The sequence below is a fragment of the Corvus hawaiiensis genome, chromosome 6, assembly GCF_020740725.1.
Source record: "Corvus hawaiiensis isolate bCorHaw1 chromosome 6, bCorHaw1.pri.cur, whole genome shotgun sequence".
NCBI classification, from domain to species: domain Eukaryota; kingdom Metazoa; phylum Chordata; class Aves; order Passeriformes; family Corvidae; genus Corvus; species Corvus hawaiiensis.
This window is the reverse complement of record NC_063218.1, coordinates 33,974,082-34,039,682: the sequence shown is the minus strand read 5'-3', so window position 1 is coordinate 34,039,682 and position 65,601 is coordinate 33,974,082. Positions and strand designations below refer to the sequence as shown.

Genomic DNA, 65,601 nt, shown 5'->3' with positions numbered 1-65,601 from the left:
ACACAGAATTTCCTCCAGCTTTCCCTGAGATGCTGAGATAGACAAAGAAGTGACAAATATCACGGGAGTGGGCTTTCACAGCACCCAGCCTCTATTGAGAAGCTGCAATTAGACTAGAAAAATCCAAGTACCTCACAGTGACCAGTAGTGAAAGTGCACTGTGTATCCCTTGTCATCACACTCAGAGTCAGACACCATGAAATTAGCACTGATGGTGCCTGGTTTTAGCAATTAGGGTAAGACATCTGTTGCTTTCAGCTACAGCCCTCGCTCCATCTGTAGAATTCTTCAGTGGAGAAAAGAGACAACAGGAACCAGTGGACTTGACTGAGAGATGAGCTTTTTTGCTCAGACAACACCAGCAGAGAAGAGTAGATCTCAGACACTCATCCCTGTGCAGTTGCCAGAAATGGGAGAAAAGAGTCTTCACTTTGTGATGATACAGATTGATTGCTCTGATAATCCTGCAGCTGATCTCAGCCCAGTAGCTCTTATTTCAAACAACACACACACCAGAAAGCAAACAAAGCCTGGAACATTTCATTCCTTTAATCGTTTGGTCTGGGGCCTTTGGCTGTTGCATGCATTTCATTCTACTTATTTTTAAAGCGATGAATGAGATCCCTATGGCTGGAATTACAAAGGAAACTACTCCAGACATCGTCACCATTCTCCTAGAAGATGTTGCTGAAGGGTTTCCAAAGGTGGCCGAGTGGCCTGGAAGACAGAACACTCCACCAAACCTGGGCAGAGAAAGCAGAAGAATGTCTCCACTGCCACAGTAGTTGTGCTTTATAGTTTTCTGCTTGCCTGTGAAAGAATGAGACATCTTCATGCCCTGCAATTGGATATTACTCATGCTCACACACACCTACAAGGAACTCAGCAGTCTCAAACAAGATCAAAACAGAGGCCCACTGTCCTGTGTCTTAGCAGTGTTGGAGAACAGATGGAAGAGATCTCTTAGTGGATAATTATAGAAGATTTAACCACAGAGGAAAGAAGAGCTCAGGTTAATTCTGTGGTGACTATTTTTTTACCTTGAAGCATAGTACTTCTTATCCATTTTACTGGGATGAGCAACTCAATTACTATAGAGACTATCCAGGCAAGCATGTTTGTCACTCAGTGTTTGGGCATGATCTATAGCTATGATCACATTATCCTCACCCTATATTGACTACCCATGACAAATTGATTTTACAGAGCCACAGCTATTTTTTAAATAAATCATTACAGCAAATTGCATTAAATTAACTATGCAGCAAATTAGGCCTATACTTAATTGAAGTAAAATAGGACATTTGTTCAGCAAGAAGCTGAATGCATGATTAGCTGTTTTGCTGAGCTGGGGTCCTATTAATTGTCTAATAACTGAACTTTTGTTTCAGTGGTCTTTAGGATATAGGCTTATAAATCTGCATGAAGCATCAGAGTCCAATCCAGTTCAGTAACTGAAGGAATATTTTCCCAGACCTCAGTTTTCACAGCAAAGAGGGAAAGGGAATGAAATGAGAACACTCTCAGCCTTGCAAAATAAAGTGCACCATAAGGAAAGGTGCCACTGAGCTGACAGAAGATAGAGACATCCTGCATTCATCAATGACTTTCATCAGCTGTGCTGTCACGGCATCAACAGGGACAGGTGTATCCTGGGCTGTGTGACTCAACAGCCGTATGGTACCAAGTTTGATTCAACTGGATCTCATTCAGCTTCCACTGGGAGCTGTGTGCTTCCCTGACCTCGCAGTGGGGACTCACCAAGTCACATACAAAGGCCAAATGATTTTTTAAAGCCTCTGATTTGAGCTGGCTTCATTTTAAGGCTTCCAGCTTGAAATACTTTCATCCCCAGGGGTGCACAGCTGACATACTTCTTACTGGAGCCATCTGAAGAGAATCAGGAGAGAGATGTCCCAGACTGATAAAACTTGAGTCACTCTAAATCTATGGTCACTTTTCAAATATCTAGGCTTGAATGTTAAGATTGGGAATATAGACAAGTCATCACAGCTGGGGAAGGGACAGATGAGCAAGATGACTTGTTTGTCTTAACTCTCAGTGTTATGTTTAAAATATATAGTATTTAAATATATCACCCAACTTTCTTCTTACATTGGTGAGGATTCAGAATAAGGTCAGTGAAGTGAATCAAGTTACAGTAAATCAAACTAAGAACAGAAGCAGGGGTTTGGGTATTAAAAACACAGACCATAAACACACAATTTTGATTGTTTCTTTCTTTCTGCCTTTAATCTGACAGGGACAGAAAGAAGCTGGGAGGATGAATGAATGTCAGATGTGAAGAAAATCTTTGAGCTTTCAATTTCTTATTATAAACCAGGACTAGAACAGTAAAAAGCAGCAGAGGTCAGAAATGAGATGCACTGAAAAAAAAGCAGCATTCACCCTCTTATTCCAGGGATAATGGTTTCAATCTGCTGTGTATGAAAAGAGACACTAGGAGAGAAAATCCAGAAAGAGCAGAATGTTTTACAGGGCAAGGGAGGGATACTGTTAATTGTCCTAGACCTATGTAGGGTTCACTCTGAGGTTTCACAGCTGTAATTCTGCCATCCTACACCACAGTCTTTTACCTAAACCACAGAGCGAGTGCCCATGCCCTGCATTGCTGTCTGGGAAGAATCAGAAGATGAAGAACAATTCTGGAGCCATCCAGAAGCAAAGGCTTCTGTCTCCATCCCAGCATACCTGAGAAGGGCAGATGTTTGGTTTCTGTTGGATTAAGCTTTTGGCTGGAGATTCAGCTTTGTTCTGGGTTAGCTGCTGATCCTAACTGGATAGCTTGCCTTCCTATCTGCCAAAAATGCCAAGAGTAACACACTGGATCCTTTATGCAATCTGTCAACAATTGAAATCAACACATAATATCAAAACGATGTATTTTAAATGAAATGGAAAAAAAAATAGGTTGGTATGTGTCATAGGTTAGCAAGCACAGTCCTGGAAGGGATGTCCTTGCTGAGGGGTGTTTACAGTTTCCTCTGGGACCTGACAGAACCTATCAGCTGGCCAGTTTGAATATGGACAATTCTTTAAGCCACTTAAAGTTGTGACCACCTCTGTGATCCACATTTAAGAATAGGCAAACTCCCCTCCAAGCTCTCTCTCGTTTCCGCTGCTGGGACAGGTGGCTGCAGGGCCCCGTGTGGGGGCCAGAGGGCCACGGCCATCCTGGAGCCGATGGACCTGTTCCAGCCGTGGAACCCCCCCCACTGCCTTGCCGGAGCAGTGGGCAGCCGAAGCAGCTCGGCTCTCCCCCCTCTCCACTGCGATAAGAAACATTCAACATTCCAGCTGCAAAGCTGCAAGGCCGAGGTGAGATTAACCCTTTTATTGCTGTGAAGAGCTGAAAACCTGAGGGAAGAGAGAGAGGAGATGCTTAAAGCTGAAATTCTGTTGTGAAGCTATGATATATCAGAGTATCCCGTTGTAATTTCATGAAGATATGGGGGGTGGAGTGTTCAACTCGTGAGCAAAAGCACCTGCGCTGAGATAGGCAGATGCTGACGCAGCTGTAATTTCATGAGAAGTTTGGACAGGGAGAGATGGACCAGATGAGGACTTTTGCTCCAAACGGGAAAGGAGAAAACCTCAGTCCCTAGAGATGGACCAGATGAGGACTTTTGCTCCAAATGGGAAAGGAGAAACCTCAGTCCTAGAGATGCTCCCAGAGATAGTCCTAACGATGAAGATGAGGAAGACCCTGTGCTCCCAGGGAAGGAGAAGGGCCTCTGTTTTTGTTTCTGAATGGTTCAACCTTAAAATTGTACCCCAAAAAACTTCAAGAGTGGACCCTCGAAAGCAGTTGCGGGAAAAGCTGCAAGTCGGGGGAAGGGACTCACATGCAGGCAGAGAGACTCCTCTTCCTAAATGGACTGAACGATATTTGGAAGTGGGCGGCTGTCTCGTTGCGATAATGTTTTCATAGCACGAGCAAGAAGAGACTTCTCTTTCTAAATGGACTGAACAAGGTTATTATGGAAGTGGTAAACAGACTGAACATCTCAAGGGTTGTCTTTTTACATTGTCAGTGGGAGAAGGGAGGAAGGTGGGGGGAGGAGGAGAGTTCTGAAGGTGGTATAATTTTTTTTTCCCTCTTTTAGGTCTGTTAATAAACTTCTTTCTATTCTTTCAAGTTTGGTGCCTGCTTTGCATTTCTCCTAATTCTTATCTCACAGAGGATAAACAGTAATGAGTGTTTTGAGCCAAACCACTACAGTATGGACAGGAATTCTCAGAGTCTTTCCTCCCTGCTGCTAACTTCCTCTGCTTACAAGTGCCTCCATTCCTCCTTCCGCCTGTTCAAAACCTGGAGAAAAAAGGAAATCGCTGACACCACTTCAGCCACAGAAGTGTGGATATTGAAGGAATCCAAGAAGAGCAAGACCTCCTTCTTATACACCAGATGGGAAGACTGATGACTTAGTAAAATGAAATTTATTATCTACATTCCACCTCGGGAACACTTCCTGACATTTACCATTTCTGACACCATTAACCTCTGTGCATGAGGGTGGGGGGAACAGAGTGGGGTAGTTCATGTTTTTAAGCCAGCAGCACTACAAAGCCACACTGATACCCCATATGGCTCTGCAGGTTTTGGAGGGCACTTGTTAAAACCAGCTTCCTTCTCTTGTGCAGATTTCAGCACTTGAGGTAAATCCTGGTTTCCTTGGTTGGTGTTCTTTCCTTACCAAAACATGGACATTTGAAGCAGCTTTGTCTGAGGCAGTAATAAGTGAGGTCCATGTTCCCTTTGGTTCTCATCCAGTGTTACTGATTTCACCATTCAGTGAGCATAAAACATTCCCTTTATGATTTAGTAGCATTTTACACAGAGCCTGCAAGCTATGAGCGAGAGCCTGCAAGCATGAGACACAGAATAACAAATTATTCCAGTCTAAGGCCACTACCTTCTCCTTCTTTTCAGGAACCAGTTGTAGGAAGGTCCATGTCTGCGCTGGTGCATGCTTTTGTCTTGCAAGCAACTGGGCTGCACAGGCACTCCTTGTTTCAATAGTCTGGTTTCAGCACCTGCCAGAACCTGGGTGAGTACCACCTGCCTGTGCTGGGCTAGGCTGGTCCCAGAGGCCACTGAGTACTCTGGCTGTGAGCTGGCACCCTGGAGTGCCTGTATCTGCATTTGAGTTGTACTGATACTTACAGATATTTCAGGACTGGATTTTAGAGGGGCTGATGTCAAGGTCTGGATTGCTAAATCTCATGGCAATTCCTATTCCAGCAGGGCTTGCTCAGTCTTAATCCTTCAATATACAAAGAAGATAACAATCACGCAGGATTGAGAGTAGGAGGAGGGAGCTTCTTTGTAAAACCTCATTAAAACATCTCTGTCTTGTCAGTGTGTACAGTGAGAACCCCAAGAGTGCTTTCATTGCATCTTTGCATATAATTGTCTCCATTGCATGGTCTTATGAGCTGACCAGCTAATGATTTTCTTGGCCAAGATATCTGCATTTCAAAAACACCATACAGTGACAAAGTGCCCATTTCTGCCCGCCTTTACAAAAGCAGACAGTTTTCCCACACACAAATAGCCTTTTAACAGTTCAATGAGTAACCACTGCTCCTCTGCTCAGGCTCAGCCCCAATACTTGGGCTGCAAGGTGATGCAGCAATGGGGATATTTGATCAATGCTATTGCTATAATAAAAGCTATCCCTGACAGAGCTGTAGGTAAAATCTCCTGGGAGCAGCATTTCCTGCTGACTCCATATAGAGGGCTTGGCAGAATGCCCTGTGCTTTACAGATATTTTTTGCTGGTAACAGAAAAATCCTCCTGCAGGGCTGTAGGGCCAGCCCTCTAAAGCCCTTGACCCTGAATGTGTAATCTCCCTGGAGACCCAATGCACATGAAGAAATATAATCTTCTTGAAGCATCTGCTGTCTGTGTTGTGTTAAAATATGACTGGGATGCAACTGTCAAATCTCCAGCTCACTCATTGCAGAACCCTTTACAGGGCAATAAAAAACCCAATCTCTCTCTATTGCTTTAAGGAGGGTTGTTTTATCGTGGCTGCAGCCTGAGAGGTATCTGTATCCAACAGATATTTCACATGCTTTTGTGTCCTTGGAAGGCAACAGCACACAACAGATGGGAAACGGAGCCATTTCGCGAGGTCGCGGTCATGGCATCACATGCAAATCCTTTGCCCACCGGGACCTCACGGCACATGAGCTGTGCTGGGGAAGCCAGGAGGAGTTTTCCTGCTTGCACAGTGACAATTGGCAAGGAGGCCTGGGAGGACAGCCTTGGCAAATAGATCAGTCTGACAGATCAGCATTCCCACTGGGCGTGAAAGGGAAGGAGAGACATTTCTTTTCATAGAAGACACAGAGAAAAGGGGCATCTCCTGTTTTTTAAATTTCTTTATATATTTTTCTGAGCCAGTTGAGGACTTGGTCTCTGCTCTGAATACATAGGTGTAGGAAGCAGAAAAGAGTGCTTTAAATGCAGAACTAGCAAGGAAAGAACAATCAAGGTGGCTTGCCAATGATACTCAGATCTGCTCATTTCAGTTTTCTGTATTTTTTTTCAACACTGTAAACTCATCTCCTTGACGTCTGCCCTGCCCTTGTTCTCGGTCTCAGTCTTCCCCTCCCCCACTTCTCCCTTTAATGCTGATGTCCTCATTTCCCCTTTTGTGCATCTGACCCTTTCACTATGCAGGGATTAGTATCTCACTCATAAATATGTGAAATAGATACGCAGATGATTTAATTTGCTGAGTTTTGTAGGGCTAGCGAGACAGACTGGCATGGGGAGAAGGGTATGTTCTAGCAGGTCAGCTGGGTACAGGATGAGTAATGTGAAACACCAGCACCAGTCCAGGAGGGAGACCTCAGGGGGCAGGGACAAGGTAGTAAAACATAAAGGCCAGGCAAATATGGAAGAGCAGAAGACAAGGTCAAAGATGTCTCTGCCTTTCCCATTTTTTATGATAATATCTCCCATTATTTATCTTCCAGGGAGAAAGGACAAAAGGGGGGTACATGAGAAGAAAAAGGGGACCAGAAATCCACCCTGGCTGCTGGTGGTTCAAGTTGTTGGTAGCTCATTCAGGAAGAGATGCCAGAGGAGCCAAGAAAAATGCTGGTCTAGTGAGATGGTGGCAAGCTAGGAGGGAGGCAGAGATCTGGAACATGGGAAGATGGCAGTAAAAGCTGCATAACTGGGTGGGGGTGCTGGGGACTGGGGACACAGCTGATCTGAACAGGGATTCCTGAGGAAGGAGAGACAACAGAGTGGCCATAAGGAGGTGACAACAAAGAGCTGGAGGTAACAATGCTGTGAAGCCCCAGCCAAGAAAAAATTGTCAGGTAGCAAGGATTAAGTCCTCGGATCCAAAACAGGAAATAGAGATGAACACTAAAGCCCTAACGGGCAATAAAACCTTGCCAGGAGGCAGCTAGTGAGGCAGAGAGGAAGGACAGGATGGGCAATGGAAGATAAAGCAGAGAAATAAGGTTTAATGAACCATACATGACAGCAGTCAAGGCCAGGTTTACTGCTGGCTTTGCTGGCAGCCATAAGGTTACAGGTAGCCTTGCTGGGATGGTGTAACACCACAAGTTTCATGCTGGGTGCATGCTCAGAGGTCAGTGGCCAGGACAACTGCAGCCTATGCTGTTGTTTGGAGATGTTTGCGCTACTTTCAGCAGTCATGCAGCACAAAGCCCCAGTATAAGCACACTGCTGGGGGCCATGCTGTCCTTACTGTGAGATCAAAGGACAGCTGTGTGTTGTCATCACACTTATCAACTAAAGTAGCATTATCATTACCATGCTAACTGAAATCAGCCTCTGCTGAAGAGCCAGTTCACCGTCCAGTGACATTAATAATCTGTTTTGCTAGAGAATGCCAGCATCTGGCTAAGGTGGACACCTGTGTGTCACCTGAAGAGGAGTCACACAGAGGAGGCTCCTAGTGTGCCACAAGCCATGCTCCACTCTGGTGTTGCTGGCATGCTCAAATCATTATTAGGGATTTGCCTTCCTGTGTGGCAGACAAGGCTGGATGGAAAGGGTCAACAGAGGTACCTCCTGGATGTTTTGGTCAAGCTCTTTTATTTGTGGAACAGAGCTGGGATGTTTACTCTTATCCTTGAAAATTTCAAGAAACTTTTTTTAATGCTTACTGTCTCTAATAACATAGCACTTACAGATCCAATTAGGGACATGCTCACATCAATGTGATGACAAAAACACGAGGCCTGGCCTGGAGAATTTGCAATGTGACTGAGATTGGAGACAGCAGACAGATCAGTGGCCAAAAGATGGAGCAGCAGAAGAACAGGACAACTAGGATCAACATTACAGCCTGGGTGGGAGTACTTTTGGTTGATGCCTTAGCTGAGGAAAAGGAGTGGATGGGATGGGTTTGACTCAGCAGAGTACACACTGCTCTCCTTAGCAATAATAGAGTGCATACAGGCTGGAAGCCAAACCCTATCAAAGGAACCAGAATGCCCCCAAGTGATAACTCCCCTTTTTTTAAAGATGAAGCAGGATAGTATGATATGTTTGCCTTAGACTTAATCTGATTTAAACACCGTATGTAAAATATATTTGAAAAACCTAGGCCTAGCTTCCTTCTCTGAGCTGACTGCTTAACGATTAGGGACTTTAATACCCTGACACATCTAACTGAGGCCATACCAAAGCACACAGACATGCAGCTTGCAAGGTCAAGAACATTCAACTTAGATCTTAACCTTTCTCATATGTATGTGGACTTTATTTTAGATATTCTCTGGATCTCATCTGCTCAAGAAAGTGGCAGTGAGTGGGCAGCTAAACAGGGGATGGCTGCTGGTAGGAATTACAATGCAGCATGTATGCCACCAGCTATGTTTGTGCATCTAAACATACTCACTATGTGTATACACATTTATGTGAAAGATGAGGTGAAATTACGTACTATTCTACATCCATTGAAACTCAAAGAGATTGACCAGAGAAGCTTTTTGCTGAATTTAGCCTTGAAAATCTATTGTGTTCCACCGTTATGTGGAAGGTAGAGCAAATGCACTGAACAGTAATTGCATACTTGTTGCTATACTTCTACCTGAAGGCAAGTGTGTAAAATGTTCTCTGCTTTTCAAAGCACTGAAAACCGCAACTGTTGTAGGCTTCAATGGAAGGTACACTCATCAGCAATCATTTAACACAGCATTTTTGTTCAATTGTCAAAGGAGGGGTTCAGACTAGGGTAGGGGGGCTTGGTTACTTGTCACTGCAGCAATGGGCTTGGAAGCATGGAAAAGGACAGGATACCCCAAAGGAGCTGCTGGAGAAAGAGGAGCAGTAGGAAGAGCTGTGGTATCAGATGAGTGGTCTGACAACAGAAACAGCATCACAGATAAGCTCTGCAGTAACAGCAACACGAGCTGATAGAGCAGATGGTCACCTCAGTTTAGCCTTTAACATAGCTTGTTGCCCCTAGCAATATTTACCCGAAAGTATTCCACTGATGGAGATGGGATTATGTAGCAGACAGAGGGAATCAGTCCTATTTTATACAAGATACTGGGCTATCGGCTCTGACAGTCCCTTCATGTGCTGGGCAGACAGAGCAACGTGATGATATGCATAACCATTTCTGGGACAGCTTCATATGGTGGAAACCAGGTAGCACTTTCCCAGTTTCCCAACTTTGTTGGAATGTTATTAACTCACTCCACAAATATGGAAACTTGGTTAAGAGGTGAAGTGTTAAACTCCCTTTTCTCTTTCTGAAATGGCCTTTTGGGAACTGTCAGGACATTTTCATTAGCTCCTGATAAGTGCTATTTGGAGTTAATTCTGACCCACTTCAGTAATTCTTCAGAAGGAAGAATTATTTCATTAGTTTGTGAAAAGCACTTAAAAAATCCTTCAGTGAAAAGTGAAAATACTGTTATTCTCATTCCCAAAATACTACGTAAAGAACCACACTGAAATAGCAATATAGAAACATTGCAAAGGTGATTAACTATGATGGAAAGCAAATTCTGCACTAGAAAGTGTCCCATATTTGAAAGGCCAGACATCTGTAAGCATATGCACATCTCAGCTATTTAATAAATGTTGTCTCAAATGCATGTTTATGTATTTTTATTAAGGAGCAAATTACTTGTATTTCCTTCTCTTTCTTCTGCATTATAGCATTAAAGCAGGACAGCATGCCAAACAACAGTATAAACAAACAGCATCACCAGATACTTAAGGGTCTTTAGCTCCTAAATTGACTAAAGCATAAATACAAACTGACGTCAAACATTTGGGATTACAATTTAAAAACTGCTATTTTCTGAGACACTAATGAAGGCCATTCATAGCAGAAAATCCAGTGCCTAGAATAGGAGGAGTGAGCTGCCCAGACTCCAGAGTGAAAAGTCAAGGAAATGATCTGCATCTCTTAGAATAAAAAAACTGCCAATTTGCTTTAGACCTGTGAGAAGTGCCAGATACAGAGAATATGAAGAGCTTCTTTCAACCTGTCTAGGTCTTGAAGATTTGGGAATGTCACGACCAGTCCTTACTCTGCCACCATGATCAGCAGTGCTTTTATCACCCCCTCTACTCATCACAGTCCTTGTACGGTGGAAGCCCATCCTGGCTGTGCACTGGAGCTGCACAGCACAGCCCGTGCAATGCAGAGTGCAGTTGTGTGATGCTACTGACCTGCTCCAGAGCTTAAGAAGTCACCTTCCACATTTGGTCTTCAGGGTCTCAGTTAAGCAGCTGAAATTTTAAGCAAGTAAGATCTCAAGTAAGATCAGAAGCAGTGATGAAGCTCATTTGGATCTCTGTCTTTCTTCCTCTTAAGCATGGAATTAAGAGTACATTTTATAAGGCAAAATGCATTCCTGAGCAGGCATTTGTACTAATTCAGGTCCTGAAGTGGTATAGCCAAATGGCAGTACACTCTGAAGTGTTTCTATTCTGCTTCTCAGCATGATTAACTCAGCAGGATGGAGCACAGCGCTGCATGGCTTTTAGTACCTATGCTGGCTTAATGAGCAGTAGCTTGCATATCCCAAGGTGACGTATTTTTCCAAAGTTATAAGCTGGGAATCACCTGGAGAGAAAGAGGACTGGACATTTTAAACGCTCCTTAAGAGTTCAGAGTAAGTTCAAGCAATCATACACTTTGGGGCAAGCAAACATTTGCATTTCCACCAGTAGTGAAGATTTCAGTGGGAAAGCACAACTTTATGTTTGAAGATGCGGTGCCTTTGGACAAACTAACCGGGGCACGCCCAGCCCCTGCCTAGGACTTCTGTCAAAACAGCACCTTTTCCTTTGGCATCTGTGCTAGCTGCCCAGGGGCCAAAAGCAGAGCACATACTGGGGGCACCACCTGCTTCTGTAAATTTCCTCTTGTTCACGAAGCAGGAAACCCAGTGGTCAAACCCTTGATGGAGCAAACCCTTTCCATCCTAGAAGACGTAAGCTACTCCACATGCTACAAAATCACTCTGAGGTCTGTGGAAGCCTTGCTTGTGATGAGCCTGAAGTCCAGAGCCTTACAGCCCTTAAAAATCAAAGTTCCCCTGCCCAAGTGGAGACAGACCTGTGTTAGCATAAAAACTTGAGTGGTGCCAACGCCCCTGAGCAGCTGCAGAGCTTGCTCCATTCTCTGGGACAGAAGGTAGAAGGAAGGGAACGTCCCTTCCCCAGCAGTTGGCTCAGGGCACTTCAGGAGGAGTAAGGGAAGACAGGTTCAAAGGGAGGCCATTTGCCAAACAAGGACAATGCTCATCTGTTCTCACCAGCTCTGTGATGCAAAGTGGTCATTAGGTGCCAAAGCAGCTGGGTGAGGTGACACACATTACTAACAGCTTCTGGTTTGCTAAGGGGCCATATAAGAAGAAAAATTTCTTTCTACAACGGGGGATAGACCACAGAGGGATTTGGCAGCTGCCACTGTGCAGGAAGGAAGGGGAAGAGAGTATTCTCCCCCTCAGATGGTTCAGCTGCAGTTTGCAGGCAGAAGTGGAGGAAAAGAGCTCAGGTCTGCAAGCCTCCCCCCGAATACAGGCCATATTTGCATGAATTCAGGGCCTAGGATAAACTAAAATAGAAAAACATTTGGTTTCAGTTCACATCGTGGTTGTGGCTCACGTTTTATTTACAGAAAGGGCAGAAGTTTCCATGAGTGAAGAAATCCCCTTTCTTTGCAGGTTTAAGAAAACCAGTCAGCAGCAGAGCAGTGCTACTGAACTCAGGACTGCAGTCACCTGCTTCCTAATTCTCAAAGCAGCTAAAGCCCTGCAAGTCTTTTTTTTACCTTTTATAGTCACAGGACTAGTCAAGCAAAATCTTGATTGGATTATTCTGCTTTAATTACAAAATGCACTCAGACCAAAGGCACAATAGTACCTGGTACATATGTACACATTTCTCTCAATTATAACACCAAAGACCAAAATGCCATCTGGTCCTGCTGTAGATCAAACATTCCCTTCTGGCAAGATCTTTGGATTATGAACAGATACCACAGTAATGCTTGAACTGCCTCTTGTGTGAAGGAGACCAGACTCTGTATTTATTTATCATGTACTTTGAGATCCTTTAGGGTGGACTATACATGAGATAAGCGAGAGAACAGATGCAAAACTGGAACCTTGGGAAGTCCATATCCCACCACCCCCTGGAAAAGAAAGGCAGAGATCAGGGTCACTCTATCTTTGCTGCAGTTAGGACAAGGTAGATAAATCACAAGGTTTTTTTATTGCTGGTGAACTCAAAACAGGCAACTTTAATCTACTGAGGAAGATACACATACAAACAAATGTTAGGCCTTGTGCGTTTTTTTTTTCTTCTTAATGTAAATGTCTCTTCAACTTCAGTCCAGCTCCCGAGCTCTCACTGAGCTGCCACTGAGATCCTGGTAACGTGCTCTGGGCAGTTCTGCAAGATGTTGTAAGAAGCATCACATGTATTAAAAAGGGAGATTTTGCAGAAAAGACAAAGCTCTGACAGCAGCCATGTTGCTCAGAAAGGAGAAGTCTGGCTAATCCTGCTGCATTAGGTATGTGGTATTATACATAATTAAATGATTTAAGAATTTGCCAGGTCCTTTTCTGTTTCTGGTGTGCAAGCTGCAAGTAAAGTGCACTTCTGGGTATAAATTACCACTCTATGAAGATGCAAGAGCTGGGTGGTACACATCAGACACCAGTAGAAAGCAGACTACAACAGCTGTTTCAATGACACAGGCAATAAGGATAATGCCCTAGGATACGAGACGCTGCTGGGAAACCCTTCCATAGTTTAGCAGTTAAATATTACATAACTCAGCAAAACACAAATAAAGTGTCATTTATATGGGACCTTCTAAAGTACAGGCAATAACAGACACGACTGCTATTGCACACCAGGTCAGCTCTGTGGACAGCCAGTCCTCCACACCACATTACTAACTCCTTTTAACCTTTCCAAAGAGCTTTGTAACAGCTAAGGAGGAAGCAGGGATCCTAAGGATATTTCTGTAAAGCTGAGGGCTTTACATGATGTGGGGGTGGTGTAGGAGACAGCACAACACCACATTTAAGCTATGCTGTGAGAGGACAACCCAGCTTTAGACACTGCATTTGATGATCTTGACATAACCAGGGCCAAAATGGTGGGATCCCAATCCTCATTTGCACCTTGCAATTCTTGTTCTGGTTCAGTAGAGCTCATCTACATTATCCCACACACAAAGCTTTTTTTTCCTCCAGGTACAGTTTCAGGTGACTATTTTGCCTGGGTCTATACTCCTGAGACCAACACGGCTGATAAACTACATACTGTTCCTCTGATTTCATAACACTGGCATCGCAGCATCAAAAGAACTATCTGTTCCATGTTTGTTCTCTTTTAATTAAATGAACTATAAAAAGGGAACTCTAAATACCCACCTAAGTATTCTTAGTGATTCGGGATACATTGCATACCCAGGGCAGATTTGATTAACTCCTTGCCACCATTGTTTTCACGTGTCCATTGCCAGCAATGGATGCCATGTGAAAAGGGGAAGGGAAGGAATAAAATAATTGCTCTCTGTGTGATACAAAAAGGGATTAACACTGCCTTGTAAGAGCAGAACCAAGAAACAATTCTACTCACAGGGCCAGCAGTGCTTTTCCTCTCAGGAATGGCTGTGCCAGGGCAAGGAGCAGATTCACAGCTGAGCACCCCCTACCAGAGACAAGGGACCTACACAGAAATGGCCCAACTATTTCCAAAATAAGAGTGGAATCCTACAACAGATTTGCATTTCAAGCCAAATTATCCCTGGTACAGCTCTGCTGGCTCTGGTGGAAGAAAAAGAAAAATTAATCTGGCCCTACAGGACAACTATGGCAAACCTTCCCCATAAATCAGTTCAGGAGTGAGACATCTGACAGCTGGAAGCTCCATCTTTCTTGCTAACTTCAAAGGCCAAGACTTGACAGAGTGAATTACAAACTTGTGGCTGCCCCTATCAAACACCTTCCCTGCACCATATCTGTCGTTGTACTCCGTAAGTGTTCCCAATAGGTTAAATTTCAAACTGTCCCTGGTGCAGGTAGGTCTACAGTGAAGCCGCAGCAGTCCCTCCTGCTCCACCTCTCCATAATTGCTCTCACACCCTAACTCATTCAGGCAGAGTATGACGAAGGGCGTGCTTTTCAGATGGGTGTTTTGCTTTATATTTTTTTAAATAAATGTATCAGGCAGCATGTTATATCTCTTGCTGCCTCCAATTACTGTCATGACAATATGGTTGTGGTTATTTAAAGCAGAAGAAAAGAGAAGAAAAAGCAAATCCACTTGATACACTGAGCAGAACACTAGGTAGAACTGAACCAAGGCCTGCCAGTGCTGAAGGAACATGAGAGTCAGTGCCAGAGGACCAAATCGTGGATGCCATGTTAGCCACATGAAGGTTTTGACCTTCAAATACAATGGGCTGCAGGCAAAGTCATCGACATCACCAGAAACAGAGGAATCCCTGGAAAGGAAGGCAGAAAACTCTTGTGGGCTGTATAGTCTCTACAAGATTTGCACGGCTGAGATGGGAGCTGGAATGTGCAGCAGACCCCCAGGCAAGATCTGCTTTGGAGGGACAGAGGAGATGGGAAGACTTGCACTACTTCTTGCGCCTTTTGCCAAGATTCAGATAGCACAGATTATGGTAAAATTCACTTGGCAAAAAAGGCCTTTATTAGAAAAACAAAAAAAAGAAGAAAAAAAAGGAAAAAATTTCTAGTGAGTATCAGGACTGAGATTTCAAAAAGTACAAGATCTGTATAAATTCAGCAAGATGTCCAGCACCAGATTATTTCATGGTGCAACAAAGAACCTGGGGAGAGGCCAATGGGACCTGGCGAGGGGAACACCATCTACCTTCCCAGCAGACTGCCAGTCTTAGGTACTTCTCAACAGCAGATGGATTTTCCTTTTTCCTGCAGCATCTCAGGTCCCACGGGAGGTATTGGTTGCAAGCAAGCACCTGAATATTGCCTAATGGAGTAAGCCAATCACTAACTCAGCTGGCGTGTCCATGCCCATCCACTGATTAGGTGGGGTTTTTCTGGATGCGTTTCTGACGTAGCATTTCTTTTTTCTTCTTTCTCCACTTTAAAGTGTAAGCAAAAGGACTGCTTTCATCAGTAATAAGTTAAAATCAGAAACAACCTAACTAACAAGTAACTGATATTGGTCCTTGGAGCCCAAAGAGTAAAATCCATAGAAAATCTATTGGTTCCATTTTTTCTGGTATATCCCATGCACACCCCCATTAGAAAAATGGGGTTTATGAATCTTATCATACAGCAAGGAGCAGTACCTCAGAGCCAGAGCTGTCAGTCTGTGGTAGAGGTCTAGGCTCTCTCAGATTGCTAAGTATGGTTCTAAGTCACTGCTCAATCCGTCTTCACGTGGCCATTGGCCAAGGCAACGGGGGCGGTGGGGGCCCCCGGCTCAGCAGTCTCATCAAATCGTAAGCGCAGGGTGTTTCTGATCACCAGCTGCTCCATGATGAAAGAAGCACAAAACCATGGGATGGCATACTCCAGGGTGATCAGGCCCATGAAGTCAAAATCAAACTGGGAATAGTCCCATGGGCAGGCATTGAACTGGCGTAGGATGAGGCCAGTGGTAAACTCCCAGAGGTATGTCCACAGTGTGTAAATGAAGCAGCGCACTAAAATGTTACACTTGTCTTTGAGATACAGATACATCTTCTCCACAATGAGGATGGAGGTGCCATAGATGAAGAGTGCCCACACACTGGTAACACCTGGGAACTTCCAGTTGAAGTTGACCACAAACTCCCAGGCAGCTGTGAACATCACCTCACAGAAATAGCCATGGATGGCGTAGAGGTACCATCGTGAGAAAGCCGTCAGGGGTTCTGCCGCAGCCATTCTTCTGCACTCACCCCAGCAGCACTCTGAAAGGAAGAGGGAGAGAGAGGGACAGAGGAGTCAATGAGGATGTCACAAGTCCTTGTCCCCTAGATGGCAACACACAAACTTGTAACAAAGGATAAATCTGAGAAAGAAGTGACTCTCATTTTTACCACAGCACATTTTAAGTCCTGGGGAAAGGTGGCAGCTTACAGGGCTCCATGACTCAGGATGGGCCTGAACAACATATACTGCTCTGCCTGAAAAATGGGATGCTGCTGGTATTATATTGGTGATAAGGAGGGAGTTGATAAGTACAAAAGCTTTGCCAGGGGCAAGGTTGCCAAAGAATTTACTGGTTGCAAGTCAGTAGAAAAATATAGTCACTCCACAAGGAGCACACATCACATGCTTGCTCTTTTCAAGAAACATCACTGTACCTTACCTTTCTGATTCTACTATGGAATAGATTAGATGAACACAGCATTGTAAAACTGGGTCTTTCCAGTCTCTATACCCAAAATGTTTACTGTAGTGTAAAACTGAGCTTTGATGGGAGCTGCAGCAAGGGAACTGCAGGAGAAAATTCAGAGATTTTACACTTAGAGACACCATAACTTGCACTCATTATTCAGCTGAACTTTTATTTTGCCTGTTGAAGAACTCATCCATTGTATGGCTAGAATTTGTAAATTAATTTTCTTATGGTGTCAGACTTCCTGATACCAAGTCAAAAAGCACAAGAGAGGCACTGAAATCCATTCAGATTTGGCTTCAGCACAGCAAAGCACAAAGGAGGAAAATAAAAAGGAACAGCTGAGCCTAGAGAGGGGTAGTTAGTCATGATAAATAGGAAATGAGAACCAACTCTGTCTATACAGGAAGAAATTGGTGAAGAGGTTTTGAAAAGGCACAATATGCTTATCACTGAACTGTTTCAGCACAATTAGCTTTTACACTTTCTGTAGAGATTCACAAGTCTGCCATGCTACAGTCAATGACACAAGGTGATTATAAGCATAATTTTACAGAAGCCTTGCAGATTTACACCACAGGATGAATTTGACCTCTTTCATTCTTAGAAACTTACTCTTTCAAGTTGAGTTTCTCCAGACTCCTTACCAAGCCCTATTTAACCTACTCTGCACTTGTCAGTTCTGTGGTGCAATGTGCTAGGAAAGGACCACACTAACCTTATGTACAGTCATTCCATGCCATCTGGAAAGAGACTGTTCCTGCCCTACCCTGTAAACACAGTGCCTCTCTGAACAAAGTATTAACATGCAGTATAACTGACATTCTGATAGGAGATAAGAGAAACTTCTGTAAGGAAAAACGGAACTATAGTAATAAACATGAAGAAGATATGCACAGAGGAATATTGAAAGTGAAAAGAACAGAGCTGTATCCATGATCTGTTCACACGTCTCTTAACGAGACACACAACCAAAGCCTTGACAGTTCATATGATTTGGGTGCTTGAACAAAGACCCATTTTCTAATGGCAGAATCCATTTCACACAGGACACTGAGCCATCAATACATGCTACAGAGAAAGGTCAACAGCATATAGTGAGGATTAAAGAATCACTAGAGATTGCCTCATGTCTCCTAACAATTCAGTCCCAAGAAACCCTGCAAGACAGCAGAGGAGTTGGTACATGAGAAATATGCAGGAGGTGTATATCCACACAGTCCATAAGAAGCTGATGCGTAAGGGCACTGCAAAACAAGGACAGTTTGTCAATGTAATGTTACTTGGTTATTTTGCCAACACAGTTGATAAGCTTAGGACTCTGAATCCTCATATCATTACTCCATTCTGACATAATTTCAAGAACAAATCAAAAATCAGAGGTACAGTAGTAAGAGAAAGCAGTAAGAAAGCGTCATGGTTTAAACCCAGCTAGCAACTAAGTGCCAGACAGCCATTTGCTCACTGCTCTCCAGTGGGATGGGAAGGGGAATCAGGGGGGGAAAAAAAAGTAAAACTCATGGGTTGAGTTTAATAATTGAAACAAAGTAAAATGTAATAATAATGTAATTAGCTCGGTCAGAGCATGATGCTAATAATGCCAAGGTTGTGGGTTTGATCCCTGTATGGGCCATTCACTTAAGTGTTGGACTTGATGATCCTTGTGGGTCCCTTCCAGCTCAGAATATTCTGTGATGTTTCTGTAATATGTAACATCATTACCCAGAGAAGAAAATTATTGTAAAGATTTTACTAAGTTGCCAAGGGATTGTATGGTTTTCCTCTCTTTTCTATAAGCCTTTCTAACTTTTTCATTTGTGATCCTTAGTCCTTGCACTTCTCTCTACAGCTTTACATTAAATGTATTTGAACTGTTAGCTGGGAGCACCCTTGTAATTCTGAAAGTCTATTCACAAAGTTGGATCAAATGCACAGAGGCTCCTTCCCTCTCCCCCTCCATTTTTATTCCAAGGTTGCCCTCACCAATTATTTCCGTTGCCTTATACCTCCCTATAAAAGCCAAAGACTCATAGAAACATGTCCAACAAGCCACGTCCTGTTCTACTTCCCACTATTTCCTCTGTGCAATGAAGATTCCTCTTTCCTGGTTCTATACCACATGCTTAATAGAACTCTATTTATTTTCTGTTTCTTTTTTACTGTTTGCCAAATATTTAGTCACTACACTAGAAATCTGATAATTGAATGAATCTAGATCAAGTCTGGGACATCTACAACACAAGTTAACCCAATCCAAAGACCACCGTTGAGTTCTTTTGAATCCAATGGCTTTCACCACAACTGCAAAGAGACAAACATCAATGCAATGGCGCTGTCTGAATATGTGCCTTCTATACTGTCTTGTGCCCAGTTGGCCCAACCTCAATGGAAACTTCTTCTTACAATATGCTTGAAAGAGTCCTCACAGACTTCCTGCTGATTAGGAGCATCCCAAGACAGGGCAGATGCCAATCTGTGCTAGCCCAAACATAACTGGTTCCACTGTCCTGGGCACTAAGCAAATCCACAAATCACAGCTCCTCCTGTAAAATATTTCATCCAAAATAAAACTAAAAGTACACAGTAAGACATAAAGGGAATGGAGGATACATTTAGGGGGGCTATCACAAGCCACAGCACATCACTGCACAAGCTGAGGACTGTACAATTCAATGGTTACAAGTCACTTGAGCATTTACAAAACAATTAAAACTGCAGCTTTTCTCAAGCATCTTATTTCCCAGCCCCACCAAATTATTTGGTGTCTGGTAAGCAATACTGCACAAAAAGGTCTCAAGAGGGACATAAAGCAGAAAACTGTTGTTTTATTGGGCAGCAATTCATGATAAAAGAATCAAGCTGAAAAGTAGTTGTGTGACATTAGCAGGAGAAGCATCCAAACAGAAGGCCAAGACTGGATTCAGTTAAGAAATACTGATTTGTGAAAAGCCTCAAGTAGATAATTGAACTTGGTGATGCAAAACTTTTAACGGAGTGACAGTAATACTGACCAAAAGGCTCTGAATGTATGAGAGCTATTCAGTCTCCTGAGGAAAACAAATGACATTCATTACTGAGGTACTTACAGTGGGATGGGCAGCAGCTTCCTGAAAATCAGAAACACAGCTGCCAGCTATGCAATTGTCTCAGCAGAGAGCAAACAATGCATGGAGACTGCGCATGGATGACCATGCTTGCACTGAGGCTGCTCAAACTGTGCTATTTTGGGGAAAATAAGGCACTTTTAAATTCAAAGTTTTGAAAATGCTTTCCATCATCAGCAAATTACATTTCAAATAGTTAAATAGAAATAGTTCCTCTAACACAAAGTTATTAGGAAGCCTGAGCTAGGCCAGCACAAAATTTTTCTTTCTTTCTTTCTTTCTCTAGTAGGACCTTCTTTCCAGCTTGCTGAGAAAAAAAAGCCAAGTCTATGGAAACCATACATGGACCTCCAAGGAACACTCAAGTCCTTTCCCTGACTGCCCTGCCCGTTTGCATAACTCTGCTAGCAATGAAGGGGCCAAGAGCCCACTCCACCTAAAGGAAACAAGCGGGAAAGTATATGAAGAACTGAGTTTCTCTACAGAAATCTGGTTGCAGCACCAAGTTCACTGAGGCCACAAAGCTGGGAGCAGTGGCTGATATCCCCTAGAGCTGTGCAGCCCTTCAGAAGGATCTCAACAGGTTGGAGAGATGGGCAGAGAAGAACTGTCTGAAATTCAACAAAGACAAATGCAGGGTCCCACACCTGAGGAAGAATAACTCCATGCAAGGACAAAGAGGCAATGGGCAGAAACTGATGAACAGGAAGTTCCACCTGAATATGAGGATGACTTTCTTTACTGTGCGGGTAACTGAGCACTGGAACAGATTGTCCAGAGAGGCTGTCCTGTCTCCATCACTGGAGATACTCAAGAACGGTCTGGATACAATCCTGTGCCATGTGCTCTGGGTCAACCCTGCTTGAGCAGGGAGTTTGGACCAGATGACCCACTGTGGTCCCTTTCAACCTGACCCATTCTGTGATTCTGTCATCAGCGCAGGACTTTGACTTACAGCTGCAAGAAAGAACCAGGATTACACTTTAATATTTTAGAATTTCAACTCTGAAATGGGTATTAATAATCCCCTAGGTTGAGGTAAGATACAGGTAAAACTGATGCACCAGGCCAAGTAAGGAGAAAGGACTGACATCCCAAACTGCCCCACTTCACGTGAGACCCCTCTGTGCAAGAGGGGCACTTCCATACTCACAGTTGGTTTTGTAGGGGATGCAGCCTTGGCAGGCAAGAGGGAAGCGATCAGAATATGGACTGGTGGTAGACCAAGAAATAATGGCAGATTTGTCTCACACAAGCACTGCAGGGGAGACCTCAGTGGATGTTGTATTCACGCCTGATTAAGTTCTTGATCACTGCCTGGCTCATTTTTTTTCAAAGCTCTCCTTTGCAGTGGCTTTCTGCCCATTTCCCCGCTACCAAGCCAGACTGTGCTTAAAAAAAAGTATCTCACAGATTGTCTTTATTCCCTTTAATCCAGCAGAATTATTTAGATGCTCTGGATGAGTGTAATGAGACTTCATCAAGAAAACTCTGAATTAACTCTGAAGTGCTAATAAAAGAAAAAAACAAACAAAAACCTCCATGAGAGAATTCACCTAATTCAGTGATGTCCTGAGGCTATGAATTCTGTCAGCTACTTGATCCACCGCAGGTGAACTTGAACTATTGCAGCATGTTTCTTACTCATAGTGCCCAGTTATTTCTGCAAGTTAAAAAGTTAAGGCACAATATTATTTTATAAATTCATATTTTAAATATTTACTAATATTTAGTTCTATAACATGCATGTTTGTATTTCTAAGAAATGCCTTAGATACATCTATAACCCTATATTACATATCATAATTACTCTTTAAATCTGAAAAAGTGCAACCGAGATATATACATAATTGGATACTTCAGTCTCTCCAAACGACAGGACCATGAGTAGCACACTACGCTGAAGTGAAGGGCACTTGCTTCTTCCTGCCCATGAGCTGTACTGCTAATGTCCTCCTTCCTCAGATTCTTATTACCCAAATAGTACTTATGTAAAAGTAACCATTCTACATGACTTTTTAATTACTTTCATTGGCACATCACTGCAGCTACTGTGTTCTTTCTTAAGAATGGGAGAATCAGATGTGTATCTGCTTTCTGCTTTAGCAAGGATTACAGTAGATAATGTAACATGTTGATGCAAATTGACATGCATTTTTGAGCAATACCTCTTTAAGTGTAATTCTTATTTTGCATTTTCCCTGTGAGTAAACACCTAACAAGCGTACCTTTGCAACCATGGACAACATTCAATGAAGATGCTGAAAATCTGGCTTCAACATTGTCAGAGAGGTCTCACACACCATTAGAAGTAAAGGTTTACAGAACAGTAGATGTGTACAGAACACTAGGTACTAGATTTGGCCCCAAGACATTAGTTCATCAGTGTTTAAAGATTTATACAGTAAAGTCTTAGTGTACTTATGTGCTGAAGTCATAACTCTGAGGAGATATTCATCCTTCAGGTAACTAAGAGCCTCAATTAACTGTGGCTCAGAAAATAGGATTTCAACTGTACTGAAGTGTGGAAGAGCTCCAGCAGATCGATTAATCAAGCCCTGCAATGAAGCTAAAAGCATACCACAGACGTCTCCAAATACAGACTCTCAGTGCCCTCAGGAAGGATCTGGAGCCCTGGGATTTTGGTCACTTCTGACTCATCTGTTTTTGCCACTTCTCTGTCTGGACTCTACGTCCATCAGGATGCACATTGTCTCCCTTCCACATACTGTGGGGTAAGAAAGCACAGTCTATTTCTTATCTGCGTTTTCCCCTCATTTTTGTCTCTAGCTCCTTTCCCATAAAACGCACATCATTTTCCTGCCACTCCTTGTTTTCTTGTTCCCTTGCCCAGTTCACTCTGTACCTGCTGGCAGCCTCTGATCCCTGTCTATCTTTCAAATCTGGTCCAAAGAGAATTGGGATACAGTCAAAAAGAATGACGACAAAAGGAGATTAAATTAATCCAATTACCAGACTAACCCAAAGGGATGGGGAAGTGTGGTTCTTAGTGGTAATGCCTGTGTGTGGACTGTCCAGAACGTACCATTTCACAACGGGAAGGAGAAAGGGAGGGTTTTCTTGGGAAGGAGTGTAGAGGGGGGTGGCTTCTCAGAGGACAAAGAGAAAATATGAAGACATTGTTTAAAGAATAGCTTTCTGACTAAGGTGATCTCATGAATGGCAGTAGAAGTGCAGAAAGTGGAGACTTTCCATGTCCTGCCGCACACATTGCAGGAAATGTTACCTTATGTGAAGGCACCTTAGCCCACCTGAGTGACCACTCCAACTTGAGAACAAATTAAGGCAGTAGCTCTTTACTTACAGTGACCAAGAGGAATGTTTCCTTTGTACCTGACAGAAGTTAAGAGCCCCAAGAGTCATGCAAGTAGCAGACTTGAAAGACACTATGGAAATGACTGAATCCAAACCTGACATCTACAAGTACTAAGCCTAAATCTCCCCAGCATCTCCTTTAGGTAAGGTCTTGTTCTTCTCCAAGCCTGTTGCTATAAGGCTCTTGAGCTGCCTTTCCCTGTTTGAAAAAAATCTGCCCTGAGTTCCCAACATTTGCTGATACTACGGTTCTCAAAACAAGCAAATGTCCAGCAAGAGCCCAAGTGCCTGATGTGCCTCCAGCACAAAGCAGAGACTTTGAAGCCAGAACTCTCCTACAGGAGCAGGCAGAGCTTCCCATTAACACTGAGGAGGAGGGAGCCAGAATTACGGAAGGTCTGTCCCCAAGGAGATGGCATGTCCAGAGAGCACAGTCTGCTCTGAGAATCTGTATCAGCCATCCTTCAGTTTTCGGCGCTTAGTTGCTGGATTCACCATTATCTTAACCTGGACAGTTGACTTCTTTCTCTGCAGTGAGAGCAGACCTGAGTTCCTACAACCCAGTTTTCAAAAGGTGACACGTTCACACACTGTGACTGCAGGCCTCATAGTTCCCTAATGGGCAACTGCCTGACTCTTAAGCTCCTGTAAGCTGGGCCCCTTCATATCAAACTGTGTATTCAAGTACAGTGGTAATCAAAATTCATGTGTGTTTCAAAAGCTTAACACATGGTATTAGCTGACTGAAGAACATAATGCATATCATGCCTTAAAAGCAACCCAAACCAGAGTAACTAATGGAGAGAGAGAATTTGTCCTGCCTGAAACACAAGAGTTTACAAGATTTTATCCTTTCCACTGTCACTACACAGCCAACACATGAAAAGAGAAGACAACATTATGGCAAGACATCATGTGTCACCCATCTTATATGGTTTCTTACAGCTTTTTGGAAATTCAGACAGTTCATTTTGGAAAAGGCAGAGTTTTTTTCTTCTTAGCAAATGCCTCATCTTTCCAAAGCAAAATGAAAAGCAAATAAGTCATTCTGCTTCAACCTACAATAAAAAATTGGTCAACTTACAAAGGTCAGTATCAGTAACAAACAAATATGCTTAGCCCAACACTTCTGAACAGTCTTCACAAATAAGCCAGAATCAGGATGAAATGGATGAAAGCCAGATTTGGAAAAAAAAAAGACAAAAACATTCAAACATTTTTCACATTGAAAATAAAGCTTGGCAGAGAAAAATACTATGACCAAGGTGCTGAAATATCTGAAATCCTAGCTTGCTAACATACTGACACAATCCAAGTCACTTAAATCTGTATCACTGACAGATTCAAAGTAGTCTCTCCTCATTTCTACAGGCAAAGGTCAAAGCATCATTTCATAAAACTAGCTGCTTCTTTTATGGAAATTCTTGTTGCATATACACAACTGTAAAGAACTGTTTCCCTCTCCTTTTATTACTCTTCACTGGTGCGCAAGCCTTTAAAAATTCCCAGAATTCAACTGATAGTAGGTAACTGGATAGTTTAACTGGACAGTCACTCTTCTTCTAGAAGGAACAGAACTGCTGCAGCTCACAAAGAAACGCAGCATCTTGGTCTAAGCTGAGTTAGGGTTAAACCCTGCAAGCAGAAGATACTGCATAAAGTCAGATGAAACAGGAGAGAGCACACTTTTAAGCACCTTCAGGTTCATAGCCCAAGACTGTTATGAAGAGTTTCCTTCTCTCTTTCCCCTTTTGGAAATCTCTTGGTGGTAATTCTACATCAAATAATTTTTGCTTCTCAATATATAATCTTTTCCTTCCTAATATTGAACTATTTCTGAGATGTCAAAGAATCAGGTCTCCTAAGTGCTATCTGCTACTCACAAGACTGTGACTCCTCAAGTTTCCTCCTAACATCCCTGGTGTAAAACTTGAGCAGTCTCAGAGTACTAAATTATGCTTTTTCACAACAGGAATCCCTGTGGAGCCTCCAAGATTACTTCATCTACCTCATCTTCTTAATTTCAAGTTCACACAGACATCAGAGGCAGAAACATCCTGGAAAGGAAGGGTAGAAGAGGATAAATCTCAGAATTCTACTGACCACCTCATCATGCTCAACAAGATCCTCAAGTAGACAACCATGCCAACAGCTGGGAAAGGAGCTCCTCTAAGCAGTTGCCCAGTTTTTCCCACTAGTGCCCACCAATTACCATACCATGGGTATTAATCATGCTATCACTGGCTTGCAAAGTATGTAATCAGCAGTGGAAAGATATTGTATGCACAAATAAATTAGTGATGAGTTTTGTACTTTATTGTTCATATTTATTTCAATTCAGCATCACTTAGGTAAATTTGCCTTCATAGACTTGTCAAATTTCTCTGTCCTGAATAACAAGTCAACAAAAACTTAGGTTTTAGGGCCTAGTTCCTATACAGCAAACATACGCCCCACTGTATTGGGTACTTCTGTTCCTATTTACATCTTTGCAAAAGATGGCTGACATTTTTAGCACTGTTATTTCCTAAAGGTATCAGGAAGCTTAGCATTCAAGTTACAATTACAAAAACACCATCTTCATGTTTTATGCACACCTGTCATTTTTCTCTTTTGTAAGCCTGAAGCTTGAGATCCTCCATAAACCTCTAACATTTAGCTATTTATGACTCCCCTTCAGGTCATTCATTTGATTATGTGCTGTGTGTCCCAAGAACGAAGCACAAGAGTTTTCCCACAGGGAAACATGACTGAAACTCAATCTTCTGAAAGGTGGCAAGTTGTCCACTCAGGAGCTCTTTCAAAAAAAAAGAATAACTCAACTTTTGGGCCCCATGTAGAACTGGTATTTGCCAGGGCATTTCTCCCTGGCATTCAAGGAAGGTCTTAGCTCTTCAGACATTAATTTCTTAGCTCAGCATGGGTCCGTAAGCTTTTGCTGTTGCATTCTACAGTTCCCTCCTTTTCCAATCAGTCAGCTTTTGAAGGTACTGTTCCAGTAGTGGTTCCCATCACTGTTCTTCCAACTGAGACATGTGCTTCCAGCTGCAGCTTCATGCACTCCAGCTCATGAACCAGGGAGCTGGGTCATAAGGATGGCCTGTGTCTCCCCTGACTAGAGCTGATGCCACCTTGGTTCTTTTCCTACTGTTTCTGAGCTTCTTATTGCCTCTCTCCCAAATCACAGACGTGGACTGTTCTCTAGTTTGGACTGGACCATAGATACCTGCTTTAATGAAGGCAACATGCTATGTCTACATAAATTTGAATTCTACCTCTAGCTGTATAGATATATAAAGATATAGAGATACCTTCATATATTGTCCTATTTTATTTGCTGATTTGTCCTCTTTTCCCCTCTGCTTGAAGGGGATGGATTTTTTTTCCCATAACTGCCTCTTCTGAATGTGTTCATTTTTGTGCTGAGGTGAGCTTTTACAAATGCTACAAACACTACTATTGGATTTAGATTCATACCTTCAACCTGCCAATCATTTATCACAGCTTCACAGAGTGTGCTCACTTCAGCCTTTACAGAGCCTCTCTGAAAATAGATCCATTTAATATTATGTTTATACCCTTCTTCCACATTTCCTTTTGTGCCTGCAGCATGTCCAAGTGACCATGTCATACTAAACAGTCTCCCCAATAAAACCAACAAATTCATTGCTCCAATACTGGAAAGAATTTTCAAAATCTACCTGTATTTATTAGTCAACCTAAGTGTAACCCTAACCTTGGGTTCCTTAAGACAGAAAAGTCTGTAGGTATGTGCAGAGGGCTGCGCCAGAATATTCTAAATGCCTGAAGTTCAGGAATTTACCTTTCATAGTACAGCAAGCCCAGATCATGAAATAAAGCTATACCATAGCTTCAGACTGCTTTACAGATCTATCAGTTTATGGTTGAGAGCCAACTCACATTCACCCCTTTTCTGAGATCCAATCTACACATCCAGCCTTCTGAAAAATTCTAAACCATCTCTTGTGAATAGCAGCTAACATGCATCTGCTTCAGGACTTGTGGAATGTAACTGCATTATGTCAATATCACCTACTTCTAAACATCTGAAAAAGGAATTAAGCTTCCACCTTAGAAAAGAAAATCCTTAAGAACTGCTAAGTCTAATCCTAAACTCAGCAAGGATGTAAAAATACTACTCACCTCTTCACTCAACTGTCAATCTGCACAGAAGTCATTTTCCACTCTCAGCTGCAGAAAGATGGCACAGTTGCATAAAGTGAAAGCACAATGATAGAAGAAGACTTGAATTTGAGTCCATACACACAGCTACTGCAGTAGAAGACACAGCAATTTTCTTGCTGGTGTATTTGTCTTTATTCTGTTTTACATGCTTCAAAAAAGAAAATGTTCCAAAACACACAGAGCTCTTTTCTTATACATATTCATTTAATTCCCAGTGATTGACAAAACATCCTCGTAATTGAAACACAGGCACTAATTGGCCAAGATTATTGGCCATCTCAGAAGAGAGACAAGATAACAAAGTATTCTTTTACTTGCCTCTGGAAAATGCTTTTTCCAGAATAGATAACTCAGGTTGATGCATAATGCAGAAAGTTCATGTTCTCACTATCAGAGCTTCTCTTTCCTTTAAAAAAGCACTGATGTTTCTCTGTACAATCCAGACAGTAACTTTCAATGACCCTGAATTCCCTTTACAAAAGTATTTGTGATGATCATGGAGGGTCCTTAGGAAAATGTGGAGACACAAGTGTGAAGAAGGAGGAGTTGGTGGCCCAGTGTCTCCATCCAGCTGGGGTTGTGATGTGCTCAATCTTTCCCCACTGCAGGGCTCCACAAGAAAATGCTCATGCCAGGAAGAATTAGCTACTGCAGATCCAGATGATGTTTTCAGTAATTTTGATCTTACTGCTTTGGTCAGATCAGAGACAGAAACATGATATTCAACTTCAAACAGCTTCAACCCCAAAGATGGCGTGAGTATCTGTAATTTACTGGCCCCCTTCCACCTCCCTCTCAATATCAGCTGACTCAGTAAAACCTACCACCTCTCCTTAGAAAAGGGAATATTGAGCTGAACAGACTTCACCTGGTTCCCAGAAGAGGCTTATTTTTGAAGTCTCATGGCAGCCTAGTAGCTGAATGCTATGAAACACAGGACACCTTCAGCTGAAACACTGGAAGAGTCATCTACATCAGATAGGAACATGGAAGAGGAAGTGGTAAGACCACAACTTCCCAGCCATGAGGTTCAGTTCGTTTTTTTCTTAACACCTCCTATACTCAGCTTCTCTTTTTGCCAAGTACCAAGCTTCCACTCATTTCTATCAACTTGTCAGAGGAAGTTTATTGCACTCTGCACCTGGTTGGAAAGACTCAGTTTCCCCATGGGGCCTGGCAAGCACAACCAGAAAAGGAAACAACCACGGCTGTGTCATCCTCTACAGCATGGAGGCAAACCTGCCAACTGGGGGTCTCATCCAAACACAGTAGAGGCTTTTCAATGGATGGATAATTCAACTGGCTTCCTTCCATTGAACTGTAACCTAATGCTTTACCTAGACACCATGTAATTGTCCTTTTGTATTTAAAGAGGGGAGACAAGAATAAGAGAATCTCAGAATAATTTGGGTTGGGAGTGACCCCAAAGACCATCCAGTTCCAACCAGCCTGCCAGGGGCAGGGATACCTTCCTCTGGATCAGGTTGCTCAGGGCCCCATCCAACCTGGCCTTGAACACTTCCAGGGATGGAGCATCCAAAAATTCTCTGAGCAACCTATTCCAGTGCCTCACCACCCCTCACAGTAAATAATTTCTTCCTAATATCCAATCTAAACTCACTCTCTTTTAGTTTAAAGCCATCACTCCTTGGACTATCACTACATGCCCTTGTAAAAAGTCCCTCTCCAGCTCTCTTGTAGCCCTCTTTAGGTATTAGAAGGTTCTATAAGGTTACCTTCTCAGAACCTTCTGTTGTGCAGGCTGAACACCCCACCTCTCTTAGCCTGTCTTCACAGCATAGGTGCTCCAGCCCTCTAATCAACTTGGTGGCCTTCCCCTGCACTCATTTCAACAGGGTGATGTCCTTCCAGTTCTGTGGACCCCAGAGCTGGATGCAGCACTCCAAGCAGAGTCTTATGAGGGCAGAGGGTCTCAGTACAGACCCCTGAAGAACACCATTTGTTCCTTGAAGTCCATTGGGACTCTGAGCTATTCACCACTACCCTTTGGATGCAACAGTCCAAACAATTCCTTATCCACTGAACAGTCCACCTATCAAATCCATGTCTCACCAATTTAGAGAGAAGGATGTCGTGGGAGACCTTGTCAAAGGCTTTACAGAAGTCCAGATAAATGACGCTTGCACCCTTCCACTGATGGAGTCACTCCATCATAGAAGGCTACTGGGTTATCAGGCAGGATTTGCCCTTGGTGAAGCTGCGCTGGCTGTCTTGAATCACACAAGAGTGTCCTGGCCCATTAATGATTGGGCACAGAGTTCCCAAATTGGCAGGGCTTTCCCAGGGTCACACTGTTTTCTGCCCAGATCTTCATTTGTGGTGCCCTTTATACTCAACTGATTTTTTCAGCTTTCATTCTACCATCTCAAGAAAAGTTTAAAGATACCCTCTAAACAACTGGTTGTTATTTTAGGAGGCACAGCTGTTATTTAAGCAGTGAGGAACTGATACCTCTTTTGAGCTGACACTGAGCTCTCACTGACTGAAATGCACTTGTTTGGTTTTTGCCTCCAGTAATCTGCCTTACACTATTACTACAACATGATACCATTCTAACAAATTAATTATTTGCATGACATGGTTTTACTAGATTTTGAATTTCATATAAACATTTCATACACGCATGCATACAACGGCCCAAATTAATTCACGAATTTCAGGCACTTATCCAAGGTACCTTACAAGCTTCACTTCCGTACAGGCTCCCATTTGTAGTTACTAGAGCCTGTGAAGGTACCTAGAGATGGGCACATTCTGTAGACGAAAGTGGAATTGATCATTCCTGATGCTATCTTTCCTGCATCTTTCCAGTACATACTTAAAGGTGCTTAAAGCATGTACAACACTGATTTATTCACCTTGGTGAAATACTTGAGGTTACATAGGGTAGTTTCAGGTCTTATCAAACAAGATTTTTTCTTTATCTTGCTTTCCTTCTGGGCAACAATAGGCACCTCATGCCTCTGGGCAAAATACCAATTGAACAAAGACGTCAGTTCTCATCTGTGTGTTGGGAACTGTCTTGTGTTAAGACTAGAAAAGAATTCCTCAGTTTTAAGTAAAATTGTTTGATAGTGTTCACACTGGACACCAAAAATAACCCTTTTCAAAAACCCCAAACCTTAAATTCTTTTTAAACCGTCTTTAAAATCTGCTCAGCAAACAGAGCATCAGGTGACCCATAGCAAATAGAACCAGAGACGCACCATATGTTGTCTTGTCCATGTTTATGAGTTGTCATTTTTATGTCCATGCTTAAGAGTTGTCATTTTTGTGCCTGAACTGTGCTTCTACTATTGGCAGTCCTGGAGACACACACTCTGGTCAGCTGTCCATTCCTTTTTAGATGTACACAAACCTGCAGCATACCAGGACTTCTATGACAATCACTAGCTATTAAGCAATACACTGTTGGTAGAATGAGTAAGAATGTAAGTTTTTGTCTCCTGCTAAAACAATCTAAATATCATTCCATAATATTACTAGTCTTGACACATGCAACAACAAATCCATCACATTACACAAAGACCAAACAGCACTATCTGCACAACAGTTCATAGCAATGCCAAGGTGTTCCAAGTGTTAGTATTTTGAAGTGTGCTTGTTTTGCATCGGCTTGTACTTAGAAGCTAGATTACACTGCAGCTAAGTATCTTCACTGTCTCTGAGAGTTCCCACAGCTGGAAAGATATGCAAAGTTAACTTAAATATTACATATGCAAAGTGAACTTTTAAATGAATGTGCCTCAGCCAAGGCAGTGCTGCATGTGTGGCAGATAGATAAAAGTTCTAGCAGCACACATCTGTGCCTGAAAAGAAATGGAGGGTGACTTTTGCCATCCCATGCTGATAGTAGTTTTCTTGGGTATTTCTTATGTCTAAGTCACTCTATTGAGTCACCTGCACTCAGACACTCTGGCAGCACAGTACCAGATGCAAAGTTTTGCACTGCATCCACAACATTGACAGATCTTCCCTCCTTCTCCTGCTGAGTTTACAATGACCAGTATATAAAAGAATAAGGAGCATCTTATGCGTGGAAGCAGCCCCCATACAGCAGCCTGCCCTCACATTTTCCCTGGTAGAGCCACAGCATGTAAAAAGTTCCAAGAGTCTGGCTACAAGCAGACTGGGTATCAGAGGATGCTGAAAAAAAGTGAAGCTCTTCTACAGAGCTGCATGAAGGCTCAGCAGTCAAAAAGCAGGGGACATTAGCAATCCACTCCAACTTTCATCCTGGGAGTACTAAAACTAAAATATCAACTAGACTACAGTAGTTCTTCCAAAGCAATTCTAAAAGGCATTGAGACTGATAGATAACACAAAGAATAAAAATTTTCAGTTCCCCTGAAGTTGCTAGATAGAGCTTAAAAGACTAACTATCAAAAAAAGATAAAAGAATGCAAAAGTATGCACACAGGATGATAAATGTAGCTGGAACCAGTGGATAAACAGAAAATTAGGAATATAGTGGGGGTTTTGGCAAGTTATGTAACAAGAAGCAACATGCATGCTCAAAGAAAAGTTCAAGGAATGGTCACCTGTCATATTGGGGCACTCAGTAAGTACAACCACCAGAGACCCTTTTAGATGACCCTCCAGGACCATAAAAGGAATTCCAGTTGGAGGCAGATGAATGCAAATTAGTTCTAGGGAAAGTAATGTTTCTGTATTAGTTAGGAAGTACATTGTAATGAATGTGTATAATCATGATGGAATAAATACCCTGTTGTAAAGTTTCATGAGACACATTTGATTAGAGGAGATATCTTCTGAAAGGGTCCAGCACTGTAATAAAGAATGCCTGCTCTCTAATACTTCAAATTGTATTAGAAAGTTTATTTTCTGGCTGATTTCGGTATCACTACAACAAGGAAGTGAAGCAAGTAGAAGCAAGAAAAGGACTTTCCTAAGTCAGTGCCAAGGTGGCTACATGGATGGGGTTGTTGAGCAGCTCTGCTGCCTCATGAAGCAATATGCAAACTGATGCAAGTCTTGTAATGAGCTGTGCTAGCCCTAGGAGAGGCACAAGGGGCAAACAGTGCAGTGAACTGACACAGGACTAATGAAATCTCTGCTTTATTACTAGGTTTGCCATGATCTGCAATATGACCTTGGACACGTCACTCCACCTCTCTGTGCCCCTCCCTGACTGCCATCTGGCTGATTAGACTGAACTATTGGTGTGAGGGCTGCATCTAATTATAGATTGGACTGGCAGGTAGCACAAACAGTTACCTATACTGACAAAAGTCATCAGGCAAAACGGAAATAGAAAGAGCAACTGCATCCAGTCACTTGCAGAAGTGGCAAACTGAGGTGCAGTCAAAAAGGCTGCACAACTAGGCAGCTCTTAGCACCAGTCTCATTTGCTCAGTCATCTGTGTCACATGGATTCCCAAGTTTACCAAAATATTTCTTTCAGGGTGCCTGAAGGTCCATCTCTAAGCCAGATACAAGCATTTGTACTTAACAGCACATTCAATAAGCTTCTCTGTACAGCACTTAAGATTGAGTAATTAAAGGAAATATTTCTGCAGTACAGTTTCTCATTAGCAACCTAATTAGCCTTCTGAAAATAATTAACATTCCTTTCTATAAAGGGAACAGATGACCCATTACATCCATTAGACAAGCAAAACAAATGCTGAAGGTAAAGAAGATTTATTCAGGGAGACAGCAAGAAAGCATCCAGCAGCAGTACAAGTGAAAAAGAATGGTTCACAAATGCCTGTGAACCATGAAGACTGGAAAATGCAAGTGTGTGTGCAGAACTAGTATGTGCATAACTGCCTGATCTGTGCACGCAGCATTCACACTGAGCATTTTCTTTCCCCTGCCTCTAGGATCCACCGGTAATCTCATCACTGAGATGCTGAAAAATTCCCCTCCAACTTGTTTTGAAAGCCAGAATTAATCAACCATTCACAGTCAGAAACAGCTCTCTCCACATGCAAAAATTCCCCAAGGATCATGTATTTTGACTATTAAAACACTCTCAAAATGCCCATTAAAACAAAGCATGATTTAATGTCAGATATAGGGACAAGTGACTTGATAGCTATGAACCACATGAAGTACACCTGTCAAGTTTCACGGGGTGGTGCTTGATCAGTTAGCATGCCCCAAAAGAGTTAAGCATGTTTCCTGACCAGTGGATGTTTGAAATCAGTGTGTCTGCAGAGTCACAGGCACCAGTATTGTGGGATGTGTGTGTATATACAGATGACAGAAAGCAAAGGACAGAGGTCAATACATCACTGCCTGGTGCAGCAAGAACTGTGGTATCAATATTGTTTGATGCACTGTTTCAGTGCAGAACAACAGATAAAGGAGAAATAAGCATCCACATATTCAGGTAACATAGCAAACATTCATGAACATGCAGCTGCATTTTCAGCCAGTTCCATGTTTGATACATACTTAATTGCCCTGGCAGGAAAACTGAACAGTCATAGCCTTCAAGTGTGATTGCAGTGAGGGCAAAGCTCAGCCACACAAAAGCTTCCACAGCTACATCACTATGGTAACCACAAATCCATTGCCTGCTCTGTTTGTCTACTTCTTTCACTGATTAAAAACAAACAAAGAAAAGGTATGCTTCCAGTTTATCGCCTCTTCACTTTGGTCAAGACCATAGGATGACAAACACATTTTACCTTCTTCAGAAGCAACCATTTCTTCCTTGACAGCTCTCTTTGTGAAACCTACCCAACCTCTCAACCCAGCTGGACAGTCATCCCTCTCAGCATGCTTCCACCACTTTTTTTAGTGAGGACTTTTCAAATGCAGTCTGGGATTTTATCTTAGCCTCCACAGTTTCCTTCAGCTTCTGGACTAGGACAACTTCAAAGGTGACTCACTCTAGGGCACATCCAGCTGGCTGACATAATGAGAAGCTGAAAACTGGTCTGAACACAAGATACGATGTCTTGTTTTGACTGAAGTAACATTCCCTTCCTTTCCAAGAAGCTCTTTAAGAACATTTGAAGTGTTCTCAAAATGGAGTAGGGCACATTACAACAAAGGCTGAACTTTTGCTTTAAGAAGACCATCATTTCTACAGCCCACGGGATGATGAGAGGTTACTTCTATGTCTTCAAGGATATCACAACAATGCCCAAGCCAGTTTAATGAAGGACAAGCTCAACAGAGTGGTGATCACAGTCTGCAGGGTCTTGTCCCCATGGCTTTGAAAGCAGATCTGTCTGCATCTCCAGCAGACAGCATACTGAATAGCCTGAGTGGATGGAACCTACAGCAGGCAGAGGAATGAATAATTCATAGTCTTGTTCTGCTGCCAATGGATGCATGTTTTCTTGTGCCCATACAGCACTCAGTTTTTGTTTTAACAGTAATAGGAGACTTCTGCGCTTCATTCGATGGTTCTTGAGGATAGCAAGAAGCAGCATTTGCTCTACTCACAGCAATAGTACCATATACCAGAGCACTTGCCAGACACAGCTTTCTTCAGAAGTATTCACTGCTGCATCACTAACATAACGTCTGGACTCATACAAAGCTCAGTCCATCACCATCTGCCTTCTCGGAAAGCTGCTGACACTTGCTTTGTCATAACATTGCAGCACTAGTCTGGACTTTGCCACTCAATAGATGACACTTGTTGATCAACTGAAGCCCAGTAATCAGCTACACAATGGGCAGCAAAATCACAGCTGGAGCTCTAGGCAGGAGCTGACCCTGCTTATCCACACTGTTAGCACTGCCACAATTAAGTCTACTGCTTTCCTTCAGCAGCTGACTGGGTCTGTTCCCCAGTCTCAGAGAGTATCAGGGGTCTCTGAGCAAGAATACCCAGAGGAGTGGGACAACAGAACAGCCCAACACAGGATCTCTTAGGCACTACAACTAGGAGAGTGTAATGAGACATCTGAGACAGGACAGACTGAGGGATGATGGTGCTACGTATATCTGAAGTTTATGCATGTAGCATCTACATATTCAAAGTGAGTTCCCAGTTAGAAATAAAGTACGGTGCACAACCTACCCATGAAAGCTGATCCACAACAGGGAAAACAATACTGTAGCCTGAACCATGCCACATACTGCAGACACAAAGAGCATGTCGTAAGTGCTGCAGGGTCTGGAAATTGTTCTGGTCCCACAATATCCACCCCACTGACCAGAATCAATATAAAGTTTTGCTCTGGGATATAAATCACCCTTCCAAATTGATAGCATTTTACATGCACTCTGTGGAAGTGTAACTGATTGCCACAGCATACAGGAGAGTGGCAAGACGAGGCTAAAAAGATTAGTACAGTAACACACTGATGAATCAGGTGCAGAGATTGCACTGCTTGTTAGGGCCAGGAATAGATTCTTCATCATCCAACTCACACCTGTGCTTTCACAGGAGAGAGCAACCCTCTGCTCTTTACCTACTGCTCTGGTTTAGCTCAGAGATGCTGCTCCACTGTCCTGATTGTTTCAACTGCCTAAGGCTATCAGAGTGTGAGGTTTCAAAGAGACAATAACACTGAAAAGTTTGGCTGTATAGATTACAAGCTATCAGAATGATGTGACTCACAGCAGACAGAAATCAAGGGTGATGTGTGCAAACGGCGATCTTACGCCTCCAGAAAACAACTTGAGGTTTAAACCAATAGAAATAACTTTGCAGTCTACGTATTTAAATTTCAAAGGTCCCATCTACAACGCAGTCAGCTCTGTACTCAGAGAACTGTTCTGTTTTTCTGGTCTGAGTGCAGTCCCACCAGTTTTACCCTCCAGACCTTACCTTTTCTGGGGAGGGATCCTGGAGATCTCCCACTTTTTGGCCAGCTCCCAGCTCACAGCATCCACAGGTAGACTAGGTTGCCTCCAGCAAGTCCAAGCCGTTTCAGATGCCAGTCGTTGTCAGCCCAGGTGCGTGTGACCAACAGCTAATACAGCAACCAGACAGCCTTCCTAAACCAAAGAAGTACAGTTTAATTTTAATACAGCAGAACACAAGAGAGGCTTTAAACACTGAACGAGCTAAGTGTATGGATAGCTTAGCTCCAGTACCTTGGGCCCTGGAAGACCTGACTTCTTCAGAGCCCCCACACGGCACCTGTACCTGCCCCTTGCCCAGGGTGGCACCCTGACAGCTGCCTCTCCTTGGGTGAGGCTGAGCCTTTCTGCTCTCCACTGTCCTCCTGGATCTCAGCCACAGCAAACACACGGAGCAATTTCACTGGAGTCAGTGACCAAAGGTTCAGTGCTACCATCTCAGCTGAGCTCTCAGTTAACCCTTGGAGGGTCTGCCAGAAATTGCTTTACCTCTATTTTCCCCATCAATGTCTCAATTTTTTAAGTAAGCTTCACTGCTGATACCTTTCCACCCCCATCCTACCTCTCCTAACAGTGCCTCATCTTCCCCAACCTCCTCTCGTCCTCACTTCTCCAATCATCACACTTTACTTCTCTCTTTCCCATTCCAGAACAGAGTGTGGACTTCATGTAAGCAGACCCTTGCCACTACCACCCACCCAGCACCCCACCTGTTCCTGGAGGCATTGGCACTAACTCTCGTCCCCACTCCAGTGATCTGACTGCCTTTCACTTCCATGTTGGGGTCAGGCAGCAAAGCTGCATGATCCAAGCAAGTGGAACCCATGAGCTGGCGCTCTCCTCATCAAATGCTGACATTTAGGATACCACATTCCTGATTTTGACAGAAGTCATGCCTTGAGGTGACAGCTTCAAAATGTAAGTATCCAACACCTTACTTAAATCATCCTCACAGATCTTACAGTCCAAGGGCTTGTCTATACATAGCATTTTTCTGGATTAATTGCGTATGAAGAAATTAAAGCAAGGACATTTATGTGTCAGACTGTGTAACAAGTGAGTTCTTCACATTATCCGAATGAATCTCAGCATTTCTGAGCACCAAAATCCAAGAGGAATTTGAGATACATGTTTTCCTTAATAAACAAAAAACAAACCTACACTGTTTTTATTTAGATGACACTGAACTACAAAACCACTCCAATTAAAAATGCAGATTAAATAACTAATCCTCCCCCCCAAAAAAAAATCCCAACAAGATTAATGGAGCAATGAATAGCATAAACCGACTAATTAAATGAATGTAATACGGGTATTATTGGGACACATCTAGCACCTTCTGCCTATGCACTGAAGCTTACATCTACTTTGGAGTCCCTCTTATCATGAGAAATATTTGCTATTTTACTAGCTACATATTTGTGTATCAGACTGGGAAAGAACTTGTTTGTTGTCTAGCGTTGGTATAAATTTTTGTCACATCAGTGTTCCTAAAAATTATTTGCACATAATCTATTTTCCTTATATGCATTTTGCCACAGTTGGATATTTGCCACAGATTTCTACTGAGCTATTTATCAGACATATGCAAATAAAATTTCAAAAGGCATTTTCCTAGAATCACAAGAATACTGAGAATGCTTTTTACATAGTCAGACATACTTGTCTATAATTTGATATGTAAAAGACTGAGAAAAAAATCATACAAAATAAGCAACTGCGACACATTCCCACCTCCTTTAACACAGAAACACTAACATTACAAAAGGCTTCAAGCCAACCTAACTTTAGGACAACACAGTCCTGCTCAATCCATCCCTTTCCCTGGCACCAGCGCTCAGGCCACCCATGGGGCTTCACCCGGAGCCAGACCAAGGAACTCATCAGCCATCTGAATGCTACCCCATGCTACCCTAAAGACTGTTGGTTTTCAGCTGTATCATCATCTCTCAGATTTGGCTCACAGCACACAGCCCAGAAGTAAGAAGTTCCCTTTTCACAAGGTATTTCATTACTTTGAACTCCAAGTGCTGGAGAAACCATACTTTTGGTTACAAATGTTTCTACATTTGAAGGAAAACACTCATTGAAGAAATCTTCATTAGTAAAGACTATGTCATAATACACGTGAGCAGAGCAGTAAAGCTGAAGAGGAAGATTTGACCTTAAGGCTCACATGATTAATACAAAGCTTAAGCCATTCAGAAAAGGGGATTTGGTTTTTTGTTTTGTATATAAATGGACTTTTTGTGTCAAAATACAATGATTAAAAATGCGTGTTTGTAGTAAGGGAAAATCAAACAGAAAACCAATAAGAGTAGCATGAACATCCACTTGCATACACAAAAATAGTTAAAAACTAAAATCTCAGATGTCCCAAAACAGCACTTCCTGCTCTGACTGTTCCTCTGACACAGACATCAACATTCCTGGTGTCAGCAGGTTGGGGACTGCACATGAGCATAATCTAGCAGTACTGCTCATCAAATGAGAATACAAAGAAAAGCAAAAAAAAAGGAAAGCGAATTCCTAACTGGAAAGTGGTTAGTTGTGCGTTCCTTCTACTGCCTATTTTAGTATTTACACTTCTTCATTATTTCTGCAGTTCTCTACAAAGAAAGCTCAGGTCCATGCAACTACCCAGTGGTAAGTTGTGCAACAGAAAAATCAAGTCACAACATTGCTCCGTGACTTATCTGGGATTCTCCTGGAAAGAAAGTGCCACATTTGGAAACAGAAAGTGAGCATGTGTCTTCTTAGAAACTCCCCCTGTTTTGGCAGTGGATGATGCAGATTTCCCTTTCAACTGACATCCCACCATGCCTCTTGATGAGGACTTTTGAACCTGTTCCTACACTGGACTGAAATACTGCAGGATATGTGGGACAGTCCCCCATGTCCTGAAATGCAAATGCCTTTTGTTCCTTCTGGAACAACAACAAAACAATTAGAAAACCAACTCTGTAAAGCAACAACTTGCAACCCAAGGAATACAAGGGATTTCAGGGTTATGTGCATACTTTCCCAGATATATCCAAGTGGGTCCCCTATCTGTACTGAAAACTTCTGTCAAAGCCCTGAGGAGCACATTAGACCTCTGGAGTTTCAGATTTCTTCTAAAAGCCATGCCACCACCTAACATCTGAACAGGCTTGGGCAGATGCCTGCATCCCCACACAACTACAGTCTCTGTAAATGCTTTTGTGGCTATTTATTGCCAAAAGCAAAAATGCATTTAGAATAACTTCCAAGAGTCTTTATTTTTTGCTATATTGTTGTTATGTTGTTATATGTTGTTATCTTGCAATATCTTTGAAAAAAAAATTAAACTCAGGTTTCAAACAAACACACAATTGAATTCCCTCACGCTGTCTTACATTATTATACTTTTTCCTCTGTGTATACTCATCCCTGCATATGTTCCTTCCATTTTGCTTCTGCTAAGGCAATGAAAATGAACCAGCTGGATTTACATACATATTTTCATTAATTACCATGGCTCTCAACATTTTTGGGCCAATGGGCCACTGTGAGTGTTTTAATACTTCTCACAGCTTGCTGTGTATTCCTGTCATCTACCTTTTAACATAAATCTCTCACCCATTTTCTTAATTTTCATGGTCCCAAGGATGAGCTCTGAACTACTTGTTGTAAGCTGCTGAACCATCAAACACTCACAGACCCATCACAGGGAATGGTTATTTACTCATATACACTCACATACTGTTCATTATCTTTGAGAGCTCATCTAAGTTCGTTGTTGATTTCCAGTTCTGTGAATACTTTTCTCTGAAACTGGGGTCAAATCTGACCTCACAATATGGCAGATAAAGCAGGAGATGAGTCAAAAAGGAGCAACTCTTACAAAACTCCACCTACACTTTCTTTATGAAGAAGTACAGAACGCACGTTACATCATGAAAGCACACTTACTGGCTTTTTGGTAATTGAAGGCAGGGTGCTGTTGCCTGGCAACTTATCTGATTACCATTTTTTCAAGAATCACATGCACGCTTAGATATGTTGCATAATAATGTCTCACTTCTATGCAGCCTAACCCAATGGGAAAAAAAGGGGGGGGCGATGGGGGCAGGAAAGCTACCAAAATTCATATCTTTCTTTTCTGAAAAAAAGTACAAGATAGTAGCTCAAAACCAGGTTGAAACATTAGTATTCCTGATTTTTTATTCCTTCTTTTCCCAGCTTGCTGAATGTGCTTATACAAGCATTTTATCTTATCTACTTGTCTGCAAAATGACACTAATAATACCAGCCTCACAGAGACACACTGAAAATTCATTAAGAACTGAGAAAATCTCAAATGAAAGATGCAGTGGAAGTGCTGGTGTTAGCACTTACAGCTTTTTAGTACTCTAAATGTTGCTAAGCCCTGGTCCTTAAGCGTAGCAAATGTTCATCATTGTCATGACATTGTCCAGCCCTTGTTTCTCAAACCAAGGAAACTACATTTCTCGCATCAGAATGGGACACTTTCCCACTTTCTATGTCTGATACATAGCTGGGGAAAGAAAAAATAAAACAAAAAACCTACTCCCACTGCCCCACACACAAGGCAGCACTCCAAGTACTGCAACTTGGAATTGCAGTACTAAGCATTAACACAGCTCTTGGGGTTTGTACCATGAAAATCAGAGAAAAATCAGAAAATGTGCATGCATGACATTTTTATAAATCAACATGCTCTATTTATTGGTCGGATCTTTGGAAAACTAATTACACTCTAGCTAATCCACAAAAGAATTAAGAGTTGTCTTATGGTGAGCAGTAGTGTCCTATACATTTTGGTCTTTAGAATACAAACACCAAAGTGAGGCATTTCCAAAAAGCTGTAACTATCTAAGAGGAGAACCTGGATTCTAGAAGTTGATCTTTTGTACATGCACAAGTTATAAGGCAATATAACACAACATAATGAACTGCCTTCTTTCTATATGCACCTTAGTATATATACTATATATATATACTGCACAGGAAATGGCTTAGCTACCCAGGGCGCTCCTAATACCATGCTAACCTCTGTCAGCCCAAGTGGCTGAGGCTGATGGTTTGGAAAGTATCTCATCTCCATGGTAAAGTATGAAGCAGCAAAGGAAAACGGAAAGCAACAACAGCCAAGCCCAATACTGCTAAGGAATCATTACATTACCTTCACAGCAGCTCTTGTCTCCCTAGTAAGACATTCAAGCATTTTTATATACTGCACCCCACATCCTGAAGCTCTTGTGCAAGTCCACTTCCAATTAAAAGCTTAATTGTGAGGTCTGCCTTGGAAAGAACTGCTAGATCAAAATAAACCAAATCACATGTTATCTATCATACCACTAGGGGAAACTATACACATCTGGAAAATGCCAAAAATTACAAAAATAAATAATTCCTCCTCTAGAACTTACTGGAAGCATCCTTACCATAACCCTCTGCTGATAAAAAATCCAAAGAAAATACGTGGCTCAAAGTGTCCCGTGGGTTAAGCAAGCCCAGCTTTGCTAGGTCGGTTAGCAGGAGAGGAAACAGCCAAATATACCACAATCATCAGGAACACTCTGCTGCAAGCAGAGAATGACTCTACCTGCAGCTCTGCATAGACACAGCCCCAGCCAAGATTTCTCAGTCCAAATTAAGCTGGTGGAGCCAAATGAGTTGGATCATCTTCTGTGCTTGTATTCTGGATGAAAGAAATAAAAACAAAACAGACTCCCCATCCCCAGAAGGCACTTGGCAGTACACATAGCACTATGCCAGAGCTACCCATACTAGAGAGACAGCTTCCCCCTTCAGAAGTACTTTGTCATGCTCCTAGCAGAATCATGAAAACAGGACAGAGAGGTGCTCCACAGAAGTTCTTCACATAGGCTACATCCAATAAATGGCACACCTGGGAGCAAAGATCCAGCAAGGAAGAAGTCAAACAGCAGCTTCACTACGCTATGCTATCAACATCACCTAGTGACTACTAATAGTTGGATCTTATGCCATGAAACCAAGACAGCAGCATTTGTGGTAGGGAAGATTCCCTCCGTCATTTAATCCAACTTTGACAGAAGCATGTGAGGGCGGGGAGTTTTGAAATAAGGTTGTGGTGAACTCTTGTGCACTGACACCAACAAAAATCCAGAACAAAAGAAAGGGTAACATAAAACACTTCCTTCTTTTATGCAATGATTAGACACCTCTGACCTAGTAACTGATAGGTATGCTCATTCAGATATGCCCACAAACAAATCTCTAAAGCAGTCTAGCTTTTATTTTGCCTCTGATGACATGTTAAGGAGCAGCATGCACCTGCAAATCCTTTTAAACTCATTTAGGCTGTACTGCAAGGTGCATAAGCTCTGGCTCACAGTAGACATTATTGGGCGTATCATTTACAAGGAATGTAGTGCTCTGACTAACCAGAAAGAGAGCGTTGTTCTGAATTGGCACAGATGTTGGTAATCTGCTCCTGCAGAGCCAAAGTCTTTGCCCAGTCTGGCTTTCTTTCAAGACTTTTTGTAGTCGCCTGCACAGCCACCTTACCTAGGAGCTCAGGAACCATCTGGATACTCCTGCCTCACATATCGTAAACAGAAATGTGAAAAGCAGACCAGTTCATTTCTGACGTAGAGAGCTAACCAGCCCTCTGCTCCCTCACCCAGTCTGTACTGAGACTGAGGAGCTAAAGCAAGCAGCATGGTCAGCTGATAAAGCCACCAGAGAATACCAAAACACATACAGGAAGCAGATCTGAGAAGGGATCATTTACAAACCTGTACCAAGCAAGCCACAAGCAGGTAATACCTTTTATGTTGGAAAGCATTAGCTAACTAGATGATCAAACTTCTTTCAAAAGAAATCAGGAAATATACCATATTTCTTCACCTTTCACATAAAGCAAATTTTGTTTTGATACAGAACTCCCACTTGTATTGCTCATTTCTTTCACTCCAGAAACAACCCAGGAACACCATTGGACACTGCCCCATCTGCAGCTATACAGGAACACATAGGACAGAAGTGACCACATATAAATTTGCTCAGGTGCCATTTCCCCATCTGCAGGACATGGCTCTGGCATCTGAAAGCTTAACAAGGTACTGCAACTGCTATGGAGGTAGGAAGTGCTTCCCACAAATGGATGGTGAGGAGTGGGAATAAAGGCTTTTCCTACCTCCTGCTGGCAAACAATTTCTTTAAGTAATTGACCCATTTTCTACAGAATAATTAGCCCTAAGGAATGAAGCACTGCTGCCCTTTAATTAGCAATGGTGTTACCTCTCCTCTTACCATGTAATAGCAGGCTGTCTGAGACTGAAAAAAGAAACAGAACATCACAACAACTTAATTTCATTTTCTTAAACATGGCATTTGTTGAAGGCAATCCAGAAACAAAAATTCCTAAGGTACAATTTGCAACAATAAAATTTTCCATTACTTCGATGATTTCATCATCAGAACAAGGTCTTCTCCATGCCACCACTCTTTAAGCCTCCTCAATATATTTTCTCCTTTTCAGAAGCTTTTTCAGGATGCTTTCCAATCATTTTCCATGAGGAAAAACTTCTTTCTGTTGTCGGACAGTTTAACAACAGAAGGGACTCTTTTGCCTAAAACCTAGTCAAATCTCCTGCAGATCATTTTATTAAAATTTCATGCAGTTTCTTGCAACACAGCTCAGCAACTTGGATAAGGACAGAAGTTCTTTAGTTTAAGGAGAGTAGATGTGCATACCATGAACAAGAAGCCCAAGAAAGCACACCACAGCCAGTGACGCAACTCCAAAACTTGCAAAGGACTCTTCAAAACGAGTCTCACAGAGATGACATTTGGTGACCAATCCCATGCTGCAGAGAAAAGAGAAAACCTACAAAGCCTGGCCCCAGATTCTGCGACAAGTACGATTCTAAGGATACAAACAAGACTTGCCATCAAAGCATGTGATGATAGCAAGAAGTTGGGAAGTTCCCCCTGCCGCAGGAAGAGTGCACAGTCTCCTCTCCTCCCCCTCATACCCCCTACCTTCTTCTTCCTGGCATGCTCAGTCCCCAAATGCAGTTAATTTCTAACACTTTGGAAGAAGGCAAAAGTTAAATTCATCTGACTAATTACGCCATGAGAAGAAACAGCCTTCCTGGACACAATGCGGTGCCTGGAGCAGCCCTGAAACACCCGATCCGAGGACAGTCATTGTCTTAACCAAGCGGACAGGTATTAAAAGCACATTTACAATGCTGGAAAACAACTCCTCTCCCCGGTTCTTGATGTGTGGGAATAAGTAGATCCACAAATTACAAGGCCAAAGGGATCCCTTCATCTTCACTCCCTAGAACATCTCCAAGATGCTGAATTATAGATTATAAAAAGATATCTTAAAAGACTCCACATGCTATTGACTTCACCACCTTATCCAAAAACCTCTTCCTGCCTTACACTCCAAGCCAGAAACCTGCATCTCCCTTCAGGGTTAAATTTGCCTTTTGTTTGTTGCTTGGCACCACATTACATTATGACATTGTCAGCAAAACTGCAGAGTCCCCACTACCACGTACCATTTCCACATGGATGCAGGGATCTAGGTTACCCTCAACCCACACATCTGTGCTATCCATACCTCTTGTTTTAGACCCCCTTTACCATTTCTGTAAACTGCCATGGGATCTTGTCATAAGAATTCCAAGGTTTGAACTGTCCAAGCAAGCAGCTTGTTTTCTGCCTCCACCATCAGCCCTCAGTAGAGTGGGAACAGCAATACTGACCAAGGCTACGGACATGCTGCCAGAGCCTCAGCAAGAAGTTATGCAGTCACAAGCAGTACTACCTCAACTCCTGCTTGTCCCTCCATTTCCTTTCCACCAGACTATATTACATACTTTTCAATATTCCTGTGATCAGAGGATCTCAGAATGTTTCACATTAAATAAGATGCTTCTAGCACTTTTGCTGAGCTTTGTTTAAGAAGCTGCTATAGCTACTAGTTAAACCAAATGACTTGGGGGTTGAGTCTTGTGTTTCAATTTGACAGTTACCTGTGAAATGCCATTTTCCTGTACCTCAGTTTCCCCTTCTACTAACAGGGAAACACCCATGCTCTTCAGTGGCATCTTCAACACAGAAACATGAAATTCTCAGATGTATGCACTGAGAGCATGTATTTCTCAGGGAGAAAATACCTACTTTCAAATTTAGTGAAAAATCTTAATTTATCCACAGTAGCAAGATACTGTCACCTAACACAGGAAAACTGACATTTCTCCATGGAAGAAGTCATACACTCTCACTGGGACAAGGCACCAGGATTCAAGAAGGACCTTCAGGATGTGTCATAGGTACAAGAGTATCTTACAGACTTCCTACATGGTTTTCCTCAGTGCTGAAAGTGGCTACAGGCATTATGGATTCCATGTCAATAAGTCTTTCTTTTCTGTTCTGTAAGAACTTACGGTAATTTTTGTTTTCATTACTTCCTATTTACCACCAAACGGTAAGTAGCTAGCCCCATCTCTGATGTTGTACATACATTAATACATTTGTGCTCCTGGAAACCATGGAATGGAGCTCTTTGGGCAATCTGTTCTTCTTGCAAATCCCCAAAGCACACAGCTCTGGCAGTCATGGAGATGTTACCACCTTGCCTGTGAAAAAAATCACCTCCTGCAGGGACTGCTTTTTTCCTCAGAAAAAAGAGTAAACAGGACAAACCCGTCAAATAAACGATGACAGAGAACAATACAAAGTATTCCACGTAACAGAGTTTTACTGCATCTGCTGTGTAATTACGAAGCTTAACAAGTTTGTACATCCCCAGTAGTTTTGGACTAGCAATGTGAAACGGTCTCTAGGAAGTCCTAGTGTAACGGTCCAGCTTAAGACGAGCAGGACAGGGCAGCCTCCCCAGCATCCCTGCTCCTAAGCATACTAGAAACAATTTGCAAAACCCTAGAGTAAATGAGTAAATGGGGGACAGAAGGAATCAGATTTTCCATTTTGCGAAAACTCAGCTATTCTGAATATTTTTCCACATCAAAAATGGAACAAGAGCAAACATCTTGAGATTAATTTAAATTAGCAAAAAAAAAAAAAAAAAACCTCTCATTTTCAGCTGACTGTACTATCTGTATCCCTGACTTCTGGCTTTACACACAGGAGTAATTCACAAGGTTGCAGAAAAGTCATTGAACAGACCAGAGCCAGCCCCCACCTCCCAGTTCTGCTCTGCAAACGCTGGGCTCATTCAGAGCTATTTCCCCTAGTCTGGAATAAAGTTTTACACAAATCTATACAAAAAGATGTTTCGAGACATTTCCCTCTTTTTTTTTTTGTGAAAAAAAAACCAGAAACAAAACAAAAAAAAAAAAACAAAACCACCACCAAAAAAAGGCACTGTCCAGTGAAAAGCAGCTCCGATTTTAACAACCCTTCTATCCCGCTTTCCCAGAGCCCCAAAAACTTCAAAGTCGGGGTCGAGGGCTCCCGAGCAAAACCCCCTCGACACCCACCACGCTGCCGTCCCGAGGACCTGCAGCGGATGGCGGGGCCCGGCCTGCGGGGGCTGCGCCGCTCCCCGGGAGGGGGCGACACACCGGTGCCCGGTGGCCCCGCGGGGCCCGCAGCCGGCAGGGAAGCTGCCGCTCGGCCGCCCGCCTTTGTCTCGCTCCGACCGGCGCCCGCCCGGAAAGCGAAACCAACGGTGCCGGGCGCCATCCCCGCCCTCCGCCCCGGGCAGCGCATCCCCCGCGCCGCTCGGCTGCGGGGAGGCCGCCGCGGGCCGCGCGCACCCTCGGCGGGGCGGCCGTGAGGGCAGCGGCCGCGGGCAGCTCCCGGTGCCGCCGCTCGGCCCCCCCGCCCGGCCGCGGCTCGTGTCCTCACCGGTGTCCATGGGTGCCCCGCGGCCGGCGGGAGGTGAAGTGTGCCAGTGACACTCGCCCGTAGTATGGATGCGGTTTCAATCTGCACATGCTCGCTCCCGACAGCCAGCCTGCCCCGCCACCTTCCCTTAACTCTTTCTGCACTGCCTCGCGCTGCCTCCCCCGCCCCGCGGCGCCGGCCCCGCGCCCTCCCGCCGGCCTGCAGCCGGTTCCCTCGGTCCGCAGGCGGGGGGGCCGGCCCGGCGCGCCCTCCCGGAGCCATCGCGGGGGACAGAGCCCGAACGCGGCGGGGGAGCCCCAGGGGAGGGACCTGCCTCCCCCGGAGAACCGGACCCTGCCGGTACGGGCCAGTGTGTGCTCAGGTGAGTGTCGGGAACACCCTGCCCTGAACGCTCCCCGGATGCCTGGAGTGTTGGCTCCGGCCGGGAACACGATGTGGCACAGCGCGCCTTGGCTGGTGAGCCTGCAGTACGAGTTCTTCATATTTACTGCTCCAGAGAAATCCGTAACAAAAACAAATAAACACACACACCCCACCAGCTGAGGGATGTAACCCCCATGCGCCTGTTGTTGGATCTGGACGCTGACAGGACATCCCTGCAGTGCAGGAAACCAAACACAGCTATCAAAGGATGTATTTGTCTGCAGCTTCAGTATTAAAATAGGGAAACATAATCTCTACAAAATGTGTTTTTCTACCCAGAAGGATCTCTCCAGATTCAGAAAACTGCCTGAGGAATAAAAGTAAGAAAATAAATCTGAAGCATAGGTAGTAAAAATAAATTGAAATCCTTTCTCTGGCTACATTAACTCTTCGGCAGCACAAAAACACAAGAAGAAAATGCCTTTCTTTGACATTAGAAATCAGGAGAGTGCAGTCCTGAACCAGGGAATGAAAGCAAACAAATTCCTCCTATGTACCTCTGGCTTCCCTCTGAAAAAAATGGAGGTGACAGCAGCTAGTTAGGTGTAGCTGGCTAGTGCCTCTGAAGTGCCTTACAGTCTTCAGACAAAAGTGAGCGAGGTTTTTAGTCCTGTCCATTTCCAGAGAGAGACATTAACATATTCTGGGATCAAATGGTAACCTGAAGTGACACAAACGCAGAAATGGCAATTGATCTTGAGCCCAGAGACCTGCTTTTCCTAATGAGTTACTGACTTAGGGCTCTTGTCTGATCTTCCCAGGCCTCTGATGCAGTCCACATTTTCTTTCTCACAGGCACAAGGATTCCTGGTCTCTCCTACCTTCTGTAGTACCAGAAATGATGAGCTAATGTTTTTAGCAGAATAAGGATGTTTTTATGACCTCTGTTTAATGACTTAGCATTTCTGGTTTCAATAATAAATAGTCCCAATAATGAGGCAACATCGGATCTGTACAGGCCCCGAAGCAATTATAATGAAGGATTCTCAAGATGTCTGGCTGCAGTGACTCTGTTAAAGGCAGGTATTCTCCTGAGAGGCTGCTCCTTCAGCCCCAGACCTGCAGGGCCAGCAGATGCCGCACACACCAAAGCCGCCGCGTAACCCAGGAGTGCCTGGGCTGCTGGCTGGCGTTCCCTCGGCGCTCGCCCGGGGAGTTCTGTGTACAAACCTCTGTAGCTGCTCCGAGGATGCCACAATGCAGCAAACCAGCCTGTCACCGAGTCACCTGATTGCACAATCTCACTGTGAGAGCTGGAGATGCAGAAAGATGGAGCGTTTTAAAGGGGAAATGGAGAATAATGCACAGCTAGCCCTACCTCAGCAACCGAGCTGTGCAAGCTAGGGCAGCTCTGCATGTGCTGGTGACCTCAAGCTGGATGAAAAAAAACCACAATTGCTTTATATAAATTTCAGAGCTGAGAAGGAAAATGGTAAAATAGCTAAGGCATCTTTGATGTTCTAAGGACCTTTAAAATACCATATCCAGTTAGGCAGTTAGAGAGGACAGCAGCCTGAAGCAGTGCTTATGTATTTATTGTGAAATAGCATCCTTTAAAAAGCACCATGGACTATGCTAGAGATATAGTCGAGAGAGCGTGAGAGAGATCATTTCACAGTATGAGATAGCATGAATGTTTCACAGCATGAGAGAAGAGAATGCCTTACAAGGAGCAGAGGAAAGGTCAAAGAGAGAGGAAGAAGAGAGCTGAGAAATACTCACCTACAAGAAGGAGAAATCAACAGCCAAAGATGGACCGGAAAAAATGAGAAGCGCGTGTAGGGAATACATAAATCTGCATTCTCCTGTCTAGTCACATCATGCAGAGAGAGGAAGGAGGAGGTAAGGATAAAGGAGAGGGCTCCCAGAATGAGAAGAAAGGAAGGAGGAGGCAGTGAAGCAGGGTGAGGGTAATGAAGACACAGTACTGTGCTGAGGGACAGGCAGGAGGGAGAAATGTCAGAGCAAGCACCTGATGGTGGTGCTGTACACCTGAGAGCTTGTTCAGCTCTCCCCAGCTGCATTAGCTGGTCCAGAAGAGCTGTTATTACTCTGTCCAGCCTTGCTTCTTTCAGCCTGAGCTAGTAATGGAAGAGAGGAAAAAAAAGTTGAGATTATAATACAGTGAAAGTGGGAGTAGGATGAAAATTGGGAACAAAGGCGAGACAATTTCTAGAATTGCCCTTTTGTCAGGCATTCACAAGGAAGCTTGAGCTCTCCAAGGCCTGGTGCTGGGAGCAAACACCATTCTTTGCAGAGCATCCAGGCTTGTGCACAGGAGGCTGGCTCCAAGATGAAAAGAATTTGTGGTGACGTAAGGGTTCTCTAGTCTCTCTGCAGCCACCTGTAAACAGTCACAGGGAATGCAGCTGATCTTATTAATGGTCTCATAATCCCTTCATGTGTGTGCTGCCTGTTTCTGAAATAGCATAGATCATATATAACACCTGATCTAGTTCCTGTATATGCCCAAAACCAGTTCAGATGTTTCTGCATCACCCTGTTTGTTTCTGGAAGGGTTTCTTCATTTGGGTCCAGCATAACTCCTGACTGTATGGAAATGTCTTGGAAAGTAGCATAATCATATTTGTTTGCTGCTGTACTCCTGTATCTGTACATGGTAAGGAGTGCTGTGCAGCAATACCCAGACTGGTTCCTCACTCATCTATTCTGTGACGGACAGAGCTTAATCCCTCACTGCAATTTGTGTTTTATCTGTGGCACATTGTTACATTTTTTAAAAAAACCTACTTATGTCTTGAGGAACACTTTAATGTGGTCATTACACTGGTATCAGAGTACATCACAAATATCACTGCCACCGTAGTCATTCCCAGTAAGGTAAGATCTCGCTCTGCAGACTGGGCTTTGAAGTGCAGACATGTTTCAGTTAAAAGGAATCCTAAATTTGAGGTTCATAGCATGTCTCTTTCCCCAGAGAATTTTGTTTTATACAGCTCCTTATTTAAATTCCAGTTTAATCCAGTGGATGCTCCTCCTTCTGTAAATCCAATCCTGGTCTTGAAAAAGGAGCACCTGGAAATTAGTTTTACCAGTTTAGTCCAAGTGAGTTCTCTGACATTGCCTAGGAACTGATGAGGAATGGGATCCATGTTTCCAGAGCAGGGTTTAACTGCCAGAATTATTACGTCATCCTTAGCCTAATTTCCTGATTCACTTTCTACATGCTAACGGGTTCTGCAGCAAATGAAATTAGAATCTTACCTTATAACACTCCCCATTCTCTACACAGCCCAGCTAGTGCTCTGAAGGAAACACCTATCATGAAACACTTCATCACAATTGTTTAAAACCTCTCAAGATGGAGTCAGGATTTTTCCCTCCTTGGGGAAGTTTGGCTCTTTCTGTCCTGTTTTCTTGAGAAGGCCCCACAATTGGAAATTGGGAATTTCATCTCCCTGGGTGTATAGAATAAAGCGTAGATGCTCTGTGTTTATTTAATACACACACACACACACACACACCCCCCCCCGCCCATGGATGTACATCCAAAACATGGGCTTCTCTGACAGGAAACTGAGGAACAAAGAGCAATCCTTAAGCTTGCAAGGAAATTAAAGATGGAACTAATTTTTTTTTTGCCTGAAGTGACCCCAGCCACTGTGGTGACAAATGTTATTCAAATCCTTGAAGTAAGAAGTGGATTTTGAAGAATACCACAAGTCATGTACTGTCTCAGATCAGCTTGCATAGGTCTTCATGCAATACCATGAATTGCTTTCTTTGTCTCTTTTTCCTTGTGGTACAGGTAGAAAAAATACCTGCATGGATTTGCTGAGTTTTTTGAAGAAAACGTGAAGGAAATTTTCAAACATGATTCCTTCAAGGTGGAGGAGACTCTCTGGAGTGATGGCTACTCTCTTTCTTTCGCATTATCAGGGGCTTGGGTTTTTTGTATGGCTCAGACACTAGCCCCATATTCATCACTCCTGAAAAAGTACTTGATTCACAAATGGATAGAGGCAGAAGTTGAGCCCATGAAGGTTCTTAACTTATCTCTGCCCAAAATTGAAGCCATTTAAACATTTGTTCTTCTAACGGTGCATGTGCCAATCTCTGTCAGTAAGGTGCTGTCCTTGGGATCAGATTCAAAACGTTGAAGGCTAGACAGCAATCCCCAAGGAAGCCAGAGCTGTTTTTGAAAACTCTAGTCTTTCTCTCTGTGACTGCTGAAATCATTTCCTTACTTAGAACTTTTTCTTTCCTTTAGATATAGATTATAATAGTAAAGCTTACATTAGTATTTAGCTTTTCTTTCCTTCAAAGCATTTTTCTGTAACAGATACCTGCCATGCCTTTTGGCTTGGTAAGAGCTTGGCTCTGAAATTAACACTGCAAATAGGAAACTTTTACTCCTAAGACATGTGACCAAAGTGCCATGCAGCAAAGCATTTCCCTGTTTAGGAAAGCCCTCTCCATGGATGTTCCTGTTCAAGGTATCCATGGGAAAAGATGTTAGTAAGACATTATTTCACAGAGATTGTCAAAGCTTGTGAGTATTGCCTGGAATGTTCAGGGATCACCTCTTTGGACTGACGGAAAAATTGCTCAGCAGAGCACTAGTGTCCTCCGTTACCTTCTGCCATCTTTGCCTTCATGTGGATTAGATGCCAGACAGGTCCTTTGGAACAGAGCAGCCTGGGATTTCTAGAACAAGCAGCAGGCAAGATTTACCTGAGGTGTGATTGATGTTTGACTAAGTTAGCCTGTATTTGCTTGAATTTTTAATGAAAATAAGTAAAAAGAATCCTTCATGGTTTCTATTCTAGATTCAAGGGCAGAAGCAAAGCAAACATTATATACATGAAAATTAGAGATCCTGAAGGGTTTGGTGGCAATTCTGTTTTCTGTTATTTTGCCAAGTTCGGCAAAATGCAAACATAGTTTTGAGGAGAGGCAAGCCACTTTACAAACCTGCACATGTCCAGTCCAACTTGCTCCAAGAATCTGTTTTGGGGACATGTGTTTCCCATTAAAAATGGCAGGAGACTGGAGGCTTGGAGGCTTGGGTTGTACTCACAGACATGCTTCAGGCCTTCCCAATGCCCTGAAATTCACCTCTCTGTTTTTCTGTTTCCCCAGCTGTAAAAAAGGGAACACATTTCCTTTGCTAGAAGGCTTTGAGACAAGCCAATACAAAACATGATAAGCGAAGAGGTGTTACATTTGAAGAGTTTCTAGAATGGCAAACAACTTGACTGACACATCTTGTAACTCTGAGCTAGCTAAGAAACTGAGACAGAGAACAGAGATCACACATGATTTACCTAAAATGCTTTTGAATATCAGTGCCAGAGGTGGGATAATTATAATAAATAATTCTTTCTCATAAAGTGTCTCTGTTACATATTATACTGCAAAATATATCTGAGACACTAAATATTTCTGGAACAGTAGTTTTTATTTATACGACGTGACGTGTGCGAAGTGCTCTGATCAACAGTAAAATGACAAGTGTCTGCTCCAAGTCACTTACAATGTATTTCTCAAACATCAGTCAAGTAGTGATAATAAACCAGGGAGTAGAGGGGAATGGATAAGGGGAAGTGATGGAAAAGACAAGGTTTACAATATAAAAACAAAAATAAATGAAGACAGTTGAGAGAAATTACATAATAGGAATGAAATTGAAAGTGTTCCTCTGAGATTTGAAATGATGTGGAGAGTGGATGTGTCAAAGGAATACATAAAATGATTCAGAGATAAAAATCATGGCTTGACTCTACTTTCATGTTTCAAATATCCACAATGAGTTGCTCAAGAACATTCTACAGGTCAGGAGCTTTTTGAATAACAAAAGCATCTAAGATGAGGCCAGGTTACTTAGTTATCATAGGTGCCTGTCACAGCCAAGGACATTTCTAGATAGAGGAACAAAGAAAGAGAAAGGAACTCACCCAGCAAATTATATTTCCTTTGTATTACGCCACTCCACCTGGTAAAGTGACCATATACTGGAATATCTAAAGAGAGAAAAGCAGTCATGGACTTTTACAGTCCTCCAGTTTCCATCATCAGCTATGATGTTGTGTTATCATTAAATTGTACTTAAAGGTCCAAACAGAGAGAAAGTTGCATGTTTATCTACTGCTTCTTGACATAATCATAATAATAAATAAATATATATCTCTCCTAAAATGCAGTGGATCTCAGGGATTCCTGTCACCTAGAATGACCTCTTAGATATCATAGACCGTTAATTTTCATGGATACATTCCAGTATTAAAAGCTACAACTCATGCTTGACAATTTGCAGTTGGCTGTAGGCCAATAAAAAATGTCTAATTTTGATGAAGACATAAGGAGATGAAGAATTCACCACATTAGCTTGTTCTAGTGGGTAATCATTTTCTGTGTGTCATTCTTCACTTGAATTTGTCTGGCTTAATAGTTCCTCCACTCAGTCCTCAGTACAATTTAGTCTGCTCAGAGCCCTTTCCTGCTAGTATTTTATGCCTCCAACAGTACCAATTCATTAATCAAGCCATAGATCAAGTAATCTCCTTTTCAGTAAGTCAGGCAGGTTGAGCACTGAAAGGTTTCTACAATAAGGCATTTTCTTTAGATCTTGAATAATTACCAAGCTCCCTTTGCACCTTCCCCAGCTTTTCAGCAACCTTTGAAAATAAATATCCTGCATATGATTAGTTTAATGAGTGCCACAAAGGGAAGAACAGCAACCTGGTACTGGTATTCACTATTCCTGTGTTTTTATGCATTCAAGGATTGATTTCACCCTTTTTGCCATAGTATCTCACTGGAGTGAAACTGCTCCATACTCTTGATGATCCTGATCCTTTTCAGAGGGCTGTTTTTTCCAGGGTAGAGTTTCTGATTACACATCTCCTGATCTCCTATCTGGTTCCCACATGCATAATTTTGCATTTGGCTGTAGTAAAAGGCTTTTTGCTTGAATATGAAGGTGATCCAGTCTGCCCGATATAAATGCTTTCCCCTCATCATTGCCATTCCACCAGGCTTCCCAATACCTGCATATTTTATCAGCAGTGAGTTTCTAATTACTTCTAGGGCAATGATGGAAATACTGAATAGCACTGAATCTAAAATTCATCCTAATACTACTTCCATGGCTTTTGCAAATCACAGGTGACATGGCTTTCTTTTTTTCCTATGTCCAGCAGACAAACTTGGCTGGACTGTTTTCCTTATGCTTCAACCATCCTGTGTCCTGTGTATTTCTGAGAGAATGGGAGTCATCCAGGTAAATGTAAAGTGTTGCTCCTGATTCAGTGAAAAAACAATTTAAGAAATAAAATCAAGCAGGATTTGCAATGCATACATGTATTCAGTCTTGTCCAGTCAGGACTTTCTGTTGGTTACCATGTTACGTCTTCATAGAACCACAGAAGGTAGGGCTAGAAAGAATTTTGAGAGCATCTCTAGTCATCTTCTTGCTCGTGGCAAGGGGGGTTAAATTATTCTTTTTTTTTTTTTTTTTTTTTGTATTAGGTTTTTATCAAGAGTATTGTGATGCTGGAAAATACATCCCTAGATTTTCTTATTCTTTATCAAAGAATTCTCTATCAGTTAATATTTTTTTCCATGAAATGCTGTTAGCCTTGCTAGTGCACATCTATTGTGATTATTGACTTTGCCTTTTTTTTTTTTTAATTTTGCCATAGAACAGACACTCCTTTAGTATTCTGCTATTTCCTTGCTGTTAGAGGATTTATGAAATAGAGATCAGTTAAATAAGCTTTATCAGTATTCCCATGTAAGCCATCCAGACCTGCTGAATTTAAAATATTTACCCCCCATACATAATTTACATTCCTCCTGGTCACTGACAGAGTGGAAAATTTTTCATTAGCCCATGTGATATAAGTGCATCATCTTTCTTCTTTTCAAATGCAGAACAGAAATATGTCTGGAATATTTGCCTTTTCTGCAACTTTATCATTTCCTCATCTGCATCGAGCAGCAGCATGTACCCTTGTTAAGACTTCTATTGCTCTTAATACACTCTTAACTCATTTTATTTTCTTAAAGGCCTGCCAGCCAATGATTTTCCTCTGTTGTCTTTTTATTTTGTCTATTTTTATATTATGTAACTTCCAATTTATATTGATTGCTAAATATTTCCCATTTTATCTATTTGCTTTGTAGGCTTTTTATTTTCTAACTATGCCTTCACTTCATACATTGATCCAGGGTGGTATTTAAAACAATATTGTTTTCTACTAGGCTTATGAAATTGGGATTTTTTAAAATCCAGTGACTTTTAAACAGCTTGCAGTTATCTGCCATGTTTTTCTGTCTGAGTTTTCCTTCCTCAGCTTTAATGTGTTTTGTCCTATTCTCTAATCTGATTCAGTGGTCTTTGAGAGACTCCTCTTCTACAATGGTATGTTTTGTTTTCTTATTATTTAGTGAATTAGGCCATTATGCATTAAAGTACCTGTGCGTCTGAGTTACTAATAATTCCAAAATACTGGGAGGTTGTACCTAAGAGAGAGATACCCTCTTTTTGCAGTCTCCTTCTCATACTGATTTTTTACTCACTTTTTCATTGGAGACAAACTAAACCAAGAAATTTTACTGTATAAATTATTGCACCAGTTTTCAGAATGCTGGTTCAATTAATTTTCTCCTCAGCAGTGAATACAAGAATGACTTTCTTAAGAATTAACATAAATTAATACTATTCTTAACAATGAATATATGAGTTATACAACAGTTTCACCAGCAAAAGAGTCCTTTTGCAGTCTTCACTGAATACATTAGCTGATATTTCACTGTTACCTTATTTTTGTTATGTCACTTTCAGAATGCATTACATAGGAATATTTTTCCCATTCAACCGGATAGCCTCAGGCCTAGAGAAGTTTGAAGTTCATCACACAGGACTGAAGAATATCCAGAAGCCTGGACAAGCAGCCACCTAATCTCATCGTCTATTTCATCTGCCATATACATGCATATGATGAAGAACACATTAAAGTGATGCACAGGGGAGTTACTGCACTATTGTAAAAAGTAGCTCTTTCCTTTCCTTCCTCTGTTTTCAGATCTTGTCGCTCTCCTGGTAGCAGTCCCACAGTAAACACATGAGCCCAACAAATGTCAGTGGCTCATGGAGGATAAGAGCTAAATGGTCCCAAATCTTTTTGATGACTAAAAAGAGTCAGATGAAAAAGACTGTCTCTCTACAGTCTGCTAAATAAATAACTACTTCATCAAATATTCATCTATATCTTATACAGCAAAGTTCCCCATCAGTAGGTATTGCCCCAGCATAGACTACGTAGGGATGACCATAATATTGTCTAAAGAGTATTTCTTCATTTTGGAAAGTTGCTAAGAAGGTTTTTCATTAAGAATTTAATGAGATTAAGTAAATACATAATCCTGTAGAATGTTTAGCTCATGATAAGTCCAAAAGAAATTAGATTTTCTGTCAAATTGTAACTTAAAATTATCAAATGTTTTACACTGACTATGAATGCCTCCTTAACAATATTCAGTCCAGAGATCTATAGAACTTTCTATTCCAGAAGAGATCAGAAATTATGTTCCAGATACCAAATAATCCCAGTCATCCTGCAGAGCTCTCAGTTATAATTAATATAACTGATGCTGGTCATGAGAAATCAACCTCAGAAATATAAGCACAGAACCAGATCACGTGAGCTGAATGTGAGCAGAGGTCCTGCTGGACCTCTGAGGTCAGCTGTAAAAGTCATCTGCAAAATTAATTGTGACTCTTCGTCTACGGACTGATCCGGTTCTTAACAGTACGGCTGCAATTCACTGCTTATTCAGTCGTGAGAACTGGGTACTTCTGCATGATGATGCACTCCATCCTAAGGAGATTAATCAAGTTTCCCTGTCCTCACTGATGATAGATGGAGCCAGATAAGTAGTTCAGGCTCATTTCTTGACTCCTGGGTAGCTGAAGTCAGGCAAAATATTCCCAAACTGATGGTTAAACTAGGTACATTCTGTTTCATAACATCCTAACTACATGAGACAGATCCTGAACTGGTCAAATGAGAGTCAGAAAGAAGCCCAGATTAGGCTCTGATTCATAAGTAAATCTCACTTTCATAATTTGACCTCTGTCACACCTGTGAGACCAAATGCTTTCAAAAGTTTTTTTCGTAGTTGTCTTTGCAAATGGGAACTAAATGATCTCTTTTATATACTTCCAAAGGAAAAATACAGACTAATAGAAGGGGTATTTGAGAGTAAAAGTGTCAGGACTGAATTTCACTTCTTCAGAAAAAAAAAATCCATAGTTGCTTTTTAGTTCAAAGCCATTTTAAATTTTGTTGTAACATTGGGCATGCTATTAAGGAGAAATATTCTATTATACGTTAACACAGACAAAGATGATATCACTTTATAAAATCCATTTGGAGTCAGCTACATTTTCAGTAGGCTTTTTTCTTAAGGGATGTCTATCCTAATACAAGCAATTAAGACTAATTCTTTATTAGCCTGTCTCAGAGGTACAGACTTCACCATCAATTGATGTTCTCCTCAACCCCCCTAATAAGACCAGAGGACAAAGAAATAGTACATCTTCCTGAAATAAGCTGTTTCTCTAGCATAATGCCGTGCATGAGCCAACACTACTAATTGTATTGCACTGACTATAAAACATTTATGTGCTCATAATTCTGTGAACATTTAGCTCTTACTTACTTGCAAACATCGCTGTGTCACAAGTAAAACTTGGATAAACTAGGAAATCACAATCCCCACTTTCATAGTCAGACTGGGGTGTTCCTTGCTTTTTCCTTACAAGAGGTCTCTACAACGTTTCCCCCAATTTTTACAGGTCCTGTATTCTCACTGCCCTTGCGCCATGATCAGGATAAGGAAAAAAGAACAAAGCTCATTACCAGGTGGGCATCTCAGCAGTCAAATTAACACTTTCTGGCAGAGCAACTTCACTAGGCATGGGCTGATTATCTTTTTTTAGGGCATTTTTGGCATAGCAGAACAGCGTCTTCTGGAATTCCCAAGAAGCTGTGTTTAGAGTTAACCTTAGAAATGTCTAAAACTGATGTGCACACAACCAGTGAAAGATGCAGGTAGACAAGTCAATGTCCAAGCTGCCCCCACCTGCTGACAGAAGGCCTGTAACCCCAAGGCTGGCAACCCCAAGGTGTAGCAGGCACTGCTGGGTTTCCTGTGTCCCTTTGTTGTGACCCATGAATATGTGGACACTGTGACATCCAACTCCTTTCTTTCCAAGAGAGTAAAAAAGGGCACTGTCATGTTCCCTGAGGCTGATGGAAAGTTGTATGAAAATTAGAGCAACTGGATATGCCCTACGTTTTGCACAAGCAAATCAGGCGTCCCCAGGGAACAATACACCCAGTAACCCTCCCTTTCACTGTTTGTGTTGATCTCCTCCCACCTGCTGGATGAGAGAAGGAAAGAAAATTACCTACAGAAATTTTTTTTAAAGTGTCTGAGCAGTTCTCTGTCGTTCTTGTCCATGCTGATATCTGTGTATCCAAAGGTAATAATTTTTAAAAGTACCTGTTACCAGCCTGAGTAACAAATACAAACTCTGTCACTGACAGAAACTAATACCAGTTTCTCCATGACGCTTAATAATTTCCAACAATCTTATCTGGAAGCAACCTCCACCAACTAGCCCTTATTCAGACCCCATAGCTGGCTAAGCACATGGTCTTTTAGCATTGTCATCTGAGGAACACATAATAGTTCTGCAGAGCTGTCTGCATCCCCATGGAGCAGATCAAGGGATGTACTGATGTATGCTTCATAGGGACATCCATTGATTTTGAAAAACCAAAACATGCTGGAATTACCTCAACAAATTTCAGTCCCTGACTCCAGGCCTTTAATGGCACTGGGATCTGAAAAATGAAGCTTTGCTGGATATTATATTACAGGACCAATCCCAATCCAATTTACAGTGACTCAGACCTGCAGCCTTAGGTTTGTCTCAACAAAGCTTTTTGAGGAAAGTTTTTTTTCCAGGTTGCTTTATACTTACCTGCAGTTGTTGGAGTCTGCCATATGATAGCAGAGTTTTTCCTTTAAATAGGCACCAAAGCCATTTCAAGAAGGGGTTCGTCTGTTCGCTTTAAAAGATAAAAAGACTTCCTTTAAAGAATGTGAACACATGGGTTGCACAATTTTGCATTGTACAGAAAATGACAGAATTCTATGTAACCACAAAATATTAGAATTCAAAGCAAAGAGACCTATTTAGGGTTATCATACAGTCTTCATTATTGTGAATAATGTTATCATTGGGAGTAAGTTTGTGAGATGGAAAATAGGTCAAAATTTCAAGGATAGTAAGTGAAACAGAATGTAACAAGCTTTCTTGAAAGGCTGAAAAAAACCCCAACTTTGCCTTGTCATTCTACGTATTCTGAGATAGCTCCAGGAAACAGACTTGGATCCAGGGACTATGCTGTGAGGTAGGGAAAGTATTTGTAATAGCATAAAAAAGGACCAAGTGCTAACCCACATACTTGAATGATCATCATTAGCCGTTGGCATTTATGGTGGGCAGAGCTGCATGTGTCATCTGGTATATTTTTTATTCTAGGAAGGTACATGGGTCTTGATGCTTTCTTCAAGTGATTCTCCAGGCTATGTTTGGTTTAATTTCTTGAGTGTCACTTTGACTAATACAGAGTGGCTCAGGGTTAGCATACAGGGTTACTTTCCATTAAAAAAAAAAAAAATTAAAAAGAGTCTTGAACTGCATGGGGCTTGTTATGAAATGCTCCCCTCCTCTGTAGCCCCAGAATAGAAGGAGCTTGGCATTCTGAGAGTGGTACAAAGTGGTATTGTTAAACAGCAGCTAATTAGGATGGGATTTCACGTTGCCAAGAGCTAAGTCTTTGGCATGCAACAGAGCCAAACAGCAAGGGCAAAGTGTAACTATTTAAGGCTGAAGTTTGCTATTTAAAGGGAAGCGTTCATCCTTGCCCAAATGTTTGTTGCAGTCAGGAAAGTGTTTCTGTTCTAGTAACAAGATGATGGACTGTCATGATCCCACCAAGTCAGTCCAGATCAAATGTGTTCAGGATATAAGCCAAGAGATTATTTTTTCCAACCTGCCAGCATCAAAAGCGCCATCTGTGATCGATTTTGTGATAATGATGTAAGCAGCTACTGGAAATTCAGGACACTTCCCAGAGATTTTGGTCTCTTGGAGGACCAAATATGAGCTTTCAGGAGTAACACAGCTGCTGCTATCCAAAACCTGCTGTCTCTTCCGCAGAGGTGGTAAGATATGACCCAGTCACAAATCCATGTGAGCATAACCTCTTGCAAGCAGGGGTATGTTGCCTGAACCTGCGCAGGAAAATTGGTGGACAATGTCCTGAATCCTCTCTTATGCCTACATGGCTACTACTCACAGAATACTTTTTATGGCAGCAGGCTTACCTTAAACCTAAATCTAAGCCCAGACAGAACACTGTGGACACTGATTTCAGACAAGACTACAGAAATCTGGAGTCAATACCCTGCATTTCCGTATGGCTGCACACTGCTTTGCAGAGGGAATGTAAAGCCAGCAGTTCATGCTCTGAAGCTCTCCTAGATTTAAAAGCAAAAGCAACTCCTCCTTGCAGTAATGGTGGCATTACTTTTGCTCATTAGAAGCATGACATAATTTTGATCCAGCACAATAATATTTTGTTAAAATTCTTAATTTATGAAAGGTTTACTATATGGCTTTTTATTTCTGTGATGTCTTCAGAGAAGCTAAATAATCTTTGAGAAAATATAAATGGTAATGACTCATGTCAATTTGCCCTTATGAGAAAAAAATCAAGGCTGAGAGGAGACAAGCAGTTTCTACAGAAACAGCAGGCTTGAATTTTGACATGTTTTAAGAGTGAAAGTGGTCCAAATTTAATGAATATTAGGGGAAAAAAGTCTTAAGGATTTTGCAGATTTGGACCAAAGAGAAAATAGTTCTTTGAACTAATGGCTGAACTGAACATAGCTAACGCATGTATTCATTGACTTAGGAACACTTTTTCCTACTTCCGTACACAGTCCCATATATTTATCTGGCAAAACAATCCAATGCTTACGTGCTTTTTAGGAATAATTACCCAAGTGCCTACTGAGTCAGGGTTATATGTTAGCATGCGCATCCAATGTCTCAGAGACATGGTTTGAGCTAAGTCTTAGCACCCCTCCAACAGGAGCCCATAACAAATTATGGCCGTTCATACTCCCTTTCTCCACAGAGCTGTAGCCCCATAATGGTCCTTAGAAACGGCCTGGGTGTTCGTCTGATCCAAGGTTTCTACTTATTCCAGATGAGGAAAGACCTCTATCATTTTAATTAGCAGAGGTCGTGTTTATGTCTGTCAGACGGTGATGCCTGACTTTCCCGCTGGGAAGTTTGATTCCCTGGTAAGGCAGACACCGGCCAAAAGCGTCGCCCACTCTCAGGACACTGGGTTTTGGGGGGTCCCGTTGATAGACCAAAGCCTGGAATCACAGCTGCCGGGCGGAGCGCCGCCGCCGCGCCGCCTTCCGCCACCAGGCGGCGCCGGAGCACAGCGGCAGCGGAGCGCGGGCCGAGCGGTGCGCGGCTCCCGGGCTCGGCGGGGCTGTGCGGGACACTCGCGCCGTGCCAGGCTGGCCGTGCGCGCGCGCTGGGCACGTTACTGCACAGAAATGCAAACACGGATATACAATATTATCAGTATATTTTACGAATGGGAAGACACTTCTGACCAAAAGAAAACCCCAAAACGAAAAGGTTGAATTAAACACCCAGCACTCCCCCCCGCCCCCCCAGTTTAGATACCTAGAGCAAGCCCTTGTATGTGGGACACGGGTGCCCATGCCTGCCTCGGGAGGCCCCTCCTGTGCAGCCAGGAAGGTGTGCCAAGATCTCTGGTGCAGAGGGGGCTCAAGGTGCCCATTAACCCTCTTGGTGGCTCTCTGGATGAACTTCCTATACTTCTTGTTCTCTTCCTCCTTCTGGTCCAGAAAAAAAATTCCCAGAGTTTCATTCATCTGCTGTGAATGAAGCTGACGCTGTGACACCAAATGCAAATCCCCCTCCTTCTCCTGCTCCTTGACTGGAATTTCTAGAATGGCTGGAGAACTCACACTTCACAGCCAACTGAGCATTTGCAGGCAGAGTTCTGACCTCCTACTGTGTGCAATTAACACTAATTAAACAAATAAGTAAATATTACTTGTGACATCCTTTGCAGAAGGCCGTAACTGAGTTTTGTGTTGGAGCTGCTGGAGCTGTTTTAATTGGCTGTCTGTCTACTGCTGCACCCTGGCACGGGCTTCTGAGGGAGCAAGGAGACACAGAACACCTCTACACCAGGACTGAGGTTACACCTCTACACCATAACTGAGGTTACAGGGCTGCCCCAGATCAGGGGAGGCAATCACGGACAGAGGGAGAGGCTGAGCAGTGGCCTTGGCTTCAGAAGCTCCCTTGTGGACCCACAGGACTCTGGGCAAGGGAGTGCAGCATGAGGAAATGGGTGGGAGACTCTTACATCACAGCAGTCAGTGCAATGAAAGCCAAGCACCATCTAAATCTACAGCTAAGGTGCCATTTCTCTTACAAGGATTGCTGCCTCAGGCAGTGCATAGAGTGAAAGACAAGTTCTGGATCAATCTCTGAGCCTCCCAGGGGGAGATCATTGATAGGAAATTATAAAATGAAAAAAAAAATTTAAAATTAAGATAACATTTTCAAAGTTGGCACCTTTTCCAGGTCACCCTGTTGCAGGTACCCTGGGGCTGGTTTTCAGAGAAACCCAACCCTTGAGTTTCCCAGCACCTTTGAAACCAAGCCAAGAACATCTTGCCCAGAGGTGGAGGCACACAAAATTAGGTTCCCTTTTTAAGATGCATGTTGGCTGTGTTTGAAAGCCATATTATCCTCTATAATTTTTACCCCTCCCCTCCTCCAGAATTTTCTGGAAATCTTAAGCTGCATCACGAAAATGATGCAGATCAGGAAACTACCCATCCACCCATTCCCTGCATGTCCTTTCATCCTGGCAGCTGTGCTGTTTGGCAATTGTTGCTACATGCAAAGGGGTAGGTGGGTATCAGGCAGGCAGGCACCTCCAAACTGCGTGGGGAAGAGTGTGCTCAGTAACACTTGCCACTTCTGTAATGAAGAAGAGGGTAGGATGAGACCTTGAGAGCAGAGGGTGAAGTCTTGGTGGCATGGTACTGTGGCGGTAAGACTGAATGGTTCCTTGCCCATGAATAGTTTTCAACTATGACCAAGGATAAAAGTTTGAGATTTTGTCCATGTGCTTTGAGACAAGGCAGGAGAGAGGGCAGAGTGCAGGTTTTCTCTTTAGATTGACAGGTATGTCATACCTGCGTATGTGCTTGCATGCTGGGCCATGTTGTGATACATCCTGAGCTCCTCATCTGCACTTCCCACCAATCCCAAGCAGTCAAGGTACTATCAGACACTGCTTGCTTGGGCTGTCTGCTGACATCACTTGCCAGTGTTGTCCATAAAAGCCAATTTGCAATATCATTTGAACCTGCTTATGGCAACTTGTAACATCTACAAGTGGCAGCTACTGCTTTGAGCCCTTTGGGGAAGGGTACAGAAATGTTTTCCTTGCCAGCTCAGGAAGGGAGAGGGCAAGCCCCAGGACTGACACTAGAACTCAGTTGACAATATAAAAGTAGAATTGTTATCCCCTCCCCAGGCACACACAGTATCATGCTGTATTATTTGCCGTCCCAAAGAGAGCTGTGCTGGTTTTGTGGATCACCATGGAAACTGCCAGAAACAGAGTCATGCCAGGGAAGCTCAACAGCCACTGTTCTGAAAGTGCATTGTCTGGGGATCTCATTCATGTAGAGATGGAGCCCTCTCCAACGCTGCTCACCTGGAGATGACCCCTCCTGAGAGAAGCAGGCAGAGGGATCTCTGCAGGGGCTCTGGACATTTCCACCCTCCATGTGGAAGTGTAGTAATTCCTCCCTTTACACAATGGCTTGAAAAACCTGAAAGATCCCAGAGCAAAGATCACAAACATCTGGGAACTGTGTGCCTGGCTCTGGTGTGAGACCAGGAACAGAGCCAAAAACCTCTCCAGCTAACCCCTCCTGCACCCATGGAGGACAGCCTGCATGCTGGTTTCAGCAACAAAAGCTCTGCAAGTAGGAGTCCTATGGCAGGGAACCGTGTTCTTCTCCACACCCCATCCTGACATCTGGCAGCTGTAGGCATAACTTCAGTGCAATACTGGGAAGGCAGCCAAAACCCTTCCCACAGACTTGGCCCATCTCTTACTAGTGTCTTCTCTCCCTCGCTCCCAGCCAGTACAGGCGACCATGCTGGTTGTGGAAGGGCAGGGATTCTCCATCAGAGGCTGTCTGGTGCAGCCTCTCCTGCTCTGACCACAGAGCTGCCCTAGGCGCCCATGCCAAAGTTCTTAGATCAGCACCCAAACAGAGGGCAAGCTGGGACCTACTTTGCTCTTTACTAGAAGTATTGATATAACAAGCCTGGAAATAGTATTTTCCTCCAGCTCTTCCATGGACAAGGACATCACCTTCTGCTAGCCTACCCAAACCTCTCCTGTCCAGCAGCTCTTTTGACAAGTCTAGTGAGGATCAGACATGAGTTTCCATGATCTCTTATGGTCTGAGTTTTTGTGCTGAGAAGCCATTTTCAGTGATGGGTGGATGCAGAACTGTAATGAACAGCAGCAGTAATAGGGGTCTATGCTCCATGGAGCTCCTCTGGTGACCTGCAGCACACACTACTGCCTCCTCAGCACTCTCCCCTAATAAATATGCCCCTCAGATAGACAATGTTTAAGAATGGGGCTGAGATGACCAGTCTGTCCATACAGCTGTCACTGCTGCTGCTGCTGCTTGTCAAAGGGTAGCTGACCAGTGGGTATTTCTTTTACTTGGCTTGAATTCAAATCAGTAATCTATAATTGAATTGG

At 42.8% G+C, this 65,601-nt stretch overlaps 1 protein-coding gene and 1 long non-coding RNA gene across 4 annotated transcripts; one reads left to right on the top strand and one right to left on the bottom strand.

Annotated features, from left to right (window-relative positions):
• Nucleotides 1–12,742: 12,742 nt before the first annotated feature.
• On the bottom strand, nucleotides 12,743–49,501 carry TMEM229B (transmembrane protein 229B). 3 transcript variants are annotated; one of them, XM_048307267.1, is made up of 3 exons: nucleotides 49,355–49,501; nucleotides 36,312–36,481; nucleotides 12,743–16,452 (listed from the first exon to the last, which is right to left on the bottom strand). In XM_048307267.1, the coding sequence occupies exon 3, from the start codon at nucleotides 16,424–16,426 to the stop codon at nucleotides 15,923–15,925; it is 504 nt and encodes a 167-aa protein (XP_048163224.1). In that variant the 5' UTR covers nucleotides 16,427–16,452; nucleotides 36,312–36,481; nucleotides 49,355–49,501; the 3' UTR covers nucleotides 12,743–15,922. The 3 variants fall into 3 exon arrangements, with proteins under 3 accessions (XP_048163224.1, XP_048163223.1, XP_048163225.1); XM_048307266.1 differs by lacking the exon at nucleotides 49,355–49,501 and adding an exon at nucleotides 47,210–47,346; XM_048307268.1 differs by lacking the exon at nucleotides 49,355–49,501 and adding an exon at nucleotides 36,581–36,684.
• Nucleotides 21,731–25,619, top strand: LOC125327595. The gene is made up of 3 exons (XR_007204326.1): nucleotides 21,731–22,722; nucleotides 23,349–23,466; nucleotides 25,296–25,619. It is a non-coding gene; the product is annotated as an uncharacterized LOC125327595 (long non-coding RNA).
• Nucleotides 49,502–65,601: the final 16,100 nt, after the last annotated feature.

Bases quoted from the DNA above. Each gene is read 5' to 3' on its own strand.
- TMEM229B (XM_048307267.1), bottom strand. From the start codon at position 16,426: ATGGCTGCGGCAGAACCCCTGACGGCTTTCTCACGATGGTACCTCTAC.